Source organism: Siphateles boraxobius, unplaced genomic scaffold (genome assembly GCF_051911475.1).
Source record: "Siphateles boraxobius isolate OS27281-9 unplaced genomic scaffold, OSU_SipBor_1 25, whole genome shotgun sequence".
NCBI classification, from domain to species: Eukaryota; Metazoa; Chordata; class Actinopteri; order Cypriniformes; family Leuciscidae; genus Siphateles; species Siphateles boraxobius.
The window spans coordinates 13,385,526-13,457,614 of record NW_027508866.1 but is presented as its reverse complement, the minus strand read 5'-3'; positions in this window follow the sequence as shown (position 1 = coordinate 13,457,614).

Genomic DNA, 72,089 nt, shown 5'->3' with positions numbered 1-72,089 from the left:
TTGAATGGGAAAAAATTACTGCTATATAAAACATTTGTGTAATTGGAGATTGGACTATTGGCTCAAAACCTTAACAAGATATGACCCATGTGACACCTATCCCCAATCTCCACCACACACACACACACACACACACACACACACACACACACACACACACACACACACACACACACACACACACACACACACACACACACACACACACACACACACACACACACACACACACACACACACACACACACACACACACACACACACACACACACACACACACACATACATACACACAGTATTTGTAGGTCTTGTCGAGACATGCTCCCTTGAGTGGAAATTAAATGTCAGATCTTAATATTTTGTAATATATTTTATATCACACAGTGGCAGAAGTTTTATCTCATCCATTGAGCTGAGGAGAACTTAAAAGAGGCACATGATGATTTAACCAACCATTCATATAAAAGAGAGATTGTTAAAACGAAGTGGGATTTCTTTTTTAAAAGTTTTCAATGTTTCTGGTGCGATAACTCAGAAAAGTCACCTTTTGCTTCAGAAAATCCAATTTAATTTCATTTTAAATATACGATTCGATTCCTCTTCCTGCAGGCAAAGATAAGTTTGATTTCTAAAAAGTTACACACTCCGCAATTCACCATAACATTTCTTATCAAGTCTCTTCTCGTCTTTACTACTTAGCTGACACATGTTCAGAAGGTCAATCTTTATACCTCACAAGTTAATTCTGCTCTCTGACCGTCATCTTAAAATAAAATTCAAAGTGCTACATGTCCATTTTGTGTAAACTGATTCAGAAGTCATAATTGTGCTATAATTGTGTTATCTGTGCTAACACAATTAGCAAAGTACTTTAATATGATTCTTACATCAATCTATAGGCCGATATATAATTTATAATACTTTAAACTAGAAACTTAATCTCATTTTAAAGTATAATAAACGTCTTGTTATGCCTGTTTATGTGAAGCTCGCCATTCTTTTCACAATATTTATTTTTAAGTCACCCATTAGACGATAAAGCCACAGTCCAATCTAACCACACTCGATCTGTCTCTCACTCATTCTTTTTTCCTGTCTCTTTATTACACTTCCGCCTGATAGATAAAGATCCCATTGCCTTACTTGACAGCGTTGTAAGAAGATCTCCTCCCAACATGGTTTCCTCCCTCCAGAACAGTAAACACAGATGTCACAGTGAGTACGAGTGGTTCATCTTATAACGGTCAGCAGAACTGTTTCAATGGCGCATCCCCTGTACAATACAATCAAGAACCATGGTCTGTCACAAACTAGCTAACTTTGAATCAAAAACACCATCCAGAATCAAATGGTAGGCAGTCAAAGAACCAAAACACAGAGTGTTTTGTGAAAGACACCGAAAATCATAAGGGTTTCATTAGGGAAATGTGACAAAACAAAGGATTGGATTCTGTAAATAAGATTTTGCATTATTTACAACCGAATCATAGCCATGCTGATATAGAGCCATATCACACGGCTATGAGTGTGATATTGTGTTTACAATTCGACGGCACAAGTGTGTGAATAGGCTAAATAGGAAACAACAACAGAGTGTTCTTTACTAGAACTAATTCCTTCTGATACGTATTCAAATCTCAAGTTGACAGTTTAACAGTTGAGCCATAGCCTGTGTTACTAATACTAAAACGTCACTTTAGAACTAGCAACGAACGAATTCTGAGATACTTCATTGAAGCTTATTGTATTATGTAGAATAGTATAATGAGACAGAGATCGACTGAGCATTATCTGCATCTGATATTCTTCAGGTAAGTCTTATATTCATAATCACAAAATCAGTTTGAATGTCCACTGAGGAAAGTAATGTCTTTGTCTTTGTCCTTTTAACAGTTAGGGGATTTCTCATGAGAGCTCCAATGCATTTGTTTACAACCTTGCTTCAGTCCCTTTCAATATTAAAGTCTTTACTACTGACTCATAAAGACAGTCTTTGCTGCCATCTTATGGTCTAATAATGTAACTTTAACTGATGTCAAAATAACAATCACCAAGGGACCATTTCTCAATACCAAATATGGCATGTTATTTATATATAATAATGTTTTATTTTTGCGCAAATAAACACAATCAAACTGGTAATTCAAAATGTCAAAAGCAGTTCAAAAGCAGTTTCAGTTAAATAAAAATATGAAGTTATGAAACTTACTTTGCCCCTATCCAAATCGATTTGCTCTGGAACAAGTAATAGTTTAATAAGACCACAGATTTCCCATTTGATATAGATAAAATGAACTATACCAGCTGTTTAAACACTATCTACAAACAGTAAGAAGAACCAGCTGTAAATTCCCGAAGGATTGGCTGAGATATAGCGGTTCTCGGCGGGTATACATGAACGCTGAACGGCTGCTGACTGCCTGGAGCTCATATTTCCGAAAACGTCTTACAAATTTTCAAATAGGTGCTATGTTTATAAGTCTCTTGTTTGAGGTCTAAATAACTACATTCTAGCCTAAAAAACTCTTAAAACTATATACTGTAACACAACAACAGTAGTATTTGTAAACAATTATGGCACTCATGACACTTGCTGCAAGATATGCTGCAAGCGGTGTGATACAAAGATGAAACGGTTCCCGTGGTGATGATACTGATAGAATATTGCATGGCTGGAAAATGCTCTCAGCCAATCAGATTCGAGAATGTATGGAAGCTTGTTTCCGCTACATATTTTTTTTTTTTTTTTTTTTAAGATAATTACGACTTTTTATCACACAATTGCGAATTTGCATCGCAGTACTGACTCTTTTCAGGATTGTGTGATATACAGAAAATCAGAATTGGAGATATAAACTGTCATGTCCAATTCTGAGGGGGAAAAAAGTGTTACTTTTTTCTTCCAAATCTTACTTTATAAGTCACAATTCTGACTTTATAACTCACAATCGATCTAAAATTGATGTAAACTCACAGTTGTGAAAAAAAATCAGAATTGTTAGTCGCAATTACCTTTTTTATTTTTATCAATTGAAATGAACAATTATTTCATATTCTTCATATTATGAATTAAGAATTTTAAATGAGCAAAAAAAAAAAAAATCTAGAGTTTAATAAAACATTTTGCATAAATCATAAAGTCCCATATCCCATATCATGAAAACGGCGCATTTTTTCTCACACCCAAAAAGGGGCAACTTTGACAAGGTATAATAAATTATCTGGGGGTTATTTTGAGCTGAAATTTCACAGACAAATTCTGGTGACCCCATAGATTTATATTACATTTTGTGTAAAGGTGCATATGTCACCTTTAATGGAACAAGGGAATGTTTATTTAGTTTATGTAATTAATTTTCATAAATGTAAACATTTAAAATATATATATGAATACCAATCACATTCAAATGTTTTATTAAAGGTGCAGTGTGTGATTTTTAGCGGCATCTAGTGGTGAGGATACGAATTGCAACCAACAAAAGTTACGGTGGCCGACAGGAAAATATCGTCTGAGACAGAGAGTACCCAGTTCAGCAATGAGGTTTCTTTACAAGGATAAATTAAGAAATGATGTTTACTTAATTATTCAGTAAAACTGCTCATTCTAAGGTAATACAAATATAACGGTTCATTAAGTAAGGTCTTTATACACCACTGAAAACTTATTTTTCAAGTTAGTGACGAAACTCACTCTGCAGCGCTGTTTGTTCGCTGTCGGCTACAGTAGAAACATGACGACACAACATGTCGACCTCCATAGAAGGGGGTGCCCGCGGTTATGGAGATACACCACACTTTATACACCACAGAAAACATAGTTATGGATCTTATATTGTATATTGATCTTATATTGATCTTATATATCTCAATAGATCCTCAGAAATATTACACAATGCACCTTTAAGCTAAAACACATTTTTCTTTTCACTCATGTAAAATTATTATTTAATAATTTGAAGAAAATGTAAGGATTATTCAATTTAATTAGATGGAATTTTACTATACAATTGAAACACTGAGAAGAACCAAAATGTTCTTATCATTATACATTTTTATTTTTATGTTACATGCAAATCATAATGAGTATGCAAGAAAACCACCATAGGTCATTTGGAAACAGACATGCACATGTGAATTAGCCTGGATGGCAATAAAGGCATTTGCATGAAAAACAAAAATGGAAATGTGCAACAAAAAAAATAGGTGTGCCAATCAGGTTTTGTTTGAACACTTTATAATGGTTTCCTTTTTAAAGAACACTATTTAAAACTAGGATAATTTAGTAAACCATGGAAGACATGGTCATATAAACACACTCACAGTAATAATATAAAATTGTACCCATGCTTTTGAGGATTTATGCTGACATAACATATCACAATTTTGGGGATTAATCAATATAAGTAGAGATGTGTATAACATTTAGGCTCTATTTTCCAGCTCAAAGACACCTCTTTAAAAGAGAGAGAGAAAGAGCATGAGGGTGTTTGAGTATGAATGCCTTAGTAAAAATACCTTATTAGCATGCTCTTTTTAATTATCCTCAAAGTAGGGACGTGGGGAAACAGGGACTTGTAAAACCCCCAATCAGCAGAGGAGGGTACGGTAAGAACAGAATGCTAAGAAAATTAGGATGTAAGTTATATAAATAGTGGCCCAGTAGTTTAACATATCTCCGAGGACCACGTTTACTTACGCCTGTAATCTATAGGGTGACTAAATCAACACTATAATTTGCTGAATCAATGTTCTGAGTGTCTTCTACTTCTCATCAAGGAAATGATACAATCTAAGTGAAGAAAAATAAGCTCATTGGTCAACTTCTGCAATGTTTCAAAACCCACAGTTCCATCCTACCCATCAGTATAAGGGTCAAGTACAGTACCTCTTCATCAACATCAAACTTAAAATATGTTCAGTACTGCATTCCCTTGTACTGAAAGTGTTACTGCATTCACTATAAAAAGTATATACAACAAAAAAAGTTAACTGGAATAACTGGAAAACTAACTATAACTGTCCCACTAAAACCAAACAGGTAGCTATAAGTACTTCAACGGCAACATTAGTATTCCAAAATAGGTTAACCTGTATGGAAGTCAACTAATTTCATGGACCAGTGCTGGACAGCCATTGCAGTGGACTGGGGAGACATGTTTTCCAGGTAAGGCAACATATTCAAATTATAGTTGAAAATAGAGACAGAATCAGGAATAGTCAGACTAATATTTGTTGTTTGGAGTCTGGAGATCAGAGGATACACTTTAAATATCCTGTTCATGCAGTGGTTGTTGTGGTTCAGTGGTGTGATGATGAGAACCTCTGAATTCAGTCATGTCCCCTGATGATTTTGACTTTGAAAAAACATTGGCCTTAATCATTAAACACTCTGGGCTACACGAACACACACGTCACTCATCATCATCAATCAGCACTCTTAGTTTCAAATCAGTTTCCTTCAAATAGCTATATAAATACAAATGATGAAGAAATCACACCCATTTAATCATTTTCTCTGTCATTCCTGCAGTGTTTTTAAGCCATGCCAAATGGCTTGAGGCAATTCTTCAATGCAATTTGGCAAAAAGGTGCTGGACATAGATGCTGGAGCTCGGTGTGAAATGATTGGTCTCACTAAAAAAATAACTTGCTGATGAACAAGGGGAGGAAATGAAAGATGCTTAAATGGTGTTTGGCAGGATGAGTGAAGGGTATAATGGGGGGAACGGGCTGATCTGGGCAGCTCTCAGATGTATAAGTGGCCACTCAGTGACACAAGCACATGGTGAGGAACACATCTCTATTCACCAGCTGAACTCACCCCCAGTGTTCCTCCTAACATGAATACTTAGTTTTTGCTAAACAGTTTTGTAATGATTAAATATAATAATTAAATTTTACACTTTTAACACTCTAAAGTGAAATAAAATACATAAATATAGTCAGTGAATATTAGTTTTCATTATACAATTTTAACTGTTGGGTCACACTTTGAGCCAAAAAGTTTCATAGAATCCTAATTACATAATTGCAAATGCTCCTATACACTTTTAAAAATAAAGCTCCCAAAAGAGGGTTTTCCACTATAGAAAACATTTAGTGCAATAGCAAGGTTCTGTGGATGTTAAAGATTCGTCAAAGAACCATCAATGCCAATAAAGAACAGAAAATAATTTTTAAGAGTGTATGAATATACTCATCTGCTATATCTCAAAGGTGAATAATGTCATGTTTTGTGCCAGTAATGTCACCATACTGTGCAAAACAAAAACAGATTGTCCAACCCCCAGATTCACACCATTGGATGCGTCAATACCTTGTCAAATGCTTTGTTGCACACTTTTTAGGATATTAACCTAAAAATACCTTACTTATAGTGGTCTCTGCACATCAAATTTAGATAATGTTTAGGGCTGTCAAGAGATTAATTTTTTTTTATCTAATTAATTACACAATGTGGCGATTAATTAATGTAATTAATTGCAAATTCATCACACATCAAATTTGGCTGAGAACTAACCCCCCAAAAATAATTTAAAGTCATTATTGTGTTAAATGATAAGAGCATCAATTAGACATTACAAAAATAGCTTTAGAAATATTGCTTTTTTGTTCAACATATTCATTACACATTACATATTCATAATTCATTACACATAAACTTTTAGGCTTCAATTGCCATGATGGTGAGTAAATGATGACAGAATTTAAAGGGGATACCTTTAAACTATACCTTTAATGTTTTTTTTATTAATATGGAAATATTTTTTTTTTTTTTTATGAAATTATACTTTAAACAAGAAACTAAAACTGCCAGTATAGGTGCTGGTACATGTCTTAATGAGTAAGTCATTAAGTCATTCTCTGGCTCTACAAGTAGTATTTTTTGTTGGGGAAAAATGAGCAAAAACAGACACAATATAACACAATATTAACTGAAATGTTGTATAAAATCAATATCACATTTTCACTTGTGCTATTCGGGACAAACACAGCACTAGCGTAGCCTATATTATATAAATATGAGACAAAAACTCATACAGGGCGATTTTTTCTCTGATATCTTCAATTTTAGTGCCATTCTAACTGCATTCTATAGGCTCCATTATGCAGTGAGCTGTTGCCCTTCTTCATGTTCGTGATCAAACAACTATGAAATGTAAGATGGTCTATGTAAATCTGGGGCAGGGTGGGTGCGTTAAATGCGTTAATAATTGTAAGTTTTACTTTATTTTTCCCCATAAAGAATTAATTTAATGCTTCATTCAACTGACGCCTTAAATCGAAAGCTCTAGTTTTAACATCGAAAAAGCACACACTTTTAAAGACATATTGTTGCTGTTCATTGTGACTGAAAAATCATCCTTTTCTAATAGATTTGCCTCCTCCTCAAACAAAAAGATGCATCCAAAATGAAAGTGATCAGTCTGTTCCTTTATTCTATCATTTAAATTCCAGAACTGATTCAGGAACAGTACGCCTCAGTGATAATATGACCCATTTGTGGAGAGGAAAGCCGGCCGTCCTCCATATTTAACGAGCCAGCAGTGTTTCCCAGCACAAAAGTGCCGTGCCAACCAGATGGAACCAAACTATGACTGAATCCTCCCAAAGTTATCGCTTACCAAATGGCAAAACTAATGAATTCTCCTGACACTGTCAGGCTGTTCCATACCATCCTCAATATGCAAGCCACGGCAATGTGGCATGAATTAGCTAAACAGATTTCTCATTTAAACTATGGGCTGATGAAAAATTCAGTCTGCCGGTTGTTAAACGCAGTGTATAAACTCAAGTAAATAGAAAAATATGACCGCTTTCCAATGGCTATCAGCTACAGATTCATGTGGCACACAGCACAATGTGAAAAATAAAGGTCTATAACACATTGCAATGAGCTCTCCTCTGCGTGCTCTACTGGGACGTGTGGATATAAAAGCGTGACGGCCCACAGCTGGGGCTCAGGAGAAAGACCACAGCAATGGGCACTCTCCGTTCATTTTCCTTACATATACCGAGGATGTTACACTCGGTTTAACATTCTTGGCAAGTTTCATCTAGCTTTGCCACCATGGCCTTCTCTCACTTCTATTTTATCTGCCACTGAAATGCCAGACTGTCCACCATATCGTCCCCTAAATGAGCTTTCTGTACCCCTATGACACGGCAGTTCTAGTCTGCTGCTTCTGTCTACCTGAACTCAGCAGAAGATGGACAATGAGGAAAATTGGTGTTCTTTCTGTGGCTCCGCTTCATCTGCCCTCAGAGATGTGTTGGACCTTAAACAACCCTGTAATCCTGAATGTCGCTCTGGACTGAGCATGTCCACCTTCCCAGTGTCACTACTGGGCTATACAGACAAGTCCAGATGTTCTATTTTAAACATATTGGGATGTGTTTGCTATCTATCCTTTTTCAGCACTTTGAGGGTTTTTTTTTCTTTCTGTTTTCTGCGGAACACAAAGTCCAAACTGGAAAAATGGAAATGGTTATTTTAAATGATCTTCTTTTGTATACATTCAGAAAAAATGGTGGATAAATGTTACCTTCGGAGGTACAACAGCTTGTCACTAGGGTACCCTCAAAGGAACTGTTGCCTTATTTACCTCTAAAAGGTTCATATAGATTTCATCTTAATCATGTTACTATTTTATTAGGTATTAATATGCACCTTTTATAGGGGCAGATATAAAGTTGTCCCTTTAAGGGTACTGTGCAAGTTACAAGCTGTTGTAACACTAAATATTTTGTATATATTTTCAGACAGCATATCACGGATAAAAGAAAGACATTCACTTTTAGGACAGTAACAGGCATTCATATTCAGACCATAGAGGTAGCCAAAATCTAGGCGATTTCTAACATAATTATTATGGTTGTGTTGACTTTGCAGGAATAAAGTCACAAAGAACATCTGTGAAACTTCAATTAAACTGACCACCCCAGGGACAACTAATACTATCAATAGTGTTGGTGTGCAATGTAAATACCAAAATTCTCATTAAAAAAGGAAGAGCTCAGCATAATGCATCAATACTTCTTTGACTCATTGTACTTCAAGACATGATGTATTGAAATGAGATGTGAAGTTTATGCCACTCATGCTTGATGGAGTCTCCAGGAGCTAGTTAAAGCTGAGGCATGCATGAACGCTGTGTGAAGTACACACATCTGAAGCGCTCAGGAGGACCTTGATGAATCCAGAGTACTTTTCAATACAGTTAGTTAATATTTCAGGGCCCTACTCTCCGATACCCGTTTATGAGGCTCACAATGCCTGTATTTTTAATGCTTGTAACTCACTTCATCTCTGCAAGCCTTCTTCATTTTTATCATTTTTATGCATGCCTAGTATTTGTAATGCTTGGAAATATTACAGATGAAATAGAGTAGCCTATAATGGCACATTCCATCTAAATAGACAATATCTTACTGAAATAACTTTCGTCTTCTAAAGTAATGGACATATATTCCTATGTTTTGTTTTTGTATTCATATTTTTTAATCAAGTCTAAGGTATGGTGATTGCAACGGACTAGGCAGACTTCTGGTTGTCCTTGAAGTCTTCAATGTTAAAAATCACATTAACACAGCTTAATATGTAGACAATAAACAAACCACTTGTTGGTTGATTAGTTGCCGATAATACTAACACTTATGTTATATATATACCTATATCTATACCTATATCTATACCTATATCTATATATATATATCTATATATATATATATATCTATATATATATATATATATATATACCTATATCTATATATATATATATATATATATATATATATATATATATATATATATATATATATAAACACCTATTAACTGGGACTAGTCACAGCACTTGCATATTGATGTCCTATTGTTGGTTTGATTGCTTCTATTGTTCTCCTCATTTGCAAGTCTGCTAAATGATCAAATGTAGGTAAATGTAACTGTAAAAGTAATTTCACCAAAAAATGTGAACTTGAGTTCAGCCCAACACAACAACAGAGGGTAAGGCAATGGCATGAGTTTGGGGGCGGGGCTCTGTTTGGTCGACCAATGGCAAATGGGTGATTGTATGAGAAACCTGTTTGCAAACAGTCATTTGTTTTTACAACTCACCCATAACAATACAATATGAAGACCCCCCGTTGCTACAATCTACACCCCATTGGTATTAGCTATCGCATACTATCTTTTCTCTTCATTATTTGCTAATTTGACTCCTAGTCAGTGCCCATTTCATTCACTTTCTCTCACACTCTTCTTGTCTCGACTTTTCCAACTATTTTTACTTCATCATTTATTCTGTCTACCCCCTGTTCTTCCTTTTATTATCTCCCTTGCTCTTTTTATTTTGAACACTGCATGGCAATCAATTCTCAAGTCACAGGAGGGCTGTTCATTCCCCTTTGCCCAGTGAGGAGATCCATCGGTCTGTCAGTTAAAAGAGCAGAATAAACGTTCTCTCCAGCTTTCAATCCCTTTGCTAACATGGCCTAAAGAAATAATTGCAGGTCTCACTGGGATACCTTTGCATTTAATACCTGAGTTTAAGTGAATTAAAGTGCAGATGGAACGTCTCATTCATGGTTTAAAATGAACCTGTTTGTAATGGCTATCTTGAGTTAATATGAGATAAAACTAGCTTTGCAGACTTGCAAACAAATCAAATGAATTATTTGAATAATTTTTGGCTGAACTATTCCTTAAATAGTCTACAGTAGTGATTCTCAACCAAGAGGCTTCAGTAAACTTCCAAATGACTTAAAATGATTTATAATTTTTTTTATAATGAATGTAAATTTAGGCAAGTTCATAAAAAATAAATAAAAAAATTCAAAGACATCACAAAAAAATGGAAAGTTTATGTAATTTAATTGGTAGAAAAATAATTAAATCCTGAAGAACATTAAGTTATTGCAATTTCTGGAATTATTTTTGCAATTATTTTTAATATATTGCCACCCTTTGTTTCTGGAAATAAATAATTCAGAATAAATATATAAATATTTTTTTTTATTCCGACATTATTCAAAAGAAATCAACAGACAATATTTATTAAAATGAATGTTGTTGTCTGTTTTCATATACTCCAATGCCTGTGGTTCAGAAATCAAACATATTGGCCATAAATGAAAGAGAAAATTCTACCATCCGTGCCAAATCCACACAGCGCCGCACAGATTACTTTTACCTGAAAACGTAATAAACAGGAACGCAGCATGTGTAAGCCTCATTAAACTGATAACAGCAGAGACTGAACATGGCCATCCAAATTAATCCCATTTTTCCTTCACATCATAACCCATCTGTTAGAGTCAGAATCCTAACGCCGTCTCCTCTCTGCTGGACCTGTACACATAATCGCCATTAGTGGAAGCTGAAGATCTAAATGTTTAATAGTACATTAGAGTCCCCATCGACCCTGCGGATGTGCTGAGAAAGACACTTTCCCTTCAGGCAGGCTTCAGGGGTGAAAGCACAGGCTGTCTGGAGCGAACCTGTGGAGAATTTGTATTAAAATGTCGATACTGAGGTGACCGATGCTTGCCTTGAAACCTTCTCAGGTCCAGCTGAAGTGGAAAAATGGAAAAAGTCTTCTCTTGTAATGCAATATTAAGGCAGCTCTGAACCCTCTGTGAACCGATACATATTAAGGTTTCTTTTTTGTATGGATGCTGAACATTGGATTAAATTCTAAGCTTACTCAAGAGTAATGCGGTCTATAGAGCTTTGATGTAAGAATTAATTAAATATTCATACATTTAGTCATTACAAAAAGCAACCATGCGTTTCTCTATGTAAACATACATTTTAGCATTTAAGAAGAAAGGTGCCACAATATTTTATTTATTAACAAAGAAGAAAATGAATTACATTTATACAAAATAATAGTCATGAATATTTAACACCCATGCTTTAAGGAATAGTTCACCCGAAAATGCACAGTTACTCAGACTCATGTCTTTTAAACCCTGGAACACATGTTTAGCAGAGCGTCCAAGCCGCCATTTTACATGTAATGAAAGTGAATGGTGACTATGGCTGTTAAGCATGATTTTCAGTGAATAACAACTGTGGTTTGTTCCTCACACAAAGGTTTTGTATGGCTTCACTGACTTGATATGCACATAATCATATGGATTACTTTTATGATGCTTTATGGTGCTTTTTTGTGCTTGATGGCCCTTAGTCCACTTCCATTGTGTTAAAAAGAACAGCTCGGACGTTTAATTTCTTAATTTGCATTCCACTGAAGAAAGAAAGTAATTCAGGTTTGAAATGACATGAGTGTAAGTAAATGACAGAATTTAGATTTGTAGGTAAAATGTCCAGCAATTTACAATTTTGTTCATTATCTGGTTCCTAGAAGTCTCTTTCAGGAGTTCCAAATACTATGTCCTGAAATCCTGTAAAAATGAGAGAGTGTGAGAAATAGTGAACAAGAGAGAGCACATCATCACATGGTAGTTCCTTGTATTATTGCAGTAAAACATTGACACTTTGCTGTTACTACAGCTCTGCAGCACCAAAGCAGTATACTTAAAAAATAAAAATTTTACACTGGCTCCATTATATATACACAAGACTGTAACAAGACTCCTAAAATGGCCACTTCTGACATCTCAGCCAGGATCCTGACCTTTAAGACTGGAGCACAAATGGGTTTTTCAAAGAATAAATTCTGCAGAGCACTGAGCTAAAGGGTTTCTCATAAAGGTTTGGAATCTGTAAAGTGTGATAACCTGGACTAGTGAATGATCTGAGGAGTAAATGTGGATTAATGTCTTTAATTAAAGAGCTAATAATCTTTCTCGAAGACATTCGACTTACGTCTCTGTAGGGCGGATGTTCTCATTCAATATTATGGTCAGAAAGCACATACTGTCCAATCTGTGTTTTAGGTCCCACCAGCAATTTAGATTCCTAGAATAGCATGCAAGCCAATATAATTCAGTTTATGCAGCAGTGGTAGCATGTACAATGATTTAAGACAAAGATAATTATTTAATAGAACTGCATCAATCTGACTACAGGTTAAAAAATGTATGTAGCTTTTTTAAGTTGATGATTGTAGAATGCATGTTTTTTTTTTGTAAAAAAAAGTGTTTTTTTTATTTTTTTAACCAGGGTCCTGGGATGCCCAAGGGACAGCAAGGGTGTGCTGTGGGTCTGCGGGAAATTTGAGGAAAATGGAGAACAAAAATTATAATGCTAATAAAATTGAAACAAATGTAGCATTTATATACAACAAAATTCCAATTTATATTAAATATAAAAATATTGAGGGGGAAAAAATCATGGGAAACATGGGTTCAAAGATCAAAATATGAAAAAGTAAATATTTTTCAGATAATATTTTAATCAGATATACAGGTCCTTCTCAAAAAATGTGCATATTGTGATGAAGTTCATTATTTTCCATAATGTAATGATAAAAATTAAACTTTTATATATTTTAGATTCATTGCACACCAACTGAAATATTTCAGGTCTTTTATTGTTTTAATACTGATGATTTTGGCATACAGCTCATGAAAACCCAAAATTCCTATCTCAAAAAATTAGCATATCATGAAAAGGGTCTCTAAACGAGCTATTAACCTTTTAAAAACTCCCAGCCTGTTTCATTACTCAAAACCGCAATCATGGGTAAGACTGCCGACCTGACTGCTGTCCAGAAGGCCATCATTGACACCCTCAAGCAAGAGGGTAAGACACAGAAAGAAATTTCTGCACAAATAGGCTGTTCCCAGAGTGCTGTATCAAGGCACCTCAGTGGGAAGTCTGTGGGAAGGAAAAAGTGTGGCAAAAAACGCTGCACAACGAGAAGAGGTGACCGGACCCTGAGGAAGATTGTGGAGAAGGACCGATTCCAGTCCTTGGGGGACCTGCGGAAGCAGTGGACTGAGTCTGGAGTAGAAACATCCAGAGCCACCGTGCACAGGCGTGTGCAGGAAATGGGCTACAGGTGCCGCATTCCCCAGGTCAAGCCACTTTTGAACCAGAAACAGCGGCAGAAGCGCCTGACCTGGGCTACAGAGAAGCAGCACTGGACTGTTGCTCAGTGGTCCAAAGTACTTTTTTCAGATGAAAGCAAATTTTGCATGTCATTCGGAAATCAAGGTGTCAGATTCTGGAGGAAGACTGGGGAGAAGGAAATGCCAAAATGCCTGAAGTGCAGTGTCAAGTACCCACAGTCAGTGATGGTCTGGGGTGACATGTCAGCTGCTGGTGTTGGTCCACTGTGTTTTATCAAGGGCAGGGTCAATGCAGCTAGCTATCAGGAGATTTTGGAGCACTTCATGCTTCCATCTGCTGAAAAGCTTTATGGAGATGAAGATTTCATTTTTCAGCACGACCTGGCACCTGCTCACAGTGCCAAAACCACTGGTAAATGGTTTACTGACCATGGTATTACTGTGCTCAATTGGCCTGCCAACTCTCTTGACCTGAACCCCATAGAGAATCTGTGGGATATTGTGAAGAGAAAGTTGAGAGACGCAAGCCCAACACTCTGGATGAGCTTAAGGCTGCTATCGAAGCATCCTGGGCCTCCATAACACCTCAGCAGTGCCACAGGCTGATTGCCTCCATGCCACGCCGCATTGAAGCAGTCATTTCTGCAAAAGGATTCCCGATCAAGTATTCAGTGCATAACTGAACATAATTATTTGAAGGTTGACTTTTTTTGTATTAAAAACACTTATTTTATTGGTTGGATGAAATATGCTAATTTTTTGAGATAGGAATTTTGGGTTTTCATGAGCTGTATCCCAAAATCATCAGTATTAAAACAATAAAAGACCTGAAATATTACAGTTGCTGTGCAATGAATCTAAAATATATGAAAGTTTAATTTTCATCATTACATTATGGAAAATAATAAACTTTATCACAATATGCTAATTTTTTGAGAAGGACCTGTATATAGGCAAACAGGGAAATCCAGGAAACCAGGCAGATGATTGAAACCAGAGAGAGTGCTCAGAACTGCAGTGTGACACAAACAAGACTTCGCAAATAATGACTGAAAACATTGCTTATAAAGGCAGTGTTAACAAGATAATGAGACACAGGTGGAAGTTATCAAACAAAAATGAATACAATGAGTCCAGACAATGGCTGCGTCTGAAAACTGATAAATGCTGCCTTCGGAGGACGCATTCCAAGGTCGGAAGGCATCAAAGTGTGTCCGAATGCAATGTCACTACATTCACTAAGTCTCCTGATATTCCTTCATGATCAATTTTTCAAGGCAGCATAGATGTATCCTTTACTGCCTTTGAAATCCCACAATCCTGTGCTTTCCATTCTGTGACAGTTTGAGCTAGAAAAATAAAAATGGTGTCTGAAAGTTGCGGCTGGTCATCAGTTTGTGTGTAAATGTACATTTTTAATTAATGTTTTTCAGTTATGTCATTTCTAGTGAAAATTTGCTATTGTTGTCATTAAATATTCACTTAGTTTTCACCAAAGCTCGCTCTATTTTACAGTAGATCATTAAATCATTAACACTGCCTCAGAAGTCTGTCCAGATCAGTTTTTTGAGGTACCTTCGTGCGCAAATGCTGCCTGTAAAGTCATTGCCTGATAGGGCAGTGAGGCAACTAGTCAGCTGCCTATGTTTTTGGATGCAGCCAATGGGTTATGAGAACTGAAGTTCATGATGAAAAAGCATGGGAGTCAGGAGGAGAGCCCTCTGGTGGAAATCAAGGAAGTCCTTAGGGCAACTCTGTGGCATCAAAACGTTTGAAAACCCTTGAACTACTGTACCACATCTAATAGTGTGATTACTCATTGTCGGCAATGTCTTCAAAAAGATAAAGAAAAGAAAAAAACTCAATATTATATCACTGGTCATTTTACCTGTCAGATATGGTTTATGGCTCTTCCTATAATGTTTAATGTGATTTCCTGGTTGTTACTAAACCTTTAGTCACAATAAACCAGGAAGAAATCTCATGTGGAATCTAAAGGATGTCTAAAACAACCATATCTCAGCTTAAATGCAGTGTGTGGAATCATGCACATTATTTTCAATGTTTCTCTTGGCACTGAAGTGACTTGTGGCTTATGTTCGTAGCTCTCTCGTTGCTTCAGGCAACACAATCAAACTTGTTGACTGAGGCAGCATACCTGTGGCCTTATGTCCACCTTCCCTGTGGCTATCAAAATGCTTTGACAGATACCAGTTTGAGTGGCCTGCGGGACCAGAATATCCTGTAGCTAATTAAGTGACAAATAGCAGCCACAGAAAGCCGGGGGCTAGAAGGTCGTTCCCGGTGGACAGACATATTCTGATTATTTGCCATATAATAATAATGAGATGCCAGACTTATCATTCACTCTTGACGTGACATAATCCATTAAGGAGAGAAAGCATGACACATGAGTGTGCGGTATGGTGACCTGCCGCCTGTTAAGCACATTTGGCTTGCTGCTGGTGTCCTCTCGCTTCAGGAAGGTTAAATGATATAAATCTTTAAATCTGTGTACTTTGAGCTTACTCAAATTGTCTTGTTGCTCAGGGGTTGTTCTTTCATTTGAGACTTGTGATCATTTATGGTTCATCAAATTATCATTTTTGTCTCCTAAAATCAGGAAAAATACAAATAGACAAACGACACTTTGCCCAAAAGAAAAATTAGAGAAGCTATATATATATATATATATATATATATATATAATTTTTTTTTTTTTCAATTCTTATCCTGTAATCACAATCTACTTGAAATGTTATTGCGGTCTAAATGGTTTATTCTACTTTTCATGATGGGTTACCTGCCAAAACAGAAATCACTTTAACTCTGTTTAAACTAGTCACAAACTGAACCAGTTTAGCAGGTTCCATCTTACAATATCAGGACATTCAATATTTACAATAGAGCTATATAAACGTACAGCATGTGTGTTTCTGCTTTAAACAGCATCAAAGCAAGTAACCGTTTTTCAACTGATGTGCATTTTAGCTCCAGTTCAAATCTTACAGCGGAGGAGAGCATCAGTTCCTCCACGTGATTCTTAACTGATTTTCACAGGAGGTTGTTATTCCTGCTGGTGGCAAAAAAAATAAAAAATCCCTCCTACCCCTACCCCTACCATCCCTGTGTCTCTCTTCCTGCATGTATGAGTGAATGAGTGAGTCTATGTTTAACCACAGGGGGTATATATTGCCATGGCAACGCTGAAGTTTCATCAAGATCTCTGTGAAATTGTCTGCAGAAGTTTCCACAGCATTTGAACTGCATAATTGTTTATTTCTCCATCTGGTGTCAGAGGACAGGAAACGAGTGTCATGCTTTGCCAGTGTGATCTTGAAGGAGTAGCTATTGCCATGTTTTAGTTAAAAGAATAGTTAATCCATAGAGAAAAGATAGTATAATTGTATGATACATTTACAATGCTTTCCAAAGCTACATGATTTTTGCATAGTTAAAATGAAAAAAAAAATGAAAAAAAAAACATTTAGTTTATATGTCAACATTTGTGTTTTGCATGTAATGTAAAACAATCTACCCTACCAAACTCCAAAACAACGAAGTATATCTTAACCAGAGTGCATAAACTGTTTACCTAGTTATCTGTTTGTATGCATCACATTTTAAGTTAAAAACATTATAATCTTTCCATGTTTTGACTATATACCAGTTCTGTTTATATATCCTACAAAAAGCACATGCACATGCACACACAGGAAACAGGAATATAAAGATAGAGAAAGGGAAGAAAGACATGTTGCTTAATGTTATGCTTTAAACTCTCCTCTTCATATGTCAGAATGAGATGAATCTTTGTATTCCCCATCCACCTTCACTTCTATATTCCCTCCATTATCTCTCCCTCTATATCTCTCTCATTCTTTCTCTCAATAATACAATAGTTGCCATGACCTAATTAAAAGTATGAACTCATCAGTTTCTCTTGCAAAATGAACCTTGATTAAGTGGTAACACTTTATAATATCTTATATATACTGTAGACTGCTTTGTGTTTACACTTATGGACATTTTCATATTTTGTTATTTGACAGCATTGACAGCACAGTCGACTTAATTTGGCTTTCTATTGCCACTAATCAACACTCTTAATGCCAAAGTAAAATAGCATCTGCAAAGTGATATACCTAATTTAGAATAAATATCCACAGGATGCTAGTTGCTGGTCACCAGTATAAGGTATGTTGTGTATGCTGGTAGACCAGCACTATACCAGCTATAAGCATACAAATCAGCCTTGACCAACATGGAATTCATGTTGGATTTTTCAACTGGGATTTGACCAACCTAAATCATTGTTGGTGCAGCCAATGGTTTAAAAGTCATATTATTAATTTAATGGGGATAATATATGTGAAGTCAAGGCGGTTCAATTGATTGTAACAAAATTGTTTATGCAAACACTTCGTTTTGATGCAAACACTTACGCATTTAGGTACAGCCGAACACATCTCCTTTCAAAGTCTACTTTTTGATACACATTTGCTAGTGTGTGCGATCGCAGGCACTTCACACATGCACACTAGAAAAATGAATCTTTGTTCAGTGTCTGTGCTATTTATCTCTAGAAATTCTGAGCAATAAAAATGTCCTTGTACTTTTGTGATCTATTGTTGTTGGGTTAAAAATACATATATTATACAAGTAAAAAAAAAACAAGTATAATTTGGGGTTAAATGAGTTACAAGCTTTAGTGAGATTAGACAGAGTGTTCAAACAACCATTGCCCGGGTGCTTCAACAGCCAGAGCTTTATGGGAGAGTAGCAAAGATAAAGTCACTGTTAAAAAAATGTCATATGACATCTTGGCTTCAGTTTGCCATAAGGCATGTGGGAGACTCTGAGGCCATCTGGAAGAAGGTTCTGTGGTCTGATGAGACAAAAAATGAGCTATCAGACTAAAGCATCATCAGAAACACACAATCCTCACCATGAAGCTTGGTGGTGGCGGCGGCATCATGCTGTGCAAATGCTTCTCATCTGCAGGCTCTCAGAGGCTTGTGATGGAACAGGAAGAATTCAGTCAAATACAGGGAAATCCTGAAGGAGTATCTGATTTTGACAATCAAGCAAAATCAAAGATATAAATGGGAATAGATTAAAAACAAACATTAAAATAAAAACATAAAGTAAATACATGTATTTGTTCATTCATTATTCTCCGTGTTTCAGTGTTGTTGAACATCGAAGGAGGTGAATAGGCTACTTTTTTTTAAAATACTGTCTCATGCAACAAGCTCAATTAATCAAAAAGAAGTGTGAATACTGAAATATATATTTGTTGTATTTTGTTGGTTTGTAATATGTGGAACTATAACGTAAACATCATTAAGGACTCACGGTTACAGAAAGTCCACTAAGTAAGTAACGACACCAGAAATGTTGACGTGTGTGTGTGTGTGTGTGTGTGTGTGTGTGTGTGTGTGTGTGTGTGTGTGTGTGTGTGTGTGTGTGTGTAACAGCACCACAAACATGCTAATAGGCTAAACTTTTTTTTTGAGAGTGAGATAAATTTGTGGCTCTTCACGTGTGTTGCCGTCCTGCACGCACAATGCATATTGCAGTGGCAGTAAATGATATGCCATAAATCAATGCCTCTTCTCATCTTCCTCTTTGAGTTTCCTCAATCACCACACCTAAGGAATAGTAAACAGGCTCATAAACTTTTACATGCTTGCATCATATGGGGGTGTTTTTAAAAGCATGTCATTGATGACAGGCTCTATTTTATTCAGAGATTTAATGACTTGATTGCTTCTTGTTTGATGGGAGCACCTCTTTTTGCATTGTGAAGGAAAGACGTAGCACCATTTATCATGTGCACTCTGCTGCCAGTGACTTCATTCAGATGTATGCATCCACATATCCTGGTAATAATGTACCATCACAGCTGAGCTGAATCTTTTCTATGAAGTAGAATTCAAATGTGTTGTGTACCTTAACTAGAACTGACTAAATAGGCACTTTCCACGAATAAGGGAAAAAAGGGAGGAGTGTTGAAAATGATTCTGCAAATGTTCTTTCAGCTTTATACTATGAATTAACAATAAAAAAAGAAAATAAAAGAAAAAGAAAATGTTGGATATCCCCAGGAGCTTGATTTAAATACTGTTTTGGATGTGATGGGAAATACACTCTGTGACAGTATGCTGATTTGGTGCTCAAGAAACATTTCAATGCTGGAAAAACGTCTCAGGTTACGACTGTAACCATAGTTCCCTGAGAAAGGGAACGAGACGATGCGTCAACGACGCTTTGGGAACGCTCCCAGCGTGAATGCGTCTGAAGCATCTATGTCAACTAGTCCAATGGAAGGAATGAATGTCACGGGCGGGTGACGTCATGACCAGGAAGTGATAAAAGAGCATCCGGTGCAAACCGGCATTAGCTTCAAAAATTGCCGAAGCAAGCCGATCACAGGGATGCAGGAAGTATGGCAGGGTGACGCATCGTCTCGTTCCCTTTCTCAGGGAACTATGGTTACAGTCGTAACCTGTGACGTTCCCTTTCGAGGGAACTCGCGATGCGTCAACGACGCTTTGGGAACGAGAATACCCAAAACGCCAGACTTTCAAATGCCTGAGTGTCAGCCTGTTGTCACACTGCACCAAGCACCTGGGATCCTGGGGCAGCATCCAGGTCCAAGCTGTAAAACCTCATGAATGTGAGCGGTGAGGACCAGCCCGCCGCATCACAAACGTCTTGGAGAGAACTCCAGATAATACGCTTAGAAGCCATACTCCTAGTGGAATGAGCCCTGACCACCAAATGGTTGGCCAGAAGACTCACAAGAAAGAAGAATAGTCTCGACTATCTATATGCTCAATAGGTTGGATTTTCTCGACAGAGAAGTCCGATGAACATAAGTGTCCAGTGCTCGCACTGGCACAAGAGGTTCAGCTTTTCCTGGTCCGAAAAATGGGGGAGGACAGAAACCTGCAGCACAATAGGCCTCGGAATAATGGTAGGCACCTTTGGAACATATCCATGTTTCGGGTAAGATTGCCTTGGCCATCCCGGTGCACTCAAGGCAGGTGGGGACCGAAAGGGCCTGAAGGTCTGACTCTTATAGGGACGAAATAGCTAGCAGAAAATAGTCTTAAAAGAAAGGAACTTCTCTGAGACCAAATCTAAGGGCTCGAAGGGAGCCCCAGATAGGCCTTCTAGAACTATTGCAAGGTCCCAAGCCAGCACCTTAGTGCAAGTTGCATGCCTCAAAGTGCCACGAAGGAAACGAGTGATCAGGGGGTCTCGACCCAAAAATGTACTACCCACCAGGGCGTGGAAAGCCGCAATGGCCGCCACACATATTATACCTTAAGCGTGGAAGGACATAGACCTGATACAAAGCGTTCTTGCAGAAACTCGAATACTGTGTTTACTGAACAGTTAACCGGATCCCACTGACGCTGGTAACACCAAGAAGTGAAAAACTCTCGAAATAGTGAATATAGTTTCCTCGTAGCGGGAGCTCTGGAGCTTAGAATGGTCTAAACAACCTCGGTTGAGAGACCACTCTCTATGAGTTGGGCCCCCTCAGAGGCCAAACCCACAGTTCCCAAATCCCCTGCCGGGGGTGCAATATTGCATCCCCTGACTGAGACAGAAGGTCTCTCCTGATCGGGACCTCCAAGGGAGGTCCGTCGAGGAGAAAAATTAGGTCCGCAAACCAAATTCAGCTCGGCCAGGGTGGTGCTACTAAATAGGCTTATTCCATCCTGGCGGATTCACTCCAGAACTCCTGGGAGCAGAGCAACGGAGGGAAATGCGTACAGACGTAGCCTCGGCCACGTCTGCACCATAGCATCCAGCCCCGAGGGGACTGGTTGAGTGAGGGATAACCAGAGTGGACAGTGCGTCGTATGCTGAGACGAGAACAAATCCACTTCTGCCTGGCCGTAAAACTCCCATATTTGCTCCACCGCCTCGGGGTGGAGTCCCCTGGCCTCAGCCCCTGCCTCGACAGGGTGTCTGCTCCAATATTCTGGCCCCCCCTGGAATATACACTGCCCTCAGACAGCGTAATTTCTTGAGGGACCAAAATAAGAGGCCACCAACGTGTTGTCTGTGGGTCAAGAACCAGAGTTTCCTCCATATAACCAAGGCGCGGGGATACTGCCGCGTGATCTTGATCGTAAGGAGTGGGTTTCCCCTCAGGGAGAACCCTCTGGTCCTGAGCCACCTCTGTAAAGGTCTCACGTACAGCAGGTCAAAGGGTATCACATTGGACGCTGCTGCCCTGAGGCCTAACAGTCACTGTTCCAGAACAACACATGATGGCCCCTCAGGTCTGGGAGGAGATGTCTCAACGCATTGAAGACGACCATCATCTCTAGGCAATTCATGTGCCAAGAGAGATGATGACTCCTCCACAAGCCCTTAGCTGAGCGGCCTTCCAATACCGCTCCCCAGCCGGTGAGGGAAGCATCTGTCGAGATCACAACTCGATGGCAAAGAGCTCCCAACACCGGACCCTGGGTTAAGAACCAGTGTTTCCTCCATATAACCAAGGTGCGGAGACACCGCCGCGTGATCTTGATCATACGAAGTGGGTTTCCCCTCGGGGAGAACCCTCTGGTCTTGAGCCACCACTGTAAAGGTCTCATGTACAGCAGGCCAAAAGTTATCCCGTTGGACGCTGCTGTCACAAGACCCAACAGTCTCTCTAACTGTTTTACAGTGCGTGACTGGCCTAGCCTCAGCTCTTTTGTGGCTGTTAGGATAGCAGCTACACGAATGGGCGACAGAGTGGCCCGCATCGTCACTGAATCCCATACCACACCAAGGAAAGTGGTTCTCTGTACTGGAGAAAGCACACTCTTCTTGGCATTGAGCCTCAACCCCAACATCTGCATAGGAGCGAGAACGACACCTCGGTGCCGAACCGCTAACTGTTCTGATTCCGCTAGAATCAGCCAGTCATCTATGCAATTCAGAATGCATATGCACTGCAGCCTGGCGGGGCCAGAGCTGCGTCTACACGCTTCGTGAATGTGCGGGGTGATAGAGCTAGACCGAAAGGAAGTGCCTGATACTGGTGTTCTTTGCCCCAAAGAAAACCTCAGGAACCTCCTGTGCTGAGGGAGGATGGAGATATGGAAGTATGCGTCTTTTAGATCTATCGTGACAAACCAGTCCTCGGATCTGATTTGAGTCACGATCTGTTTGAGTGTCAGCATTTTGGACTTGAGTTCCAGCACCAAACACTCAAACAGAAGAAGATCTAGTATGTGACGCAGCTCTCCATCCTTTTTTGGAACAATGAGATAACGACTGTAAAGACCCGACGCAATGTCGGGTGAGTACACCTGCTCTATAGCTTTCTTTGCTAACAGGGCCTTTACCTCTTGCTCCATTACCAGAGCCTGCTCGGAATGCACTAACGTGAGCAACACCCCGTTGTAGCCTGGAGGACGAGAACCAAATCTGCCTCTTACTACTAACTGCAGGACCCATAGAGATATATTTGGCAGTAGCTTCCGCGCTGCCAGAAAATCTACCAAGGGAACCAGCCCCTCGAGGCTGGCCTCTGGTGTAATAAAGACAGCCAGTTCGGGGACCTGAAGCATACTGGCAGGAACCACCCGAACGGACTGTTTTCGAACCCCCCTCAGAGGGCGCATTCCGACGCAATGTCGAGTTGACGCTGCGCCAGAAGCTCGCTGGAGACCGCTGCGCCCCGAAGCACCAAGGGTGGCGGGGTTGGCAGAACGGTCCCCTGAGGGCACCGAGATGGAAAGGGCACCGTATAATGAGGTGTACACCATTCCACCCCGGTTGGGGCTGCCCTCACCGGTGTGACGCCGGTGGCGCCAGACCTTTTCTTTTGAGCCGCAGCCTTCTCAGCGTGAAGAACGGTCCTCGGATCCGGCTTCTGCTTTGAAGGCTTTGGCTGCTGTGTTGTGTATGAGAAACTAGACGGCTGGAGCTGCTCACGCCCAGCAGCCCCAGGGGGTTGGACATAGCGAGGGAGAGATTATCTTGTATCTTTCTCTATGATTCACATCAAATTGAGCCAGAGGTGTCTCTCAGTGACCACAAGGGCTGCCATGCCTGAGAGATAAATCTGTGGCCCGACGGAGTTCTCAAACCCCATCGGGCCAAACTCCCTCACTTCTGTCCAAATACCGCAGCAGGTCAGCCTGATATGCTTGTAGCACTGCTATGGTGTGCAAGCAGGCCCATGCTAGACCCACTGCCATATATGCTTTTCCCACTAGATTAAAAAATAGTTTTCTTTAATGGTTTAGTGAGAGAAGCCGACGCCTTCAGGTACGATACTGAACCGGGAGACAGATAGCTCGCAAGCGTCTGTTCTACCCGGGGTATTGCCCCATAGCCATACCCTCTTAACCCCCAAATATCTGAATATACATGAATGTGGGGGCTAAAAGACAAGAGGAGTAAGGCTTTTTCCATGATCTAGACAGCTCGCTGTGCAGATCGGGAAAAATGGAAGGCCCCGTGATGGAGGTGGAAAAATAGAGGGAAGGAAACTCGTTTAATTTATTTTATTTTTAGGACGAGTGCCCCCTTATTTCTGCTGGCCATAAATATTTAATTTATCTACAGCCTTAGTAAACACTTCCACCAGCTTATTATTTTTTATATATATTTTTTATATATATTCACTTTATTTTATATATAATATATAAACTATCATATATATATATATATATAGGCTATATATATTTCTCATACGCTGGGGAAAGAGATGGCAAATTCACTTCCCCCATGATTGTGTCACTTTCAATGCCCAGCACATCTACCTCCTCGGAGGTAGAGCACTGAAGCATTGATTTCTCTCTCTCCCCGGGCGGAAGAGACCGCAGCGCGGGCTTCCGAGACCGGCGAGAGAGCACTGGATCCCTCGTGGAAAGGGAGGAGATAAGATCCGCGGACCCGTCTCCAACCCCGTAAAGAGATCCTATTCGCGATCCACAGGAATGCATTCTCCGCGCTGCCTCGGCAGACGCGGGACCTGTCACCCTGAGAATTGCGAGCCCGGCCACTTTCCTCGAAAAGTGACAGGCGGGAGCGGAGCATGCGAAGCGAAAGCTTCTCACAATGTTGGCAATCAGCCCCCTCGGAGGCTGATACCGCATGCTCTACTCCCAAACACATCACACAAAGCTCTTGTGTGTCCCTACTCGTTAAATAGCGCGAGCAGGGAGAACACAGAGTTTGTGCAATTGTTTAGTTTCCATAAATATATATATCAGACAGACAACAGTAAATATAACAGACAGTTTGACACAGATCGCTTGCTGAGGCAACAGAAGCTAATGCCGGTTTGCACCGGATGCTCTTTTATCACTTCCTGGTCATGACGTCACCCGCCCGTGACATTCATTCCTTCCATTGGACTAGTTGACATAGATGCTTCAGACGCATTCACGCTGGGAGCGTTCCCAAAGCGTCGTTGACGCATCGCGAGTTCCCTCGAAAGGGAACTACTATTTAGCTGCTGCTTAATACTTTCATAAAAACCATGATACTTTTTTTCTAGGATTTTTTGATTTATAAAAATGCTCAAAAGAACAGCATATATTAAAAAAATAAATATTTTGTAACATTAAGTCTTCACTGTCACTTTTGATCAATTTAATGCATCCTTCCAAATAAAAGTATTTCTTAAAAAAAAACCTTCAAGGCACAATACGTAAGATTTTTTGCATTAACATGTCCAAAAACCACTAGAACAGTGTTAGTATTTTGTTCAATTGTGTACTTACATTATCCCAACTGTTTTCAACAGTTTTGCAGTGTAATGGCCCGTGTCATTGCGTCACCTGCCAATGACATTGTATCCGCATTACCCTCGATTTCTGGTTTTCTTCAGTAGAAACCATGGAAACATCAAAGACGCTTTAATATATTATGTGTTTTAATAGATAGGCAAGCAACTGTTTGGATACCTTTATCGACAGAAAACTATTCATTGTTATATAGCTCAACACGGTTAGTCTTATTGTTTAAATCTCTCATTTTCTTTAATTACTGTGAGTACTATGTTACCCTGCCCCAGAGACCCCACTATTTTGTCAAGTGACTAACATATAAAAATCAGAAAGAGCTTTATTTGTAGTTAAAGTAATACAGCATTTTCACTGCCATACAATATATTTACAAGAGTAATGTTAACATAACTTTCAATACACTCAAATGTATTTTAGTATGACTGTTTTGACCAAGTAAAACAGAGCTGTGTTACCCCACAATTTTAATAAATCAAATAAAGTGACCTGTAGTAATTCAGCACTCATGGCTATTTCATTAGAATGAGATAAAATAATGTGCATTTACGTGACCAAACGTAACTGTAACAATGTGCAAGTTCATGGAAGAAGGAAAAACGTAAGTTTACATGTAATAGACATAAACAATATTACAAGAAGCATCAGCAGGCGACTATGGCATATAAGCCTAATAAAAACCGCAAAATAAAATGTCCCAGTCACGGTCCTGTCTCACCCTCCACTGTCATTAGTCCTTCCTTCCGGAGTTCCTCCATGGGACTCGAGGCCGGTGTATCATTCTGCTCTCTCGGCCCCGCCCTGCTTCATATCACAACTTACATACTGTGCCTTTAATTGAAGTGTAGTACATTGTTAACACTTCAATTTGTGCAAACATTGGCAATTGATTAACATATGAAGAGGAAATTGAAGATTATCTACTTCTCTTACAATTCTGCTATAAAAATACACATTGTTTTTCATAATTTAGTGAGTTCGTATGCAAATCAAAAACATTTCAATTCATATTATATGAATTAATATATAAATCTGATCTATGCTTCCAAAAAAGTAATGGGACATCAAAGTGTACCCTATTAATGGAAAGTGCCGTCATTGTCAATTAAAAGTCATTGCAGTGCGATTTGAATGAGCTCTGCACCCCATGGTTGTTCAAGAGGAGGCCTCGTCCGCAACATATCTCAGGGGTACAGAAAATAATTACAGTTAATCGAACGCTTATGAGGCTTTTGTTTTGGCAAGAGACAGCTCTGAGTGGATAAACACCTATTATAGAAGTCAATGTCATACCGAGAGACATGGCATTGCAGCGGTCTCCCTGGAGGCGGCAGGGCTTTGGTTAGGACGGGCTCATCAATGGCATATTCTCGCTCTAATGTGTGTGATTTATGGTCTTCTGTAGAGAGATAGCCTCTATTGTGAGACAGTTTTCTGGGCAAATACAGTGTCCTGTCAAGAGAGCCAGTGTGTTCAGTGACTCTTAAACCGTCAACAAACTCTTTCTTTGTCAATGAAAAAGAAAGGTGACTCAGGTGCTTCTCTCTTTTATAATGTAAACGGTCCCTTTTGTAACTTATTACTAACGTACAGGGATGATTCACCCAGAAATTTAAATTCTGTTTAATTTTAATTTATTCATCTTCAAGTCAGTCATCATGACTTTCTTAGATATTTTGAAAAATGCATTGTTTTTTATTTTGAATGTGTTGTTTTTTCTCCAAGTCAAAGGGGGTCCAATATTGTTTTGAACGCCATTAGCTTTAATTGTAAACTGTTTGCAAAAAATTATAAAAAATTATTTAAAATATCTTCTTTTATTTTGCAGAAGAAAGAAAGTCATACAGGTTTGTAACAAAATTATATTTATTTTACAAGATTATTTGGCTTCTCTGCCTGTCCTGCGAATAAAATCAGTCAAATGACGCTAATTTTATTGCATGTCCATTGATTCTTTTGCTGTCAATACTTCATGCATTGGTTCTGAGATGTTCATTAATTATGAATCACCTGAGCTATTTGTGCACTCTGATCCTGAACGACCATTTTGTTGGCAAAATGCTCTTGCCAGATTGTTGTTTGATCTGCCGGCAGTAGGACAACTGCTTCACATTCGGTCCGCGTTACCGACAGATATCAACAGACTGTAAACACTTTGTCAAGCCGTGGCATTCATACGCATGATGGTACATGTCAAAACACTGAAGGAATTTCTCCTTGAGATTATATGAACAGCCCCCGTTGTGTTCGCCTTGTCTGAATAGTCTTTTAGTAAATTACCCACACCCCACCAAAAAAAAAAAAAAAAAAACTTTATCTATGAACAAAGAACAGGATTGAACAGTTAATAGACAGGTGAATGACTGTGAGTGCAGCAATTATAAATCGTTCTATACGGTGGAAAATGAATAATGAAGGTATTGATGGTGACCGAGGCCTTGGATTTCAATTTAATACAGGTGAGAGGCTCACTTTGCAGATTTTCAATTACATTCTCAAAAGCCTCCTGTGATTACAGATTGTTATGAACCCCACACGCACACTGAATGACATAAAAAGCTTCAGACGCACAATTACTGTGGCCATGACTTTAAAGCCCCAAAGTCCCTGCATGTCTCATTGCCCAGGAGTTTTTTGAGCCCAGGTTCCCTTGCCTTTCAATTAATACACATGAAAGAAAGAAATTCAGCTCTCATTCACTCCTGGGAACGTGGGCATGTCCTCTTGCTCTTATTCTATACAGGGTCTTAATTACCTGAGATAATTACTTCATACACTGAAGCAATTAATGCCATTTCTGTTGGGACAAACGGGTAAATCTGACGGGAGCGCCAGGAAAGAATCTAAGAGTAGAGATGTGAGGAGATCAGCTTCATATGGTGTCACAGGTATCATTGCTACAATAAAGAATGAGAAAGATTAAAAAAAAACAGGCATGCTAATTGGAACATATTTAGCCTCCGCGTGCCCTTCTCTTTCTGTCTCCCTCTTCTAAAGATGGCTCGCTTTCAGATTTGTTAACCTGCTAAGTTAAAATTGCAGATAAAGCAAGCCGTTCGATAACACCTCCAACAAAGTCCCATAAAAGCTAAATTAGCTCTATTAAGAGAACGTAAGACTTCGAAAGGCATCTCGGCCTCTTGTGTGTGTAGTATACCACTGGAGACAGACTCCCGCTCCTCCTCACAGTGAGATGGATAAGTGGGTACCTTTAATACAGTGAAGAAAGCTCACTCCTAATGATCTCAGACAAATGGCAGAGGGATGAGTGTCAAAAGCAAAAGCATCAATGAATGGAGTGTTCGAGGGAGAAGTGGTGTGCCTGCTGTGTGTTTGTTTAGTGTGTGTGTGTGTGGGTGTGTGTGTGTGTGTGTGTGTGTGTGTGAGAGAGAGAGAGAGTCCTTCAAGAACAGCTGCTATTAGGATTCTTTCACTTACAGGTGCCTGTGATCAGAGGTACAACAGCTCTCTCTTTCTCTTCATGTATCCATCAATTTTTTCCTCTTTTTATCCATCCATTTATCCGCTCATTCGTCCATCCACCCTTTTAAAGTTGATTCTTAATCCTCGATTTTCTTCTTCATACCAATTTTATAAACCAACATTTTCTCTTTTTACAGCGTGTGTATATATCCCCCATAATAAAAATAATAAAAAAGGATTGCTTTGATATCACTACTTGTATCCAACTTTCCTACCATCCACTACTAACTTTAGCCCGCTAGCATCACTAGTGTGGTCTCGCCTATGGCTTGCTTTGTTTAAACTCTTCTCATTTAAGAAAATACTGTTTAACTGTTCTCATGGAATGTATCGGATTTATGTCTACCTTTGAGTGCAGGTGAGGACATGTTTGAGCTGCACGTGTTGCAGTTGGAACTGGAGGCTGTAGAGAAGCAGATCCGTGACCTACTGGAGAAGCAGGCCGAGCTACGGGAATGGTGATCGGTGCTAGAAACGTTGTGGGCTGATACTCACAAGTCCGTTGTAACTAGTTATCACTCTAAACTCTTCTACTCCGTGTGTTTCTCTGCACAAGGCCCAAGTACCCCGAACCTGATTATCCCAGCCCTCCTTCATTCCGGCACCGACACACCACGGGCCCTGGACAATTCAGCAGCGGAAGACTTGAGTAAGGCCGCTGGCGAGAACCTCTCCCCCTCCACCGCCCCCGGTCTTCGAGATCTCCACCTGGAACCGCTTCTCCCCTCTTCGCAAGATGGAACACAACGCTGTGATCATAGGTGATTCCATCGTTCGGCACTTCAACGCTACTTCAGCTAAAGGTAAGGTGCGTTACTGCTTTCCTGGTGCTCATGTTCTCAATGTCGATGTCCTGAATGATGACAAGCACATCGGAGCTGTTGTACTGCATGTGGTGGTGAACTAATGAAATAAGGGTGTTAAATAATTGGAATCTTTTCTAGGAGCGACCTAGGCTCTTCCGTGCTGATGGCCTGCGCCCCAGCAGAATCGGCGTGGATCTTCTGTCAGACAACATCTCCAAGATGTTACGCATCAGACTAGTAAGTCAAAGCTCAAATCACAGTATTTGTTCTACCCACTTAATTGATAGAAGTGTTAGTGTAGTACATTATATAGAATCTGTATCTGTTCTTCGATTAGTGAGGTCAAACAATAAATCTACTATAGGATCTATAAAAAATATTATCGTGATTAAACCAGAAAACCTCAAAATGAGTGAACAAAAACTGTTTCTAAAGCTGCGTCTTCTAAACATTATTGCTCACACCTAAGGCGGATATTGTAAATGAAACGATCACAGATGACAGTTTTGATGTACTTTGTCTTACTGAAACCTGGCTTAAACCAAATGATTATTTTAAGATTATTTCAGTCTTAATGAGTCTACTCCACCTGGCTACTGTTATAAACACGTGCCCAGTCTGATTGGCCGTGGCGGCGGTGTTGCAACAATCTATAGAGATATTGTTAATGTTACTCAGAAAACAGGACACTTGCAGTGCTTTACAACTATAGGACAGGAAGAGCTAAATGAACTTATCATTGCATCTAAACCAACAACATGTTTATTAGATCAAATACTCACTAAACTACTGAAGGAATTGTTACCTGTGGCAGAAGAACCTCTTCTCAATGTTATTAAATCGTCTTTATCTCTTGGTCATGTTCCAAGACAGTTCAAGCTGGCAGTTATTAAGCCTCTTATTAAGAAACCACAATTAGATCAAAATGAATTAGCACATTACAGACCCATTTCAAATCTGCCATTTATGTCAAAATACTAGAAAATGTTGTGTCTGCTCAACTGTGCTCTTACTTGCAAGAAAATTTTATTTTGAAAAATTTCAGTCTGGATTCAGGCCCCATCATAGCACAGACACTGTCATTAAAATGACAAATGACTTACTTTTAGCTTCTGACCAAGGCAGTGTCGCTGTAGCTTTCTAGTAACTTCAGGCCTTGATTAGTTTGTTCAGGTGTGCTTAATTAGGGTTAAAGCTGAACTCTGCAGGATTGTGGCTCTCCAGGATCGACATTCGCCACACCTCCTATAGATCATAAAATACTCTTAGATCAACTACAAAATTATACTGGTATTCAGGGACAGGCATTAAGCTGGTTTAGATCGTACCTATCAGACAGTAACCATTTTGTCTATTTAAATGGGAAAAAATCTAAGTTAATCTCAGTACATTATGGAGTGCCCCTAGGTTCTGTGTTAGGCCCTCTGCTATTTTCAATATATATGCTGTATACGTCTGTAACCCTTGTTCCCTGAGAAGGGAACGAGACACTGCGTCGTTAGAAACAACTCTTTGGGGACGCTCCCTAATCGCACGTCTCTGAAGTATGAATGAAACTATTCCAATCCTGATTCGTGTTGCGTAATGATGTAACATGTGACGGCATAACCTAAAGTATAAAATGATGCTGGCACACACACGCGTTAGTCTCGCAATGAAGCAAGCCGCTCCCAGGCATGAAGTGGTGTGCCAAGGCGACACAGTGTCTTGTTCCCTTCTCAGGGAACAAAGGTTACAGACATAACTCGAGACGTTCCCTTTCGAGGGAACTCAAACTGCGTCGTTAGAAACGACTCTTTGGGGAAAAAATGCCCACTATGCCACACACCAAATATGCCTGCCCTAGTGTGAAACTGTCTCAGGCACAGGCTAGGACGAGAGCACTCATGCACCAGGCATGCTGGGGAGGTCCAGACTATGGACCGACCCTGAGGGGGTTCAGTACCTAGATGCCGGCCTCTCAGCCGGAGTGGTCGAGACTATACTTAGTTCCAGAGCTCCTTCCACTAGAAGATTGTATGGCCTAAAGTGGAATGTTTTTTTTCTACTTGGTGTAGAGAACATGAGTTAGACCCAGTTAAATGCCCAGTGGCTTCAGTTCTGGAGTTCCTTCAGGATCGCTTCTCTGCTGGTCTCTCCCTGTCCACACTTAAGGTGTACGTGGCTGCTATTGCAGCTTTCCATGAACCACTAAGTGATGGTCCTCTGGGGAGGCATCAGCTGGTCATATGTTTTCTTCGTGGTGCATGGAGGATGAGACCGACAACCAGGACCAGAGTTCCTACCTGGGACCTGGCGGTGGTTTTTGAAGGGTTATCCCTGGCCCCCTTCGAAACCACTTCAGTCGGCATCAGCTAAGGACCTGACGCTTAAGATGACTTTTCTCCTAGCCATTACCTCGCTTAAGAGGATGGGAGATCTCCAGGTCCTAGCAATATCGCCAGCTTGCTTGGAGTTTCCCCCGGGAGGAGTCAAAGCCATCTTGCATCCGAGACCTGGCTATGTGCCCAAGGTGCCTTCCAGTATGGCACGGTCTATGGTTCTGCAAGCATTTCATCCTCCACCACATGTGTCGTCAGAAGAAGAGAGGCTCCATGTGCTCTGTCCTGTCAGTATTTACCTTGAGAGGTCCAGTTCTTGGAGGAGGTCGGACCAACTGTTGGTGTGTTTTGGGTCACCTAAGAAGGGGCTCCTTGCATCCAAACAAACAATTAGCAATTGGATTGTACAAGCTATTGCCTCGGCCTACCAGGTTCTGCAATCGGCCTTCACCTTTGGGCGTGAGGGTTCATTCCACTAGGGGCATGGCGTCCTCTAGGGCCCTCTACTCAGGAGTGCCCCTCCATTCTCTTTTGGAACTATAAAGTACCGGCTGTAAGATCCGAACTCCCTGTCTGGAGGAGGAACACGTTATATGGCCTCTTTGACAGCAGAGCTTGTACTTCTTGTTCCATTACCCGAGCCTGTTCTGGAACCACACCAGTCTGTACGACCCCAGCAAATTTGGGGGAGCGGTGACCGAACTGCAGTCTCTGTCCTAATTGTATTATTCGCAGGACACATTCAGATATGTTGGGTAGGCATTGCCACGCTTCTACAAAATCTACTAAGGGAACCAGCCTCTCGAGGCTGGCCTCGGGTGTTTTTCGAGCACTGTTCTCGACCGGCAGGAATTCGTCGAGACTGATTTTGTGACAATAGTCGATGCCTGTTTGCAAGCATTTGGGACGGACGACACGGTGTGCGTTCGCTAGAAATTGATGTGGCCCGAAGCGTCTTGGACGGTGGGAACCCCACATCGTTTCCTTGAGGGCTCCGCTGGGAAAACATCTCGGTTGTCGATTTCTCAATATTAATCGATTCTCATTTTTACGAACCAATATCGATTCTTAAATCTCAAGAATCGATTAGTCATCCTGTTTTTATTTGATGAATGAATGGAACATTGTAGCACACATCCCATCCAATAAATCGCAATAATCTTTGTGCTTTGTTACTTTTGATATGAAATAAAGTCTCAAATTTTAAAGTACGTCCATTTTATTAGGAAATTCAAAAACATAAATACCGTTTTGGAGTTGTGGCGTGAGATAGCGCAGCTCAAGAGAAGCAGCAGCGCGGAGCGCACATGATCTTCTCTTCCGCCTTAATAATACCAGTTACAGCGTGAAATAAACATGAATGTGCATCTAAAAGGGAGTTAAAAGATAGAGAACAACTTATTGAAATCCATATCATGTCACATGAAATCGCTCAATCAGTGTTTCAACCGTGGAAAGACGTCAGTTAAACAACTTTTAAACAATGTCATGTAACGTCACATTTACCTAAGAAAAAAAACATATGTGACCATAAACTCGTTAGTCAGCTAGAAAAATTTACTCTAGAGAGGAGAATATATTCATTATAATTTTTATAATTATATTTGTATAATTATAATTATATTAATTCTAATTTTTAATGTTCTTCAATATTTAATGCATGTTTGAATAAATCATGACAGCCACCATTAAAATGTTTATAATTCATATTACTTTCTTATTATAAAAATAAATAAAAGTGTAATTTAAGTGTTCGTATAGCTACAAATCAGTTAATTTTTACCTTCAGTATTATAGTAGGCTAATGAACTGACTCCATAGTTTACAGCATTAGTTAAGAGATTTGTTTTCCTTGAGAAAATTTGCCATGTATTGTACCTGATATCCAAAACAATCAATATTGAATCGAATCGGAATTGAATACAAATTCCAAGCCTGTGAATCAAAATCTAATCGAATTGTGAAATTTGTGTCAATATCCAGCCCTAGGTCGCCCTTCTGGTCAAAGGACTAAGAGCGAGAGCGCTTCCTCTGTTGCCAGGCTCCCGAGGGAGGGACTCTAGAGGCAACGCTCTCCTTTTGTACCTGGCCAACATGACATCATGACTTTGCGTAAACATACACGCCACTTTCAAGTCAAGTGGCGTGTTATCTATACGCATTTTGAGCTATCCGCGTGTATGTCCACGCCGAAATCTTTTGCGTGTATGTCTACGCCATTAAATGTCAGAGTGATTCCGCCTGTATGTGTACGCCGTTAAATGTCCGAGCGAAACGAAGCAAAATCTATATCTACATCTGTGGAGCGATCTTTTTTTTCCTAGGATGGTAGGAGAACACTCATAAATGGTATTAACCCCAGTGACGGGTAGGTTTAGGGACGGGGTTGGGGTAGGTAATATATCTATATATACATAATACAGTAATATAACGTTAAGTCAAAGGCGTTGATAAACACGCTGAAAAGCGATTATGCGTGTTGATAGCACGCCAAAAATGGAAATACGAATTGGCGTGTCATACATACGCCATTTCATGAGATCAGTCTGACCTGGCGGTACGAGGAGCTTGTTGATGGCTGAGGCTGACCACTCGGTGCAGCCTTATTAGATTTGGATCTAGAGCGGCCAGGGAGAAATTGCTGGAATGCCGCAGATTGCTTCTTCGCCTCCTGGAACCTGTTGACGACAGTACTAACTGCGTCACCGAACAGGCCAGAAGGCAAGAGTGGCGCATCCAGGAGAAAGGCCTTGTCTTTGTCCGTTATACCGGATAAATTCAACCACAGATGTCTCTCCATAGCTACCAGAGCTGACATGGAGCGGCCGACGGTACAGGCCGTCTCCTTAGTAGCCCAGAGAGATAAATCTGTTGCTTTGTGCAACTCAGCAATATCCTCACGTGTTGGTCCCTTGCCCTCATCCAAATATTTTAAAAGGTCGGCCTGGTATGTCTGCAAAATCGCCATTGAGTGCAGACATGAACCAGCCCGACCTGCCGCCATATATGCCCTGCCTACCAATGCAGAGGTCTCTCCGCATGGTTTGCTGGGTAGGACCAGGCCATTCAGGGATGATGCCTCTTCCATCTGCGGCATCTTCCCATACCCAAACTCGCGCCTAATACATTGCTATAATCAACCACAGCGGGTTAGAAAGACGCGAGATGAGTGAGGTTTTTCCCAAGATCTAGATATCTCCCTATGCAGATCTGGAAAAAATGGTAAGCCCCAGCGCTGAGGTTGTGACTGATGCTGCAGGAAGCGCTCATCCAGCTTGCTTTTACTAAGCGTTTCCTATCTTTCATGCGGCCAGATGATGTTTAGTCTGGCCACAGCACGAGTCACAACCTCTAAAAGCTCCTCATAGCTCCTCACGGGAACATGAACTGGCGAGTGTGCTTCACGTTCATCTGCCTCGATGCTGAGCACATCCACTTCCTCAGAAGCAGACAGCTCAAGCATCAGGCCCTCGTCACAAGCAGAAGAAGCCACAGCGCGGGCTTCTGCACCATGAACAGGGGCCTCAGAAGCTTCAGATGATGAATGAGAAGGTGCTGCAGCAGTCTCATTCGCATCTGGAAGGTCCCTTTGCGAACCCCATGATCTAAGTCGCCGCGCCGCCTCAACTGAACCATGGGGAACGCGAGCCTGGCCATCCTCATCGAAAATAGCCAGGCGAGAGCGCAGCACTCTGATAGGAAGTGCTTCACAATCACCGCAAGCAGTCCCCTCGAGAGCTGCCCGGGCGTGCTGCACTCCCAAACAATTCACACAAGTGATGCGTGTCCCCACCCGTTAAGAATCTGGGGCAGGGGTGCACACATCACTTGAATTGCTCACTCGCCATATTTATATATATATATATATATATATTTTTTTTTTTTCTAGAGACAGACAACACCAAATAGAACTGACACAACAGAGAGAGCTTGCTGAAGAGCGAAAGCTAACGTGTGTGTGTGCTGGCATCATTTTATACTTCTGGTTATGCCGTCAAATGTTACGTCATGACACAACACCAATCAGGATTGGAATAGTTTCATTCATACTTCAGAGACGCACGCTAAGAAAGCGTCCCCAAAGAGTCGTTTCTAATGACGCAGTGCGCGTTCCCTCGAAAGGGAACATGGAGTTTCTACTATAATGCTGATGATACTTGGTTATATATTTCATCACAACCAGATGAAATCTCAAAATTATTCAAGTTGACAGAGTGTGTTAAAGACATTCAGAATTTTGCAGGACCTGTAATTTTCTTCTATTAAATTCAGATAAGACTTAGGTATTACTTATTGACCCAGAAACCTGTACACAGAAGCTTTTAGAATAAAATTCGCATTTAGAAGAATGTCCTGTTACTTCATCCTCTACAGTCAAAGTCCTGGGTGTTATATTAGTCAGTAACTTGTCTTTCGAAAATCATATTTCATATTTAAAAAAAACAGCTGTAGTGAACCTCAGCGTGGGTGTAGGAAGAAGAAGACAGGGTCGGCGGAATTGGGACTCGCACTTTATTTAGCAACAAAAATAAAGTAAACAAAAAAGGTGCACTCGTGCGCCTTCACCGTAGTGAAACTCTACAGCAATGTCCAAACACTCTTCTCTTGTGGAAACAACTCAGTTCGTTTGCCAGTGTGCTCTGTTGCAGTCGCGTGCGAGTCCCAGGCCTCTCTCACTCCTCTCTCATTCCCGGCAGCTTATATGCGGTCTCCACGCCAATCACTGCAATCAGACACAGGTGTTCATCATCTGCACTTGACCCACTTACTCACCGCACAGCTCGCTGACTCGTCTCTCACTACAGACTTCGCAAAACCACGCCCCCCTCGCCACATACCCCCACCGCCGACTCAGGCCGGGGAGCCGTCCGGCCTGTAGCCTCCCCCTCCTCCCTCCCCCTCCTGGAGAGGAAGTCAGCCACAGCCATCTGTGCACCCGGCCTGTGGACCACCTGGAATTTAAAAGGCTGTAAAGCTAGATACCAACGGGTGATCCGTGCGTTGGTATCCTTCATGCGGTGGAGCCACTGCAGGGGAGCGTGGTCCGAACAGAGGGTGAACTCCCGCCCCAGGAGGTAGTAGCGGAGGGTGAGAACAGCCCACCTGATGGCTAAACATTCTTTTTCGATGGTGCTGTACATCGTCTCTCTCTTAGAGAGCTTCCGACTGATGTACAGCACCGGCCGCTCTTCACCCTCCACCTCCTGGGACAGGACCGCGCCCAGCCCCCTGTCCGATGCGTCCGTCTGTAGGATGAAAGGGAGAGAGAAGTCAGGAGCATGTAAAAGCGGCCCGCCACACAGAGCAGCCTTTATCTGGGTGAAAGCCTGCTGACACTGCTCCGTCCACTGGACCGTATCTGGTGCTTCCTTTTTAGTTAGATCAGTCAGCGGGCTAGCGAGGTCCGAATAATTAGGTACAAACCTCCTGTAATATACCGCTAGCCCCAGGAACTGTCTAACCTCCTTTTTGGTCTTAGGCCTCGGACAGGTCGCAACCGCTGCCGTCTTATCAATTTGGGGACGCACCTGTCCGTGACCCAAGTGGAAGCCCAGATACCTTACTTCCACACGCCCAACCGCACACTTCTTTGGGTTGGCTGTGAGCCCAGCCCTTCTCAGCGTCTTCAGGACAGCCCGCAAATGCTGCATATGACGCTGCCAATCGTTACTGTAGATGATAATATCATCCAAGTAGGCAGCGGCATATGCAGCATGCGGCCGGAGAATTTTGTCCATCAGACGCTGAAAAGTCGCCGGAGCCCCGATCAAGCCGAAAGGAAGGGTGACAAATTGGTGTAATCCAAACGGCGTTGTAAAAGCTGACTTTTCTTTGGACATGGGAGACAAGGGGATCTGCCAATAACCCTTTGTTAAGTCCAGTGTCTAATAAAAACGAGCAGTACCCAGCCGATCAAGCAATTCGTCAACCCTCGGCATTGGATAAGCATCAAACTTAGACACCGCGTTTACCTTTCTATAGTCCATACAGAAGCGGACCGAGCCGCCGGTTTTAGGAACTAAAACTATCGGGCTCGCCCAGTCACTGCTGGACTCTTCTATTACCCCCATATCCAGCATAGCCTCTAATTCGTTCTGAACTACCTTTTTTTTTTGTTCAGGTAAACGATACGGGTGGCAGCGCACCACCACCCCCGGATCCGTCTCAATGTGGTGCTGAATGAGGTCCGTTCGACCAGGCAGGGGAGAGAACACATCAGCAAATTCAGCTTGTAAATTTTTAATGTCAGTGAGCTGGGAGGGTGAGAGGTGATCTCCGCCAAGAGCCAGAGCGAGAGATTGTGGTTTTGTGTTCGCTTCTGGCCCGAGATCCTCCTCTCCGCTCACTACCGTCGCCAGCATCACTGACTCTGCCTCAACCCACTTTTTGAGGAGGTTGAGGTGATCAATTTGATGTGCCCCGCCCCTATCTGTTCGAACTACCTCATAGTTGAGATTGTTAACCCGCCGTGTGACCTCAAAGGGTCCTTGCCACTTTGCGCGTAATTTAGAGCTAGAAGTAGGGAGTAATACAAGCACCTTATCTCCCGGTGCAAATTGCCGAAGTCTAGTCCCCCTGTTGTACAGCTGGCTCTGTCTGTCCTGGGCCCGTAACAAATTCTCCATTGATAGCCGCCCCAAAGTGTGGAGTTTTGTTCTCAGGTCCAAGACATACTGAATTTCGTTCTTACTAGCGGACGGTCCGTCCTCCCAAGTTTCTCTAAGAACGTCTAACACCCCGCGGGGCTGACGCCCATAGAGAAGCTCGAAAGGGGAAAACCCCGTGGAGGCTTGGGGAACCTCGCGTACAGCGAACAAGAGGGGTTCTAGCCACTTATCCCAATTTTTGGCGTCTTCGTGAACGAACTTTCGAATCATGGACTTCAAAGTGCGATTAAACCGTTCCACTAATCCGTCTGTCTGTGGGTGGTAGACGCTAGTGCGAATCGATTTAATGCTCAATAATTCATAGAGTTCGCGAATAGTTCGTGACATAAACGCCGTGCCCTGATCGGTGAGAATCTCCTTGGGGATTCCCACCCGGGAGATTAACGAAAAGAGCGCGCTCGCAACACTTTTAGCAGAAATGTTACGGAGCGGGACTGCTTCAGGATACCGCGTTGCCTAATCCACCAGGACTAACGCAAAGCGGTGCCCACGTGCTGACCGTTCCAATGGCCCGATGAGGTCCATACCAATTCGTTCGAAGGGGACCTGCATTAGCGGAAGGGGGCACAATGGTGCTTTTGGATTGGCCGGTGGATTCACCAACTGACATTCACGACAAGACGCGCACCACTTGCGCACATTCTCGTGAATGCCCGGCCAGAAGAACCGGGCCATGAGACGGTTTAGTGTCGCCGTTTGACCTAAATGCCCGGCCATTGGATTACAGTGAGTCGCCTGAAAAAGCATTTCCCGGCGGCTTTTAGGAACTAACAACTGCGTTGTATCCTCTTTTGACTGGTTGTCTTGGGTCACCCGATACAACTTATCTTTTAAAATAGCAAAATAGGGATAAGAGAGCGGTTGGTCTGGGTGGAGTACCTGGCCGTCGATAGAACGGATCTGATTAAACGCATGTTTTAACGTCTCGTCCTGGGACTGCTCCAGGGGAAAATCATTGCGCTCTGTGAGGATAGTTCTCTCCAAAGTACTCCGTTCCCCTGCAGCAGATGCCAGAGGTCCCGGCTCAGCATCTCCCACCTGAACAACCGCTGTCTTTCCCTTGCTTTTCTTTTCCCAAGAGGCATCCGCACATAAAGACCCCAATAATTTACTAAAAGCAGGCCAATTCGTTCCCAGAATTAGCGAATGCCGGAGGTTCGGGTTAACTGCTACCTCTATGCTATGCTTTTGTCCCCTAAATTGAATTACCACAGGCATTATAGGATAACTTACCACCACCCCGTGCACACACCGCACCTTAACCATACGGCTGTTATCCAATGCCCCAGGTTGAATCAGGCTTTGATGAATGGAGGTTTGGTTGCAGCCTGAATCCACCAAAGCCTGATAAGTACCCCCCTTGATACTCAACGGTATCTGGTACAGGCCAGCTTGATCGGGGGCAGCCTGTGGCGTGTCGGGAACCCGGATCAGCGTCCCCACCTCCATCACCGGACACCGGTCAATAAAGTGTCCCGGGTCCCCACAGCGCCAACAGGCCGGCCCAGGCCTCCCCGCCGCCCCAGTGGCGGGAAGCGGGTCAAGGGATTGGCGTGGAGAGCGCAGGGCTGCCGGAATCGGCACAAGCCCTCTGGGTGGGGCCCTGAATGCGGGGACAGGCTCCGCCGGAGCCCCCGTTTTCCACCTCGGCGCCGGCCGGGGCATCAGCCCCCCACGAGACCTGGGAAGGGGGACAGGTTTGGGGAGAGAAGGGGACGAGAGAGAGAGAGAGGGAGAGAGAGAGACAGATGGAAGGGGCTCGCCGACCCCTGGGCAAGCCACCATGTGATCCTCCGCCTGGTGGATGGCCTGGCCCTGCGACGTCGGGCGGTGGCACTGGACCCACTGGGCGGTCTTCTTGGGCAGTTTGGAGATGAATTGTTCCAGTACCACCTTGTTGATCACGTCCTCGACGTCGCCTCCGTCGGCCATCAGCCATCTGCGGCAAGAGTCCCGGAGCTGTTGCGCCATAACGAAGGGTCGGCCGGACTCTTCCAGGGTCAGGGACCTGAACCGCTGGCGATGTTGTTCAGGGGTCCGGCCAACCTGCTGAAGAATGGCGCGCCTCAGGTCTTCATAGACCAGGAGATTCTGGACTGGCAGTTGGTGGGCGGCTATCTGAGACTCTCCCGATAGCAGTGGGATGAGTCGCATGGGCCAGTCCGCTCGGGGCCATCCCCGGGCCTCGGCCGACCTCTCAAAAAGGTCCAGGAATGCCTCCGGATCATCCTGGGGTCCCATCTTATTGAGAGGCAGGGGCGGGGCCGAGGCCGTAGCTGAATCGGGGACGGCCCGAATCTCCCGGTCGAGCCAGCTCCGGAACAGCTCGCGGTCTTCTTGCTGGCCTTGGAGACGCATTTGGAACCGCTGGTCTTGCTCCTCCTTTACGGCCAGCAGGGCGTGGTGTTGTTCCCTGTGAAGACCCGCGTTTGAATGAGGTCCGCAAATGGCGTTCCTGGCGGGGTCTGCATGGCGGCGGCAGTCTTCTTCTTCCCGGGTTTCGGCACCAGTGTAGTGAACCTCAGCGTGGGTGTAGGAAGAAGAAGACAGGGTCGGCGGAATTGGGACTCGCACTTTATTTAGCAACAAAAATAAAGTAAACAAAAAAGGTGCGCTCGTGCGCCTTCGCCGTAGTGAAACTCTACAGCAATGTCCAAACACTCTTCTCTCGTGGAAACAACTCAGTCCGTTTGCCAGTGTGCTCTGTTGCAGTCGCGTGCGAGTCCCAGGCCTCTCTCACTCCTCTCTCATTCCCGGCAGCTTATATGCGGTCTCCACGCCAATCACTGCAATCAGACACAGGTGTTCATCATCTGCAGTTGACCCACTTACTCACCGCACAGCTCGCTGACTCATCTCTCACTAAAGACTTCGCAAAACCACGCCCCCCTCGCCACAACAGCCTTCTTCCACCTCAGAAACATCGCTAAGCTACGAAACATGCTATCTTTTTCTGATGCAGAAAAGTAAGTTAATGTTAATTAGACTAGATAACTGTAATGCATTACTAGCTGGTTGTCCTGCATCCTCACTAAACAAGCTACTATTAGTCCAATATGCAAGAGTTCTTACTAGCTCAAGAAAATATGATCATGTATAACCAATTTTATCATCTCTACACTGGTTATTAAGTGCCAAATCAATTATAAAGTATTGCTACTGACCTACAAGGTCCTTACTGGTTTAGCTCCTGTGTATTTAACTGATCTTCTATCACCCTACAATCCATCACGCTCTTTAAGATCACAAAACTCTGGGCTTCTGGTAGTACCTAGGATATCTAAGTCCACTAAAGGAGGGAGAGCGTTTTCACATTTGGCACCTAAACTCTGGAATAGCCTTCATGATAATGTTCGGGGCTCAGACTCACTCTCTCAGTTTAAATCTAGATTAAAGACACATCTCTTTAGCCAAGCATTCACATAATGCATCTTACAACCTGGTACCCTAGTTATACCAGATCAATTGTATATGATTATCTTTACTTAATGTTACGAACAGCAGCAACGCTAATTCTTTTCCTTTTCTGTTTTATCTCAGGATGCCCATCCCGAGGTAACTAGAGAGTATTTTAGCTCAAGTTTGGATCCAGTCTATTTGGGAAGACCTCAGATGACCCAGCACCTGTGAAGAGACGACCCAACTCCTGCAAAGACTTCAGATGACCCAACACCTGTGAAGAGACAGCGCCACTTCCTGCGAGGACCTCAGTTGAAGCAAACTCTGAATCAACTTGCACCAATGCTAAATGTTCTATATATCCTAATCATTTATTAACAACATGTATTCATTACTTCAATGAACTCATTGTCAAATAATTTAAATTAATACATTGTTAGCTAACTGCGCGATTTGTATATGTACATTTCTGAAATTCATAACTCAATTCCTGGTCAGAGCCTGACTCCACCCACTGGCAATATATGAAAAATGCTGGAAAGGTGGGCAGAGCCCAGCGGAGGGGGGACGTGCACCCGAGACCCGAGTCTTTCTGTAGGCAAGGGCGTGGTGAGCTGGAGCCTGATTATGTCAAGCAATACCACGACATCCAATAGGAAAATTCAACTGCAGTAGCCATCGTTCAACCTGAAGCACTCAGGTGTTTTTACACCATATATTGTAGAATTAAAACACTTTATACCCAAATATCAAAAAAAATTACTCGAATCAATGAACAGCATTAATAAAGCCCCAGTCTTACAGATCATTAACTAAAAAAAGTTGTTTTAGGGTTTAGTTACCCTTTAAGACACAGTTACCTCTCACAACAGATCACTCTAAATTGTAATGTAGTCACATGCATTTTCTGTAAAGCTGCTTCGAAACTATGTGTATTGTGAAAAGAGCTATTCAAATATATGTGAATTTAAATTAAAGCTCCAGTAGGTAAATTTTATAAACAAATATTTGTTAAAACTGTCATTATGTCCTGACAGTAGAATATGAGACAGATAATCTGTGAAAAAATCAAGCTCCTCTGGCTCCTCCCTGTGGTCCTATTGCCATTTGCAGAAATACACCACTCCCGGTCAGAAACAACCAATCAGAGCCAGGAGGAATGTCTTAGCAGTGTCAATCACGCTCGTGTACGTGCTGATCACCCCTCTCTTGCACAGCGCGAGCGCGTACCGTCGTTCGTGACTCTCCTGTTCGAACTCGTTCATCCAAATGAACAAATGTTCCATTACTGTTTATAATCTGCCGTCATCGGTGGTCCTGCTTACTAGCCTGCGTGTTCACGGCAGGCTCCGCTGTGGGGGAGGAGCTGTGGAGGGAGGGCTGTAGCGTAGCAGAGAGCAAGGGGGTTGGACCTGTAAGTTGTGCTTGTTCAAATTTTCAGGATAAGTCAACATTTTCTCAAAACTCCCTATTGCAGCTTTAATAGAATCTATCCATCGTCCGCCCATTCATCCATCTGTCCATCCATCCCCCTATCCGTTTATCCATCACTGTCGATCCAAACATCTATCCATTGATTCATTCACCCATTCATCTATCTATGTGTCCATCTTTGTCTTTATTCCTCCTTTTTTCTTTATTTTCCATTTAAGTGAAAAGAGCTATAAAATGACTTTATTCAAATGTTTAAAACTTAAAAGAGGGCAACATCTTTTAAAATATTAATTTCTGTGAAAATTAGGTTGTATTGATACATTTTATCAAAACATGATCATTCCTCTAATTAACAAATGAATACTTTGCTACAAAATGTATTCTCAACTACAAAGAGCCTGAAAATAATAATTGCAAACCCAAGAGAACCAAAAAAAAAAAAAAAGACTCCTGGTGGTTTTTAAACTATTGTTCTGAAGAAAAAATCTTACAGGCTCTTTATTTTCAGTGAGTTTAATCCACACTGATGTCTGCTGTTATTCAAGGCACACACACAGTACTTGTTCTCCCAGACCAAACAAGAGGCAGGTCGCCTTTGAAACCCATTCTCCCTCCGAACCCCCTACCACGTCCCACACCATCCGCACAACGCCATCAAGGGGCATATTTTATTGGGCTTCAGAAATACCACGTGTCATTAATATGCACACATGGGAGAGGCACAAAATGTCACGCACACAAATGCAGTCCTTTCAGTCCCTTTGAGCTGCCGAGCACAGACACACACAAAAGATATTCAAACTGTGGTGCAGCACACACTCATACATGCATCAGTCACATGGTAAATGCTTCATTCCAAAAGGAGTTTGATTCAGATAATGTGACAACATGAATTTCACAGAGGACCAAAGAGTGCTCGTCCATTGGTTTCCCAAAACGAAGTTGTCAGCTGCACGCCAGTCCTTGCCAAAACCTCAAAAACGATCCGTCCCCTAAGATTTTGATTTCTACTAATGAGCCAATGTTCAATGTCAGTCAATGTTGAGCAAGGGAAAAGGATTTAACAGCAGTGCCTGTGAGCATTAGGGGAGATGGCATTTGGAATTCAGGGACTTTTTTTTAAATTTATTTACTTCACGCCAGCTTTGGCACTGAAAAACATTAATGCCGTTATTCTGCTGACTTTGAGAATGAGAATCATGCAGAGTTATCACACGCCTCATGCCATGACCTTGACTCGATGTTCTTCATTCACCGATAAGGTCCTCTTGTGACCACTGCTTTTTTCCATTGAAAAACAAGGTGATGCCATTTTCATTCATTCACATGTATAAGTTAGACAGGGTTGACTATACATGAGAGGGCCAGATGTCCTCACTAATAGTAAAATGTCATGATATCCAATTTTCAAGGACATTTTATGTGTCCTCATAAATCCTCATGTTTCGATCTAATGATGTGCACAGGTTTCTGTGAGGGTTTTGTTAGGGTCGGGTTAGTACATACTTTCTGGTACATAGAAAACATCATTAACCTGATATAAAAACAACGGAAGTTAATAATATAGACAAACAATATTGTCTGTGTTTGTGTGTGTTTAAGGAATATTATGCAAGCAAGACAGCACGATTGAAAGTGTGACATTGCTTTTTCTTAGTTTTCTGTTGTTATTTTTTGCTCCACCAATGAAAAAAGATTGAGACCACATAGTGGTATTTCATTCTTAATTAAGCATTGTTTTTAAAAGAATGATTCAATGAATTATTGATTCAATATTTCACTCATAAGGACAGTAGTGGCATTCATTTCTGAATAAATCATTAGCTACGTTTGCATGGACACCTTTTGTTTCAATTGGAATGACTTAATTTCCTTTGATGAATAGGAAGGTAGTGTTTAAATGACTGCTAAATAAAGTTATTGACGTGTTTATAGGCTATGTCACAAGTTTCAAACCAGAATAGATTTTTTGACATACACACACACCTCAGCCAACATTTTTATGTGGGGCCCATATGGGTATGAAATGGGCTGAAATATGGTTTGTCCGCGGGTTAGCCTCATGCTAATTGCCCATATGGATTTGATATAGGATTGCACTTGCAACTAGGTGGGACCCTACTGGGCAACATGTGCTAGGCCCATCTCGGTCCTAGCTTTATGCCACATTGCATTTAGCAAAAAGTAGAATTTGGATAGAATTTAGTTATTCAAGCAAGGACGTATATACCACTGTAAACAGGCTACATACCATACAGTCAAGGTTGGAGTTTTTTTGAGCCGCTGAAACCTGTCATTTAGGCTCAGAGGTAAACACAAGCGAACAAAGCTCTAACTTGAATTTAAGCATATTCAATACCTGGAATTTGCCTTATTTCTTTCCTCTTACTCTGTTTTCGACAGGAATTCATTTTACACATTCAGTCTTGCTGTAAACAAGGCATGAGGATAACAATTGAAGTGTCAATCCCCCAAGACAGCAGAGCTTCTTCCCATTATATCGGAAATACAAACATGATAACGGTCACAAAGAGAGGATTAGGCCACCACAAAGAAAAGACTGAAAGCTAACATTGGTGAAACTGACGTTGTTGAGACGGAAAAGAGTCAGAGTTGGAAGGAGGTTTGAAGTCACCAATTGTTCAGTTCAATACGGTTTCATGGGAGGGGGGTAAAACCACATTGATTTGCAGTGCTCGGAGTGGCCGGCCCTTTTGTTGAATGTTAGAATAGCACAAAGGTACTGTGACCACCTTGCATTTCTCTGCAGGCTAAAATTTGTCACTGTAATCCTATAAGATGAAATACAGCCTGCAGTACTGTGATCATAAGGCCGCTCTAAAGCCACAGAGGGATAATGGTTTAAGTTGAGAGCAATCAAATCTCACCCGAGCAATAACTGAGTCAATTTCACATTTCTTTAAATATCTTTGTGTTTTATTATGTTGCTGCATTGGGTGGTATTGTCATCTGCTGGCTATGTATTTGAGAATGTAGTCTATTTCACATCTAATGTGTCAATTAAGCCCCAATTAAATTTAGAACCATGTGTGGACAATATTAGTACTGTATGTGAATGCTTAATTAAATTTCCCTCTGTGGTGGGAATTATTGAAGATGATTTCAGAAAAGTTCCCAAGTTATCCCTAGGGCTACAGTTGTTTAATGTTTCTAAATCTGTCAGTTTTCAGACTTATTAAGGAAAGTCCATTTTACATTGGACATCAAATGAAGATCCAACAGAGTACCAAAAAAAAAGTTGGTACTTTATTTTAAGGTGTCCGTGTTACAGTGAAATTATACATTTAAGAACTGAGTAATAATAATTAACTATACATGTACTTACTTTAGGGTTCGGTTTACGGTTAGTTGTATGTAATTTTCCACAGTTTATAGTAATTCATATCGTAACTACATGTAGCAAGTGTAACAAGGACACTGTAAAATAAAGTGTTACCAAAACGTTTATCATAAAAGAAAACCAAAATGTCTTTAAAACCAGACACTGAAATTGTCACTGCATTCTGTAGGTCAAACAAAATGGGAAATTGACTATCTTGAAATTCAACAATGTCATGGCCTTGGAAACCAATCATTCAAAATACAAAACACTTTGTGGTCGACACAAACCATGTACTGCATGGGAACCTGTTTGGTACATGTGTAATTTTGTACCTGTTTGTACCTGTTTGTAATTTTGTACCTGTTTGTACCTGTTTGGTACATAGGCTGTTTCCTCTGGTTTTCATCGACTGAAGCGAAAGACGCTCGTGGCGCTAGCATGGCAGGTTACGCAATACTCGTTACCTCTTGTAGAGAGAACCGAGGTTACGTTAGGTAACCGATACGTTCTCTTACGAGAGGTTCTCTCGTTTTGCATAAGTTAGCTTACGCTACGGGAACCCTTTGTCAACGCAGTGCGCGCTAAGCAACATGAGTCCCAGGGTTTTCCGGGGAACCCAAATAAGTGGGAAAATAAGGCAGCCAGCAAGGAGTGATGAACACGATCACGCAGTCTAGAGCTCCCTCTACTAGAAAACTTAACGCATCTAAATGGTCTGTGTTCTCCAAATGGTGCACCGACAAAAACCTGGACCCACGGACGTGTGGGGTCTCGCGGCTGATCAGTTTCCTACAGGAGCTGTTGGTTAAGGGAAGGTCCCCATCCACGCTTAAAGTCTATGTGGCGGCCATTGCAGCGTTCACTGAGTCGACGCGCGGCCGGCCAGCACTTGTACATAAGCACTCATAGGGAATACAGAGCGGTGCCGCCGGTCTGCATAAGCATATAGCACATACCCATTAGTGCAGCTCAACCAGAAGAGCTAGTATATGTGAGAGTAGCCTGCGTACGAACATATCTGGACGTACATCTCACTTAGACCGACAGAAGTTTTGCCTGCAGAGCGGGAACTTCTAGGTTATATACTTCTAGGCGGCGGGCCGGCGGGCCACACATATATCGTGAATAGAAATTCCGCTGGACCATGCCCACGATGAGGCCATGCCTCTGGTGGAATGAGCCCTGATGCCCAAGGGGCATTGCGGACCTGTCGACGCGTGAGCGGCTGCTATAGCGTCCACAATCCATCTGGATAGGCTTTGTTTCGAGGCAGCGAGACCCTTGGTGCGCCCACCAAAGAAACGAAAAGCTGCTCCGAGCACCTGAAAGGGGCAGAGCGCGCAGTGTAAACCCTCAGCGCCCTGATTGGCAGAGGAGATTAACGTCACTCTCGTTATCGGATGAAGGCAGAGCCGATAGAGAAATGACCTGCCCTCTGAAGGGAGTGCCAATCACTTTAGGAACATAGCCGTGTCTAGGTTTGAGGATGACTTTTGAGTCATTTGGCCCGAACTCAAGACACGCAGCGCTGACAGACAGCGCGTGTAAGTCCCCACACGTTTCACTGATGACAGGGCTTTTAGGAAAACGGTTTTGAGTGATAGGTACTCCACGGAATCTAGTAGTTCAAAGGGGAAAGCTTTCAGGGCCTCGAGGACCAACGAAAGATCCCACATAGGAACCGACGGGGGGCGCGGAGGGTTCATCCTTCTGGCTCCTCTAAGGAAGCGGATGACAAGCTCGTTTCTCCCTAGTGTCCGGCCGCGCGTCGACTCAGTGAACGCTGCAATGGCCGCCACATAGACTTTAAGCATGGATAGGGACCTTCCCTTATCCAACAGCTCCTGTAGGAAACTGAGCAGCCGCGAGACCCCACACGTCCGTGGGTCCAGGTTTTTGTCGGTGCACCATTTGGAGAACACAGACCATTTAGATGCGTAAAGCTTTCTAGTAGAGGAAGCTCTAGACTGCGTGATCGTGTTCATCACTCCTTCTGGCAGGGCAACGGGTACCCATTGATTAACCATGCATGCAGAGACCAGGGCTCTGGATGGGGATGCCAGATTGAGCCGCGAGCTTGCGAGAGGAGATCCGTCCTCACCGGAATCGGCCACGGGGCTGTTAGTGAGAGCCGCGTCAGCTCTGGGAACCAAATCTGATTCTCCCAACGCGGGGCTATGAGGAGCACCGAGTGGCGCGTTTCCCTGATCCTCTTGATTACCTGCAGTAACAGAGAGATCGGAGGGAATGCATACAGAGGGCGGCTGGGCCAGATTTGGGCCAGCGCGTCCTCGTTCTTCGGAAAGAACATCGTGCAGTGAGCGTTGTCTTTTGACTCAAATAGGTCGACTTCCGCTTTGCCGAACAGGCGCCATAATTTCTGGACTGTTTGGGGTTGCAGGGACAATTCCCTTGGGGGAACGTTGTCCCTGGGTAATTTGTCTGGGCTGTCATTCAGGTGGCCTGGCACATGTGCAGCTCTCAGCGAGCGCAGGTGATACTGAGACCACGTGAGAAGGCGCTTGTCAGATCGCAGAGGTTCTGGATCTGACGCCGCCCTGACGGTTTGCGTGGGACCCCACTGGCATGTTGTCCAAACGGACTAGAACATGGTGGTCCTGTATGAACGGGAGTAAGCGCTTCAGCGCGTTCTAGACCGCTATCATTTCCAGACAGTTTATATGAAGGAGCTTCTCTTGGTCTGGCCACAGGCCAAAGACCGGTCTGCCCTCGAAGAGAGCGCCCCAACCTGAGTTGGACGCATCTGTAGAGATGACCTTTCGGTATGAGACAGCTCCCATCAACACTCCCCGCTGATACCATTCAGCCGCTTAACCAGGGCTGCAGAGCCGTAATGCAGGTCTGAGTCACTCTGATTTGTTCGCAGCCGGAGGCCCAAGCTCGGCGAGACGCTCGAGCGTTCAGCCAGCGTTGTAGTGGGCGCATGCGCAGTAAGCCCATCTGGAGCCCTGCTGCAGCTGAGGCCATACAGCCCAGCATCCTCTGGAATGTCTTCAGAGGGATAATAATGCCCTTCTGGAAAAACGCGGCTAGGTGTCGAACACGGCGCGCGCGCTGTGTTGATAAACGAGCCGTCATGGCCACAGAGTCCAGTTCTATTCCTAGAAAGGAATTGACTGGCTGGGCAGTAATAAGCTCTTGGTCCAGTTGACCGTGAGACCCAGGTTTTCCATATGACTGAGGAGCACTGTTCTGAGAGATAAATGTTCCATCTCTGACTGTGCCAAAACTAGCCAATCGTCCAGATAGTTCATAATTTGCCAGCCCTGATTTCTCAAGGGGGCGAGAGCCGCGTCCATGCACTTCGTAAATTTACGGGGTGCTAGAGACAGGCCGAACGGCATGGCGGGGCATCTTTCAAATCGAGATAGATAAACCAGTCCCTCGGGCGAACGTGGGCAAGGATTTTCCTGGTCGTAAGCATTTTGAACAGTCTTTTCATAAGCACTTAGTTCAAATGTCTCAGATCTAAGATTGGCCCGAGGGCTCCGTCCTTCTGGGGCAAGAAAAATTACGGCTGTAAAAGCCTGACTCGTTCAGAGAAGGCTGTACCAGATCTATAGCCCTTTTGCACAGCAGCTTCGCTATTTCTACACGGAGTAGATGTGCTACCTCCGCATTCACTGTAGTCGCGGTCCGTGCTCGAAGCGCGGGGGATGGCGAACGAACTGTAGCGAATAGCCCTGCCCTATTGTGCTTAGCACCCATTCTGAAACCCCTGGGATAGCTTCCCATGCTTTATATATGTACAGCTAGGGGCCGAATGGCCTGCGGGTTCTGATTGCCACACTGAGTGAGCTCGAGAAACTGAAACGGAGGTGTGGGCGCAACACGCGCGCCCTCGGTGCTTGAATACGGCGGCTCGCTGACAGCGGTGACAGGCTGTTTCATATATGACGTCCCGATTGCCATGAATCTTGTGATCACTTTATGATGTGCGAGCAGCGCCTTGGGCGAAGCATTTACTAGTAAGCGTGAGCGCTTGTGAGCAGGCACGAGACTTACATACATATTCGACGCCCCGATCGCTTGGATGGGGAGCGTTTTACGATAGCCCTATGAATGCAGGAAGTGGGAGGCATCTTGAAAAAGATGCTCGCTGCTCTTTTAGACAGTAAGTTTTGCAAGAAAGGATACGTCGCCGGATAGCGTAGCTCGCACGGAGGGCTGAAGGTGGCGAAGACTGCCGGCTTCTTCAGGCGCTGTCCTAAGCTGGCTTGTCGCTTCGTCGAAGGCGGCGGCGGCTTCTCTCTAGATCCAGCGATGCGGAAAGCTCGCTGAAGAGATGAAAATCAGAGGAAACAGCCTACGAGCCCTGCTTATATACGCTAAGCCACGCCCATACTGGCGTTGACCCTTTTTGACCCTTAAGGTAAATTTGTATTTACAAGCGTTTGCGTCAGCTAATATAAAGACAGCAAAAAGGCAACAACTTCAAGCAGACACAGATTTATTTGACAACATACTTTTTAAAGTATAATTTAAATAAATGGTTTTCCTATGATTTATACTGGATTTCTGTTCATAGTTAAACAAGCTTTAGACACTTTTTTTCTGTTTGAAAACAAGCAAGCTTTATTAGAATAAGGCAGCAACTCAATAAAACTAAAAAAAAAATGCTATGTAAAGTTCAATAAATCAGTCATAGCTCCATGATTAATTGTAAGGAGTTTTAGTATTACTTATAAACTATTATAGCATTGATTTTATATTTTATATTTTGAATTAGCTTTTATTTTTATTATTTAGTTTTTTATTTTAATTTTAGTTTAAAAAAGTTAGTTTAGTTAAACGTTTTAGTAACTGTGTTCTCTTACGAGAGTATCTCTCGTACTGCGTAATATCTTACGCTATGGGGGAAAACCTCTTTTCCACGAGATATTGAAGCCAAAAATTATCCTTAATTTTGAATTAATGTAAAACACTGTGTGGCTACATGCAGACATAGGCAAGACGGCTCGCGCGCCTATTGGCTGCCCAGCGGCAACAGCAGCAGCCTATCGAGAGAGGCTCTGCGTGACGTGATACCCAATGGGGGCGCTTCGCGCCCATTTCGTCACATCCCGCCAGAATAGGCGTGGCCTTGGCCTATAAATACGCTCTGCAGGCTGATACAAACTGATTTTCATCTCTTCAGCGAAGCACTACTGCATCGCTGGATCCGGAGTGAGAAACCGCGGCGTTGACAGAAAGCCTTCTCCAGCCCGTGAAAGCTCGCCGGTTTGCCCGCCAGCTTCACCAGCTTCACTCGAGTCGCTCACTGACGGACATCGGCCGCCGCGCGCCGCCGCTTTCGCCGTTAATGACGACAAGATAGCTGCATCTGTAGAGAAGGTCAGCTGCTCTGTGGACCTCCCCCCTCTGCCCGCGAGTCGTCATTTCTACACACAACACAGCTCGCCACAGTGCAGGGCTCGCACAAATGAGGTCGACTCATCTAAATTGTGCATTAAATGTAGTGGATGTGCCCACAACCCAGTGCCCACAAACACTACACACTGCATGTACCATGGTTTCTGTAAAACAAAACCAACACACATACAGTCAGCTAAGACCCACGGTGTTTAAGTCTCGCCGCAGCCAGACTCCACCGAAACTTCTCGCTCGTTCAGTCCAAACAATGTATCTGTTCCAGTGTATTTCGCAGTAAACAAGCTGGTACCACAGCCCGCTTGCCTGCACACAAACGCCATTTTTACGGCGTCCCAGATAAATCCAAAAAAAGAGTGTATTTTCTGGTATTCCGGCCACGGCCGATGGTGTTATGAGTGTTGTAAGAATGCCCACGTCTCAATGCCCATTCCCACACACAGACACAGCCCGCCACAGTTCAGGGCTAGCACAAATAAAATCGACTCATGTCGATTGTGAAAAAAAAAAAAAAATGTAGTCAATGTGCCCACGACACAGTGCCCACAAACACTACACGATGCGTGTCCCTCGGTTTCTGTAAAAACTAAACCGACACACATTTAGTCAGCACAAGCCGACGGTATTTTCAGTGCAGTGAGTGTGCCCGCTGTCCCACGCCCACATTCCCTCACAGACACGCTCAACCCCATGGGGTTTGTCCCGCTCGCTCTCTCTCCAAAATCTGTCATAGAGAATTCGAGCGCGACCAGGCTACCCGCCGTGATCGGCACGCCTCCCGCCTCCCACACTGTAAACACAGTGTTTATGTCTCAGCACACCGAAGCTCTGCGGCCGCCACTATGCCGCGGCTAGAGCCCTGATTTCATTCTACCTCTAGCTATTCACGCAGAGGTGTGGGCAAAAGCTTCCCGGGGTATCAGAATGGGTGGACACTATAAAAAGAGGCTATTCGCTACAGTTCGCTCGACATCCCCGCCGTTACACGGCGCGAGTCGAAACCACGGTAAACAATGAAGTATCTCATATACTTCAAGCCGAAATAGCGAAACTGCTGAGCAAAGGGGCCATAGAACCTTTATCTCAGGCTCAGAGCGAAGGGGGGCTATACAGCAGATATTTTCTGGTACCGAAAAAAGACGGGGGTCTCAGACCCATTCTAGATCTGCGACAGCTGAACAGAGTGCTTATGAAGCGCCAGTTCAGAATGCTGACAACCAGGAAAATCCTCGCGCAAGTGCGCCAGGGAGACTGGTTTATGTCAATAGATCTGAAAGACGCCTTTTTCCAAAAACAAATAGCGTCATGTCACAGGCGATTCTTGAAATTTGCCTTCGAGGGCCTTGCATATCAATACACAGGCCTACCGTTCGGCCTATCCCTAGCACCCCGTACATTTACGAAGTGCATGGACGCGGCCCTCGCACCCCTGAGACTTCAGCACATGCGAGTTTTGAACTACTTGGACGATTGGCTGATTCTAGCTCGATAACATTCAGAGCTCACAGAACACAGAACCACATTACTCAAGCATCTCGAGAAACTGGGTCTCACAGTCAATTGGGTGAAGAGTTCGCTGTTTCCCAGCCAGAAAATCTCTTTTCTGGGAACAGTGCGGGACTCGCTGTCTATGACAGCACGTCTGTCGCCGGAGCGCGAACTGGACATTCAGCGCGCCGCGAAATCCTTTCACCGCGGCTCTATAGTCCCACTCAAAAGGTTTCAGAAAAATGCTGGGCCTCATGGCCTCGGCATCTTCGGTACTTCAGCTGGGCCTGCTTCGCATACGCCCACTGCAGTTATGGCTGAAAGCGCGAGTTCCAACCCGGGGATGGGCCTCTGGTCTGTTTCGCCTCAGTGTCGACATGAAATGCGTTTCGGCTCTGGAACCTTGGAAAATAGCCGACAGGTATCAGTCAGGCGTGAGTCTGGGGACTCCCTCGAGTGTGACGGTGGTGTCCACGGACGACTCCACCTCGGGATGGGGAGCGCTGCTCGAGGGCAGACCCTTCTTTGGCCAGTGGTCAGAACGGGAAACGCTCCTACACATAAACTGTCTGGAAATGCTGGCAGTCGACAACGCGCTATGGCGCGTTTGTCCCCAGATAAAAGGCTGCCACGTCTTAGTCCGGTCGGACAACATGTCAGTGGTGGCATACATAAATCGCCAGGTTGGCGTCAGGTCCCGAAACCTTTACAGGCTGACGGAACGCCTCCTGGTCTGGGCCTAGCACAACCTGCTTTCACTGAAAGCAGCGCATGTGCCTGGTCGCCTGAATCTGGGACCAGACTGTCTGTCCAGAAACAATGTCCCAGCAGGGGAATGGTCGCTGCACCCGTAGACGATCCAACTGCTGTGGGAGACATTCGGCAGAGCGCAGGTGGACTTTTTCTCCAAGAGCAGGGATGCGCTGGCCCACGTATGGCCCCGCTGCCCCCTCTATGCTTTTCCCCCCGTCTCGCTCCTGCCTCAAGTGCTGGAACAAATCAGGGAAAACGGATGCCCAGTGCTGCTCGTGGCTCCGCTCTGGACAAACCAGAATTGGTTCCCAGTCCTGATGCGGCTGACCAGCACTGCCCCGTGGCCGATACAGGTGAGGAGAGACATCCTCTCTCAGGCAAAGGGCTCGATTTGGCATCCTCGCCCGGATTTATGATCCCTACATGCATGGGCCATCAACGGGTAGCCGCTAACCTCCCAGAGGGAGTGTTAAACACAATATAACCCCGTCTACTAGACGGCTCTATTCCGCAAAGTGGTCGGTGTTCTCTGCCTGGTGTCAAGCTCAGGGCTTTTCACCCGCAGACTGCGGGGTTATGGAAATGCTCTCCTTCCTTCAGGAGCTGCTGGATAAGGGCAGAACCCCATCCACGCTCAAAGTATACGTGGCGGCCATAGCAGCGTTTGCAAAACAGACGTCTGGCCAGTCACTGGGGAAAAACGACCTGGTCGTGCGATTCCTCAGGGGAGCTCGGAGGCTGAATCCTCCCAGACCCCCCTCAGTCCCTGTGTGGGACCTTTCTATGGTTTTTGAAGCCATGAAAGGTGCCCCATTCGAGCCAATCCATTTGTCAGACATGAAACATCTATCTCTCAAACTGGTATTCCTTATGGCTCTCGCTTCAGTGAAACGCGTAAGGGACCTGCAAGCGTTTTCAGTAAGAGCGTCATGCATGGAGTTTGGGCCTAATGACTCAAAAGTCATACTCAAACCAAGGCACGGGTACGTGCCCAAATCCCTCAACACACCATTCAGGGCCCAGGTTATTTCCCTGTGCGCCCTCTCGGTTCATGATGAGGAGGAGGATGCGAGTCTCCTCTGCCCTGTCAGGGCACTAAGAGGTTATGTGTTTCGCTCGTCTGTATTCAGACAGACTGAGCAGCTCTTCGTTTTGTTTGGCGGACGCTCCAAGGGACTGGCCGCATCAAAACAGAGCTTATCCAGATGGATGGTCGATGCCATAGCACTGGCTTACACTTCTAAGGGCCTGCAGTGTCCTTTGGGTGTCAGAGCGCACTCCACGAGGGGCGTGGCCTCGTCATGGGCGTGGTCTAGGGGATTTTCTTGCAAGATATCTGTATGGCGGCAGGCTGGGCCTCGCCGTCTACATTTATAAGGTTTTATTACCTAGAGGTTCCCGCCTTACAGGCCAAGCTGCTGTCGGTCTAGAATTCAGTACTATCTGCCTCGCTGCGCCGGCGCAGAATGCTGAGTTTTGCTTGTGCATCGCTCACTGATCGATAGAACAGCTCCATGGGTGTTGAATAACCCGTACTTATACCCAGTTCAGGCTGAACACGTTCAGCCTGTCTGCGTGAAACACTGTTAACATAACTAGCTCCTGTGGGATGCTATTTCATGGGGAATGATGCTTGTAGCCTCTCTTCTCCGACTCTCTGTGAGTCTACAGTGATTATGCACTATATGAGCCCCGAAATACTGCCCTTGGGACTTTGGTGTCGGATCCCAGTACGCACGGCGTGTTGCATTGTGTTCCTCATAGCGCAAGATATTACGCAGTACGAGAGATACTCTCGTAAGAGAACGTACTCGGTTACTAACGTAACCTCGGTTCTCTCTAGAAAGGGAACGAGTACTGCGTATCTTGCCGTGCATACAACAGCTCTGGTTCGCTTCAGTGATGAAAACCAGTTTGTATCAGCCTGTCGAGCGTATTTATAGGCCAAGGCCACGCCTATTCTGGCGGGACGTGACGAAATGGGCGCGAAGCGTCCCCATTGGGTATCACGTCACGCAGGGCCTCTCTCGATAGGCTGCTGCTGTTGCCGCAGGGCAGCCAATAGGCGCGCGAGCCGTCTTGCCTATGTCTGCATGCTACCGCACAGCGTTTTACATTAATTCAAAATTAAGGATAATTTTTGGCTTCAATATCTCGTGGAAATGAGGTTTTCCCCCATAGCGTAAGATATTACGCAGTACTCGTTCCCTCTCTAGAGAGAACCGAGGTTACGTTAGTAACTGAGTGTGTTATGTGTTTTTACCATTTTTATTAGTTTGAGGTTTTTTTCACATTTCCGTTTATCATTATTTTTATCTTTAAGTTTTAAGTAATTTTAGTACTTCAATTCAAACATTTTTCATCTAATATTTACTTTTTGTTTCAGCTTTATTTCAATTTCCGCAAACGTTTCATAGTTCTATTTTTAGTTTAAAATATAAAATGTAAACTCCCTAAACAGCTCGCTAGCATTATGGAACTTTGATATGAGGTTGGTTAAAATGTCTACTCAAAGAAAATTACCAACACTAAGTATAATAATTCATAAGTATGTGACTTACTCTAATCAAGGTGCAAAATGCCTTCTACAACACAGCACCTTGAATGTGAATGTTTTCCGCAAGTTAGCAGCTGTGAGTTTCACTAAAAGCATTCTAACTAATTATAGTCTAATTAACCTTATTAAATTTAAATCTTATAAGAAGTAATTGAAAACCAGAGCCCAGCAGGTGTTCTATTTCGCTCTCTGTCTTTCTAGCACTCATTTCTCGTTTTCTTTTTCCCTGTTTCCACATCACGGCAGTTTGTTCCATGCCTGACTGAGAACCTCTATCCTTTATCCTTTGGGCTCTGAGTGCATATTTTCTGCGCCTAAAGCTCTGAGAGTATGCTACACGCCAGAGGGAAACTGAGGCACTTCGAAAATCAATGTTGGCCTCTCTTTCTCACGATCCTACTTAGTTTGTGTTTTTTCCTCTCAATAATGAATTAAACTGCCAGCTTTATTCTTGATCTCATTCCGAAAATCAATGAAAACGCAGGGTCTTTTTACAGAACTATTTCATTTGATTTGTTATATAATTCACATAATTCTCATAATTTATATATAAATTATGATTATTTATTTTATGTTTTTATGAATGAATGAATGAATGAATGCATGAATGAAAGAATGACCATATACAGGCATAGCACTTGTTTGTCAGAACCTCCTAAGTTTAAAATTCTTATGATTTAAACACAACAGATCTCTCCATAAAACTATAACGACTGGAAAGCAGAACTGTTATCTCAGTCAAAATATCTATGAAAACCCAGTATCTTGATGAACTAATTAATTTTATTTGTTATATAATGTTTACCTATTATAATTTATAGAAATTATTTCTAAATTGTACTGGAGAACACAAGAGTAGACACTTTTTAAGACTTTTTATGCAGATCTCTCCATAAAACAACCACAACAAGAGAGTAAAATTGTTCTTAGGTCTTCATTGGCCATTTACTGTTTGTATGCATTGCATAAGAGCAGTCCTGAGAGATTTGCTTTTAGTCGCCGTCTCACTCACATCAGCTGTTTATTACAGACAGTGCAGGTGCATGGGAAAAAGCTAAAACACAGGACTCACTGCACTTGCTTTGAAGTTTCATCCTGACTCGTAGTGTGCCTGAGCCGACAGCTTTGTTCTTATTCAAACACTCTCATCCTATAAACACGATTAGACATGTTTACTCAAATTATTTATGGCCTAATTGTGGTTAATACCACAGATGACTTAAGGTTGTCATTTTACATCCGTGCAGCATTTTTTTAATGTCCTTGCAGTGACTGGGTACATTAACGACAAGAGCTGTCAAGCTCATAAATGATCAAGTCCTCTTACATAATCAGCACAGTGGATTACAAAACACTGAATTTTCAATACTCAAATTGGACTGCATAATTCACTGTTTTCGATGACCTCTCTACTGGAAGCTGAGAGCCGTATCTTTCCTGAAATTACTGTTTACTAGTGGCACTTTGTTAGGCAAGCACTACTATTATTGTTGCTCATACTTTATAATTTTCACCTGACAGACAATAAAACAGGTTAAAAATACTATAGTCTTACATTGAATGGGAGTATAAAAGGACAAAAATAGAGACATCTACTAGCAACCACCCATCTTGGTGGTGTGTTTTACATGGAAAGGCACTATTTATAATTTTTAGACCATCTCTAGGTCTAAAATCGAATATAGTATTCCGCATACCGTATAGTATGCAAAAAACAGTACGCCAAAAGAGCTGTAGGCGAACAATAGGCGAAAAGTACCCGAATGACCTACTATTTCCGAGAGATTCTGAAGTGTATTCGATGGACACTTTACTATCCCATGATGCCACAGGAAAGGATTTATGAACGGCAGTGAATCAAAGCCACTAACAGTAAAAGCATGTCGGATAAAGTCTGAATCTCATCCATACTTCCCAGATTCATACTATATAAAAATACTTTTTTAATGGTCACAAACTAAATTCAAGTGTAGTACCTACTCGATTTCGATGCTCCATGTAAAAATCAGATAAAACTAAAATTCTAGGGCTAACCCCCAATGGTCGACCAAACGTTAATCGACGAGAAGAGGCTTAGTCGGACAAATTTTAAGTAGTCGGTTAGTCGCAAAAAAAAAAAAATTTACTGGAAGTGGCGAAGTTGCACAGTCCTTGACTGACAGATGGTAACAAGGCTTGTCCATGTGGTAATTACCATATATATGGAACGGTCAAAGCCGGTCCTATTTTAAAGGCTCAATAATTATAGTTTTGGTGTTTCTCTGTAATGTAGAACAATGTTAGCGATGTTACAAACACAATATTCTTTCTCAGCTTTGAGAAATTTTCCGGGTGATTTGTAGACTAGAATAATCGTCGAAATTTACTGAACATAAAATATATTGAACATGCTTATTTATTGCGTTTATTAAACCAATAAGTCTTTCAGATGGTCTATGTAAAGTATATAGCCTTCCAAAGGTCAAAGTGACACCTACTTAAATAGGCACTTATTGAGCAGAAAAACTCACTAGCCGTGGTAACGGTCAATTAACAATGTAATCTGAAATAATCTGGGAAGTGCAGTTGTTGTAATGGGACTGATTTAGAAATATAAATGTTATTATATAAATTACCTATTTATTACTAGGGCTCTCAGAGTTGAAATTGGAGACCCCTTTGAGATTGGATGAAACACTGGTGGCTGGCAAGTCAAACGAGCCAATTTGCGTGTTGTCACATCATGTTTCTGTTGTTTCAGCCAGTAATTAAATAAGATGGCAACGGCACAGAAAGCAGACCTGCCCTAAGAGTGATTCATTCTGACAGATGTTTTGGACTACTGTAGGGAGAGGGTTAGACTGATATTTTACTACAGTCAATTTATGAAGTAATTTTAATATTCAATTCAGAGTAGGAACTGAGTACAAACCTCAACTGAATTCACTGATGAAATGAGATAACCAGACATGCTGGTCAAATGCCCATCAAAATGAGACAGACTTTATGGCAGTTCTTTGAAGACTCATGTAAAAACAATTTTGCAGTGCGTGATTGATCATAAACTTTACCGCTGATCCAGGGCATAAAGAAGAAAAAAGAAGTAAAATATTCATATGCATGTAGGCCTACGTTTATGTATTTATTGGACATATTTTCAGAATTTTTTCAAAATCATAATGTTTGTGGAAATGACAAGTGTGAGATATAAAGTCAAAATTATGTGAAATTTTCATGTTTTTCCACATTTCTACTTAAAAAAAAAATTTGAAAATGTATTTTTCTATATTTTTTCAGGACATTTTCAACTAATATTTTATGTGAAAAAGCCACAAATATGAATCATAATTATCATAATTTTTTTAAAGGTACAATTACCTTCTTATTTTTTACTTTGAAGCGAAAACGTGCCTCCACATGGAAGATGCATGCAGGTGAAAAAGACATATTAAATGTATTCAAAATATACTTGAAATTCAAGTAGTATGTTTATAATACATTTATATTCCAACATGCTTATTTGAAGCGCATTAAAAAAACATTGAATTGCATTTTAATATATTTTTTAAAAAGCGTATAAGAAGTACTTTGGTAATAAATATATGCTTAGTTACATTTTTAAAAAATATGTTAAACACAAGCATTCAGTGAAGTTTTAGTGTATTTAAAGAAAACATACTTATGTTGCTCCTAAAGTAGCCTACATTTTATGTGTACTTTGTGTAAGCAAAATGATTAAGCTTTTAGTGTTTAAAATATATGTAGGCCTACTTTATAAACACTTAGGCCAACTGAAATATATTTTAAATATTTATGTATTTATAATTTTAATATTTTGAAAAACACATTTACATTTACAATGTACCAACTTATAATGTATTATAAAAATTTAATTAAACTATAATTAAACATTGCAATAAGCATACTTAAAATTAATGTTGTTCACTTTCACTTAAAGCGCTATATAAATGCAGTCCATTTACCATTTACTTGTTTGTAGGCTACTTGTAAAAGGCTACTTAAAATGTTGTTGTCCATTACATGATATGTTTGTACTACTGAAATTCCCACAAGGATTTCAACATCATATTATTTGAAATTCATCATAGATAAATTTTTCAAATATGTTAAAAAAGGTTTGCACTTGTTTAAATCCAAACAATACGCATAAAACACGTGACTAATCCTGATTAGTTCCCGAGCCGTTGAACGGCTGTGATTGGTGCTTATGATAATGAGCTGGCTCTTCAATTCACACTAAATGAGTCTCTATAGCATGCGTTGTGTTTATCGTGCAATGTATACTCCAAAATGAGTTTTTACATGCATATGATACGCATGGGTAGGTTTAGGGTAGGTTTAGTAGTGGTAGGGAACGTGCATATGATACGCATGGGTAGGATTAGTCGTGCGTGTGTATTAGACTCAATAAATGGCATATCAAATGCACGCAAAAACTGCGTATCGTATGCATGTAAAAACTAATTTTCGCGTATAAATTACACGATAATACACAATGCGTGCTATAGAGACGCATTTACGTGAGAACAGGGTGCAGATATGCCGTGCGCGCGTGCTTGCGTATGTTACTTGAATGCGATTAGATTTAGAAGTCTAAATTCAAACTGTTAAAAATATATAGAGCAGCGTGTCTCTTTAGAGGACTAGGTGAAAACCACGCGACTCATATGGATTAGGTGATGGCTTTTGCGATTAACTTTTTGAAACGTGAACAGATTTTGTGGAGACATTTGGCTGTCTTAAAACAACTATAAAATATTGTCCATGTAGCCTATCTGCAAAAAAATACAATTAGTCATTATAACAAGTACAACATTACATTAACATAATTTTTATTTGCAAAATGAAGCTGTGTGTTTAATTCTGATTTCCTGAACAATTTTGCTTCATTTTTATAATGATGTAAATGATCTTTGACAATTTTGAAAAAAAAAAAAAACATGTTATGAACATACTTTGTCTTGAGCTGACCAGCCAATTATGGTAGTGTTTGTTGATTGGTGTTTATATTTTTTCAAACTTGACAACCTTATTGCCTTTTTGATTACTTTCTAATATATATTTCTAATTACAAATTAAATTGATAAAAGGGATGCTTAAAGGGTTAGTTCACCCAAAAATGAACATTCTGTCAGTATTTACTCAGGAAATGAATAGTTGAAATAAAGTCGTTATTTAATTTTTTTTGCGCACAAAAAGTACTCTCGTTGCTTGATAAACTTAAGATTGAGCCACTGTAGTCACTTGGACTATTTTAACGAGTAATGACAGAATTTTCATTTTTGGGTGAACTATCCCTTTAAGAGAGCATACATTTGAAACAGCTGAGTCTGTGAAGGGTTTTGATTATATTACCCACCAAGTCGTACATTGTACTCAGCGTACTGTCATTCTTAAAAAGAAAACAAATCATTCATCATAATTTCCCTGCCTTATGTATGTGTGTGTGTATGTATGTATGTATGTATGTATGTATGTATATATATATATATATATATATATATATATATATATATATTTAAATTTATATAATATATAATCTCTCTTTTTTTAAAATATTAATGTTGTTTTTCAGACCAGCTGCTATAGAAGAAAAACTGAAATCTGAGTGCAGAGACGAGCGAAGAAGAGAGTAGTAAGTATGGTTTAATCTCATATCACCTCTGTTGTAGAGATTTTTGAATCAGGCTTATTGAAAGGTGATTCGGTCAGTCTTGGTTGAAAAATGTTAGCAAGGTGTCCATTTTAGGTGTCTAATTTGTGCTGCCTTTGAGTCATTCATGTAAAAATCTGTTTATTTAATTTTTTTGTTTTGTGTTGTTGTTCTAGTTGTCCTGGCATACAATATGGCCTGGTATACACTATGCTCAACTTCTAATTTCCTTAAATATTTGCAACATATTTGGTGAAGAGAGTGCATGTTAGCATGACCACAATAGACACGTTCATGGGAAATGCCCTAGGTTTAAATAAACCACAATTATTTACATTTACATTTATTCATTTATCTGACGCTTTTTTCAAAAGCGACTTACAATTGCTATGTCAGAGGTCGCACGCCTCTGGAGCAACTAGGGGTTAAGTGTCTTGCTCAGGGACACATTGGTGTCTCACAGTGGATTTGAACCCGGGTCTCTCACACCAAAGGCATGTGTCTTGATTTTATATAAATTCTTCTTTCCCTGTGATAAAGCAGTCTTCAAATACTACAGTGTCTGAACCACAAGCCCTCAGTTGCAGGAAATGTGAGTCATACTCAAAGAAGTGACCGTCCACTTGAAGATGAAGATGTGATATTTAAACTCTTCTGTTTCTTTGGTTCAGCCATTTGTAGGCCTAAGTTTGTAAATAATGCATTATTCACTTGTGGACATTGTTTTTCCATAACTTTTCTTTTTTCAGAAAATTGAATTGTGATGCTTATTTAGTGATGTAATATTCATAGTCTACTTTTCAGTAATATAGGTATAACTGAAACGTTCTACAAAAAAAATATAAATATAGCTCTGCCATAGCATTTCACTGATCTTTGTTATAATGTATTTTGTTCAAGAGATTATATATGCTGCTGTATGTTTTTAATGTACTCTTGTGTATTTATTTTGCAATGTATTTGTTTTGCAAACAAGATAGTATATACGTTTTCTTGATTTCAAAGTCTGTGTATGTCTTAACATTTATATTTAATTATATTTGCACTTTTAATATACCATTATGAATACTGAATAAAGCAGCTTTATAATAAACTATTAGTGTAATGCTAATACATGTTGAATGAGCTGAAATGCTTATGAAATGTTCTTGAAGTACATAAAAATGAAGCTTAAAATATATTCTAACTGTTTGAAAGTATATTTTAAATGAATTGTAAAGAAATACACTTAAATGCACTAAATGTAGCCTACTTGAAGTGGTTCCATTTTAGCACAATTTCATATATTAAAATATATTGCAAATAGCATAAAATTGATCTTAAGCATACCTTGAAATACACTTAATATACTTGAAGATGTTTCAAAATAATACATTTAATATGTACTTAGTATAGTACAATTTAAATATATTAAGTATGTCCAAAAAAGCCCAATTTAAATATATGTCCTTTTCACCTGGGTTACCATTCAAAGGTTTGAAGTAAGATTTTTGGAAGAAGTCTCATGTGCTATATGTCTCTTAGTTATAACAATAACTTAGCTCTCCTTATTAGCAAGGCATAGCCTATTTTGTGAATTGTTCATTCCCGGTTGGCACACATTTTGCCGCCCTTACAAAAGTGCCGCTCTAGGCAGTTGCCTATTCGCCTATATGGACTTGCCGGCCCTGCGCATAATTAAAATGGTCCACAGGCCGACAGCGCACAGTGTCTACACTAGCTAAGCTACAGTAGGCTACGTGACGTCAGTTGACAATGGTGCTTTGCGTTATTTTAATAATTAATAATTTATTTGTTGCATCTGTCAGAGAGTGCTGTAATGTCTGCATTTGTGCTGCAGCACCCCTACTTCCCACGGCCCTGCCTGTGATGCAAAGCTGATTTTTTTTCTTCAGAGTCACATGATCCTTCAGAAACCATTCACGATTTGGTGCTCAAGAAACATTTCTTATTATTATAAAATAATACTATGTCTTATTATCAATGTTGACAACAGTTATAACATTTTAGTTGTAACAGTTGTAACATTTTAAATGTCTTTACTGCCCTTTTGATTAATAATAACAATAATAATCTTACTTACCCCAGAGCACTTTGAATGGTAGCATTTCTCAGAAACAAGGGGGGGGGGGAAGATAGCCTAAGACGCTCTTACTTTTCATACAAGTAGCATCATTAGCCCTCAGTCCTGACCCTTGTGCTGCCGTCACCATTCCAGCAAAGGAATCTCTCTCTCTCTCTCTCTTCTGTTATCCGTCCTGCCCAGTCCTTCTTTGATCTGAGCTCCAGTGTCTGTACCTCTACCACCTGCTGTGAAACCATGATGTCTCATTAGACTAATGTGTGTTTTTGCATTGAACCTCAGGCAATCTAGCATAATACAGTTATTTGCATATAAAATCTATCACATGGAATGAGTTCATAGAACGGTGTGCAGTAAGGTAAAACATGTCTGATCAAAGGACTGCCATTATGTCTGCTGCTGTAGCCTATTGTCAACGTCCCCAATTGAAATTCATATATTATATATGGAAATGTGTGATACTGGATCTCTCTAACGGTATACACACTTATTCGTACTTATAACCTATATGCATTTTCACTCAGAAATCTTGATTTATTAATTTGACACACACACACACACACACACACACACACACACACACACACACACACACACACACAGGTCAGAGGTTTGAAATAGTTTTTGAAAGTAGTCTCTTCAGGTCTGTTCACATTAAGAATAATAACGATAACCATTAAAGATAACTATATTAGCATCAATATCATTCTGTTTATAGCCTACTAATCGCGTACTTGTCTGTCACTTTAAATGCTCGAGCTCGTTACAGCAGAATGGATTCTGATTGGCTGTCAATGTTTTTATCGTTCATCGGCTGGATGAAATCGTTCTGAAAGTGATTCCAATTTCTCTGTGCAATTATCTTTTTATTTGATTAAAAATACAGTGAAACAGTTTAAAATGAAATTTGTTTCTGTGACAAAGCTGAATTTCCAGTCTTCAGAATTCCAGTGTCATGTGATCCTTCAGAAATCTAATATGCTCAAGAAACATTTATTTCTACAAAAATAATAAGCAGCAAAAGCTGTTTTTAACATTAAGAACCGTTATTAATAATAATTGAACACCAATATAACTTTTTAATAATTGAGCATCAAATCAAATCAGCATATTAGAATGATTTTTGAAGGCTCATATATTTGTGTCTGTGTGTGTGCATATATAAATATATATATATATATATATATATATATATATATATATGCACACACACACACACACACACACAAATATGTATATATGAGCCTTCAAAAATCATTCTAATATGCTGATTTGATTTGATGCTCAATTATTAAAGAGTTATATTGGTGTTCAATTATTATTAATAACGGTTCGTAATGTTAAAAACAGCTATATATATATATATATATATATATATATATATATATTCACACACATGAAATGACACTGTCTCCAATACAAACTCTCATGCATGATGTGACCATTGTGGGCTGGGCCTTGTCAGATGGTTGAAAATTTGCAGTACGCCACTGATAAGACCAATTGAAGGACCACTCAGTTTGTAGAAATAGCCTAGCTGTAGTTTTTTAATAAATACTAGCTGTAGCTAAATTAATAAATATTGTGATTTTCCTCACTCCCACCATGTGCCCTTCCATTTCATTTTTTTTCTGTCTTCCTGTCAGCCCCTTGGTGGTTACCCTCGTTATTCAGTTCCTACTGAAATATCCTGAGGCAAGTTCTTCTTGGTCCACTACCCAAGCCATCTTTTCACTCTCCCTTGTTCTGTGTCTTTCTATGCCTCTAGTTCTTTTACTTTACTTTTCTCTGTGACCACCCACCGCCCTCCATGAGTGTGTGTGTGCGTGTGTGTGTGTGTGCGCCTCTGTTAGACCTCCCCTGAACCACTTGCAGATGAGTTCCCCTAACACATCAAGCCATCTGCCGTTTTTCTCCATCCTCTCGTCTCCTCTGCCAGACAAGGCTGTCGCTCCTTTCTATCTGCCAAAATGACTGCCTTCCTCTACTGTCTGTGTGCAAATCTATGACAACACAAACAGCCACATAAACCCACCACAAAAACTATTTGGACACTTCAGCCACACTTAAAAATGGCTGGATTTTATTTAAATTCAAAACAAAATATCAAAACAAACTGCATCTGCAAGCAAATTATTCTTTTTTTCTCTCTCTCAGAAAGTCATTTCAACTACTTTTAACTTGTTGGTGTCAAGGTGATTTTAGTGGATGTGTGAAGTCAGGTCTCCTATTTTGCTTCAAAAATGTACTTGTGTTTATAATGCAATGACATTTTAATATTTTTAAGTTTGGCTTAAGTGGCCAAATGCTTTTAAGATCTATGGTACATATGGTATGCGCACACATAAACACATAAATATTTGTCTTTTTTTTTTTTTTGAAGGATTGCGTGGGAATGCAGTTCCTTTCCTTTTGTCTCAAAATGTATTTTCAACAAGCACGTTATCATGTATCATCTGATTTTTCGGATTTGATTTAAAAATATTTTTTTGTTTAAATAAACAAAGTTCATTGAAACTTTCTGTTCATCAAAGAATCCCGAATTAAAAATGTAAGCAGCACAAATTGTTGTTGTTTTTTATGTTGAGAATATTAAGAAAATTATTCTTGTGCACCAACTTAGTATATTAGAACGATTTTTGAATGATCATGTGACACTAAAGACTGGAATAATGATGCTGAAAATTCAGCTTTGCATCACAGTCTAAATTACATTTTAAACTATAGGCCTATTTAAAAAGAACTTTTAATCATAATAACTGTATATTTTACTGTATCTTTGATCAAATAAATTCAGCATTGTTGAGCATAAGTGGTTTTCTTTCAAAAATGTTTAAAAAATCTTAACAACCCCATACTTTAGAACGGCACTGTGGTCAAATTTGTAGTATGTTCAAATACACTATTATAAAAATTACCCAGTTGACTTTTTGCTCCTGCCAAGATTTTGAAGTCTGCATCCAATGGACACTTTACTCCCATGAGGCCATGGTAGAGGAGGCAAAAGTACAAACAGTGATATGATGAAGCAATGTGCATTGCTAACATTTAACAAAAATTACAAGGCCATTTAGTGATGCTGGGAACTTTTTCTCCACCAATCATTTTTGATCAATCAAAAAAAAAAAAAAATTCCAAAACCAACCCTGTCACTCTGACAAATCTGCACTATTTGAGCAGATTTATGACACCATGTTTCAGCTAATTATGTAAAACAAACATCACAACACTTCTCCGCCAAATTTCTCAGTGGCAACAGAGAAGTTGCGCAAAATAAAACTGTACCAAACTGATTATTTATGGCCCGGTTCCAGCAAGCCTCCCTGTGCCTAATTAATCCCCAATGAAACACCCAACCGGTCGGCCAGCATGAGTCCACATTGGGAGGAGACCGCAGAGCCCCAGCAGAGGCCCTCTGGTCCTCCAGATGGAGGGGCTGGTGGAGGAGTCTCAGCAGGGGGTGAGAGGAGCAGCATGAGGGCTTGGTCTCCCACCAGGCCTGGCCCATAGAGTGGCCAGCACACCACTGCTTCATCACAAGCAACAAATGTCAAGCTGCCTGTCCATGTTTCTGCTCCGCTCCAACACGTCATCCATACAAACAGCTCTGTCGGCCAGCACAGTGCCCGCCAGCGTGCTTTCTTTCCCCAAATGGCACAAGAAATAGGGCATTGTGTGATGAAACCAATTTTTTTTATAAAAGTTCAGACGCTGAATTGAAAATTACATCAGAGATTCGTTACAATGTGCTAAGGCTTATATGAAGCGTTTGACCTTTAAAGGTGTGGAAAGAAACCATAAAGCTGCTTTCAGGGTTTGTGCATTCCGAAAGAAATAGTGTGAAAGTTTAATTGTTATCTTGAGTAATACAATCCTCTTTAAGTTCTCTTACAGGTCCCTTCAGATCAAATTCTGCTGCAAGAAAAATCTCATTTTGAAAAATGCACAAGGGATTTCACTACTTTTATTAATAAGTTGGAAATTTGAGCTGATGAATTTCATGAACATTGCAAACCCAATGCATATATATCAGATCAGAAAACAAGTATGATGGAAACACATTTACAGAATTAATAATAATAATCAACTTCCATTTTTCTTTTTTATCACCAGTTTATCAGGATGTGACGATTTTGTTCACTGGATTGAAACGGTGCTTTTTCTGCAAATGTATATGCCATATGACAATTTTGGTATTTACGTTAAATTCACAACTTTGGATGGAAACATAGCTATTGAAACTATACAGAGTAAGTGTGAGTAACATATATATTTTTTGTCTCACAAGAACATATCTTTAATAATACAATAATAGTAATGCCCAAAAGTTTCGCTGTCAAATGTTTCATCGTTTCATGTCATTCTAAAACTGTATGACTTACTTCTGAGGAACATAGGGTAGCCTATATTCTTGAGAAGGTTTTTTTTTTCTTCTTTCAAAAAATAAAAGTCTGTAGATTGTTGTTTAGTTACCAACATTCTTCAAAATGTCTTATATTGTGTTCCGCAGAGAAAATAAATGTATACAGGTTTAAAACCACAAGAGGATGTGGATGACAATTGATGACAGAATTAAAATTTTTCGGTGGAGCATCCCTTTAAATCTGATTACAGTTAAAATAGTATTGTTTTGATTAAATCCTTTCATTTGACTTGCTATTTCCTAGTCAGTTAAAGGTGGCATCAGTGGACGGGTCTCATTCTAGAGTGCATCTGATTTGACAAAAATCTGTGAAGTCCAGGATGAGTCACCACTATTTCTGCCTTGTTTTCCAGTAACAGAAAAATGTAATATAAAATGATAATGCTAAAATATACAATATTTTACCTCAAATCTAATACATTTAGCCATAAATGTATTTTGAATAATCTCAAAGTACTTTTTGTATTTTTTCCAAGAAAGGAGCCCTTTGTGTACATACACAAAATAGAGGAACAAATGCTGGGATACAAAATTAGCAACTGTTTTTTTAGAAGCTGATCAAAAGAAAATTTAAAAACATGCATTTAAATGCTGCATTATGCATGAGATTGCATAATTTATGGTACCATACAAATTTAATCAAGGAAACAAGATACTGAGGTAAGCCTTGATTACAAGCTTAACCCACATCAAAAGAGAATAAATTGAATTTAATAAGTCATGATGAAGAGAACATATTTTTAGGTTAATAATGCTCCCGGAAACCAGAGAGCATGAAATATCACCTCTGATGTCATGGAGGAGAATAGGAGAAGACAGGAAGATAAACTATTCCTGTAAAATGCTATAAGTAACTGTCTTATGCTTTTTGTCTCAAAGACATTTGAAATATTTTATACGTTCAGAGGCAAAAAGAAAGCCTGACTTGTCTGACTTTCCTGTGTTCTGTCCTCTCAGATAAGCTTCTGTGTTTATCCTCCACATTCAACTTCCAGGCAATTAAAACAGAGTTAGTGAAGGACACGAGGGGCACCTTGTCTCTTTGACTGCGGAGGCCATGTAGAAACAAATGACATTGCTCTGGAGCGCTCCGTCAGAGGACACCTGCTCCCATGCCTTTCACAGCCTCGTCACTTTCCTGTCTGCTTCGGAATGGGTCAGCGGCCGAGGTGCTATAGTACTCACATGCTCGATTCTGTGTGGCCCGGTGCCAAACACCTCACATATGCCAGCCAGTGCTTTTCTCTATCCATGCCGGGACTCGTGCCAGGAACTGGACACTGCCACATCCCGCTCCACTCAAAAAAATTGGGTAAACTAAGCAAGCAAGACAGACATACATCCAGCAGATGTCTCCTACACGATCACAAAAAAAGGGTACAACAGCTGTCACTTGGGGTGGTATCGTTTACACATTAGTACCTATTGGAAGTTTTCTAAAAGCAATTTTGCAATTCAGGACTCCATAGCAATAGATACATTGATTGCTTTAAAGCAAGCAGCTTTACAGGATTAAACATTAAAAAAAAACAGTGTCAGTGTCTCTTTTAGTTAAAATTACAACTTCTTTTTCTAAGCAGCTCTCCAGTGTGTCTCCATGTTTTTTTCTCACGTCTGACCTGATGGACTAAACAGAAGACGGAGATTTCCATGATGAAGAAGGCGGAGCCCCAGAGCCACACCTACCTACTACATAATGGCAATTGAGAATTGTAATTTGAAGGGGTTTTACTGCCGTAGTGAACTTTTCTGGAAAATTCGCTTTGGCAGGTTGTTTTCAACTCCAGAAATGAACGTCGTTTTGGCCTGATTGTGTTTAAAATTACATTGAACCTGCAGTTTGTTGTACTATAAATCTATACAAATATGTTCTACAAATACAAACTCTAAATCTGGACTAAACCATCTGTCACAGGACAGGTCTGGTTTTGCTCAAAACCCATTTTTGACAAAATGCGTGGTTCATTTAGATTTTGTTGGGCAAATTGAGAATATGAAAATTGCTTTGATATAAATAGATTTAAATCGAGTTTCTTACTTGTTGAACATAAAAGGAAGATATTTTGAAGAACATTTGGATCCAATTCTAAAATATTTGTCTTCTTTCAAAAGATCTTTTTTTGTTTCACAGGCATCATCATCGTGCAAAAAATGAATGAGGATGATTTAGTTATATCACACTTTATGTTTGGATTTACCAAGAAAGTTGAAGAAATGTTGGCTCATCTGCCTTATTATTAGCATCCGGACACTGCAGCATTTATAGGGAATTCAAAGATCCAGGCAGACATTCAGGAAATTGCCTCTTTAGTGCAATCTGAAATTACAACCAGAATCCTAGAATAGTGAGATCAGCTTATTACAGATTTTCTGCAGATATGCATTTCCTGACACATGCATGTAAATACACAAATTAAATATAAAGCAAATGTACACATTGTAAAGTGGGACAAATCATGCAGAAATGTAGTAGGTTAAAAATAGAATCTAATAGCAAGTTCAGCTTCACCATAGTCACATGCTAATTTATGAC